This window comes from Diprion similis, chromosome 12, assembly GCF_021155765.1.
Source record: "Diprion similis isolate iyDipSimi1 chromosome 12, iyDipSimi1.1, whole genome shotgun sequence".
Classification (NCBI taxonomy): Eukaryota; Metazoa; Arthropoda; class Insecta; order Hymenoptera; family Diprionidae; genus Diprion; species Diprion similis.
The window spans coordinates 3679320-3751408 of NC_060116.1; the positions used below are offsets into that span (position 1 = coordinate 3679320).

Genomic DNA, 72089 nt, shown 5'->3' on the forward strand with positions numbered 1-72089 from the left:
AATATCAAAAACTAACATTTCATCACACAATATTAAAAAAAAAAAAAAATAGTCGGTTTTTTTTGCGCCACCCTAATGTACACGCATGACGAAAGACAAAGTTTGTTCTTTCTTTGGTGCATATCCCTCGTTCCACGTCAAACGGTACACTAAATTTTAATCAATGACTCCGATTTTTTTTTTTAATCTTACAGATGCATCCTACTGATGAAATAATTGACATTAACATTAGGTTATGATAATTTATTTTCTCCGATACTTAGTCTTGAATTTCTAGTTTACTATGCATTATTATTTCTAAATGCAAATATTCTGAACACATATTTCAACATCATAGATTGTCAAAATTTACTAAGTATCAATTTGATTTTGTCTTTAAATTTTTTGAAATGAGTACTGAAACTTTTTTCACGATACACAGATATCCAATTATTGATGTAAGGATTCACGATCGCTTGGAAAGCTGACTAATGACTGGTGACTGTTACAAGTAATCATGAGATCATCGCAAAAGTTGTACAGCTTATGTCCTGTTCCAATAGGTTGGCTCTCCTACCTTACAGACGAAAATATTGCTACGGTACGATCTCTTTTACCGATAGAGTTCAATTATCTCACGCATACGCAGATGATCATTAAATGTCACCATTTTTGCTCGGTATGCGGTGCAAAGTGGAAAACAGTTATTTCCAAATATAATGGTAACTTTCCATTTCTGATTCCTTTGCGTTTGTCAACCTGTCATCTCACTGCTATCCTGTGCTTCCAGCTATAAGTTTTTCATGAATATATTCATTTGATAAGATGACCATCACCAAGTGTGACTTAAATGTGTGGGTGATTGGCGTATTTTAAATATCTTCGACTCGTCATGGACACTAATGTCTGCATGAGAAATAGAACGTGTTCAATAAATTAATAAACTCTGTCCCAATAGCACTATAATGCAAATGCATATATCTCATATACTCAGCAGTAAGATAATCGCGCTGCATATACGTGAGAATTGCAACGTGTGACGCTTTCTATTTTCATATCATATTGAAAGTAGAAATTCAAATGGTACGATCGACATTGAGCAAATCTAAATTTACATACATCAGGATAAGTGTCAGGGCTTGACTCAACGTAATACACATATCTTACTTTCTATCATACATTATACTTTATAAAACTTACAGATGTTTATTTCCAATAACTTTCCGCACAATGCAAATGTGTATAATTGTGGGCGAAGTCGAGGAATATAGTTTCAGACTCATTTTCAGTTATAATGGTGGTACGGCGATATTTCATGTTTAATCTCAAGATGAGTCCTTCATTTTATAAAATTCTCCTCTCCAGTACTGATATTTTTTCAAAACAGAGTCTGGGACAGGATAAGCAGAGGTGTATACTACCTTAGAGTGAGAAGTATACATAATATCAAACATAAATCGTATATCGGAGTATCTTCCAATATAGTTTGAATTTTTTTTTACTTTACCGCCTTTCATATTATCCAAATAAATAAGTAAAAATACATGCCATAGTGCAATTCTGAATCTCAATTACAAATGTTCCTTGTAATCACGTGTTGTTTCTCACTCAAATAAAATAGTTTTCAAATATTTTTGCACAATGGTATGATATGCCTTCTGTTTTGTCTTGTAGCATTTCTTCCAGCATAACCAAAACAAAAATATCCGGAAAGATTACATTTTCGCAATTTCGTACCGATAACTGCACTTATACCTTTAAAAAACATTTCACGACAGGGGAATTTTTTCCATTTATGTAGTACTTCTGAGATCGATTCAAAAAGAATTTATTTTGCTTACCAATATCTGCGTATGACCCTATAAAGAATGGTAATTGCATTGACGAAGTATGCAGAAAGAAATAGATAAGTAAACATATATTTTTTTAAATCTTTCCTGTCAATGAAATTAATTCTCAATATTTTGTAAAATTTTTAATGGCCGCTGCAACACTTGATATTTATTTCTCAAAAACCCGTTAGTCCGGTTCATAGAAAAATATTTTTGTCGGTTATTCGATTTTTTTTTTGTACTCTGCCAAAAACTTTTCCTTAACGTTCTAATCGAAAGGACATAGCATTATAGTAATGGTACTGTACAGTACATATATGGACCAAATCCACTCCAAGGTAGTACACTCATGCTTATCGCACTAAGGCATCTTGACTCCCCTACCCCCATGTAAGGACACATAAGATTTCACAAACCCCCGCCCCCCTCTTTACTTAAAATTTTTATCTAAAGCTTCCCTAAAAACTGTTGAATACTTAAGTGTCATTAGAAAAGATTCAGTTCTACTAAACCATGTTATTACTTGACATAAACCGAAGATTTTTATTTTTCAAACGATAATCATTACTCTTGAAAAAATTCGGATTATGATTGAAGGTCAGATTTGAAATGATTTTAAAGTACGGAAACGAATCACTCAAGAAACTAAATCGAGAAAAACCTTGCCTAACATAATTAATGACTAGATTTGAAACAATCTTGAAGGAAATCAGTCAAAGAGTAGAAATTGTCGTCCGGGTTGAATGGGATGGCTCACAGGGGGATTTCGACTCGTGGTCGATCGAATCAAAATATTACGTAAGAATGGTTTTTACCCCCCCCCCCCCCCCCCCCCCCTCCTGCCAAGCTTAGATCATGTAGAGATTTTTTAAACCCCCTTCCTCTCAGGACTCTTACGTAATGAATGAACGGCGTTGATAAGCGTTGATGTGAACCATTGTAAATATTTCTCGAACATGCTCAACTCTTCAACGATGGGGTATATTAAACACCGGAAATAAGGAGGAATTACAACTTGGCAAAAGTTCTTAGTTTGAATTTAGTGCATTGGTGTTCTTGTCATTATGTTTCATGACCAATACAAAATATACTCATGCATTTAACTTCTCGAAAAACGAACGACAACGCCGTCAGTATATGCCGCCTTTTCTTAATAATGAAGATGCATGTGTTTTCATATTCCCATATTATTTTTATCGATTTAATATACAACATTCGCTGAAGGTGTTTAAACTCACCTAACCACCTTAATTTAGATTATCAGATTCGGTGGTTAAAATTGGAACTTTTTTTGCAAATCATCTCAAAGATCATCGTGAATGATTCCTGGTCAATAGCAATAGAAGAAAAAGTAAATGAAACTAGTATACCAATTACAACCTGCGGCAGATCATATATTATCATTCGAACTCGTGGTAACGGTCACCCGCTCTAGATTAAGTAGAGAATTCACTTGTTACCGGCAGTCGGTAATTCACCATTCAAATTATCTCTATATATATATAGGAACAAGTACGATCAACGCACAGCCCAAACCCCTTGACATAGAAAATTGAAATTTAGGATGTATATTCACCTCGGAACGTAAGCACTCACTAAGAAGCGATTTTTAGAAATTTGACACTAAAGGGGGTGAAAAAAGGGTTAGATATTATTTTTTTAGAATTAATTGATATATCCGCAGCGAATTTTTAAATGATATTATATGTTGCTTTCCTCGATTTAAAAAAAAAAAAAATTAGACTGATTACCTTAAAAGTACTTATAGCGTTTTTATAAATTTGACACTCAAGGGGGCGAAAAAAGGGTTAGATATTATTTTTTTAGAATTAATTGATATATCCGCAGCGAATTTTTAAATGATATTATATGTTGCTTTCCTCGATTAAAAAAAAAAAAAAAATTAGACTGATTACTTTATCATAACAATGAAAAAAAAAAAAAAAGATTCTTAGGAGGGTTAAACTGGAAATACTTTACATCAAGGATATACTTGAGTTCACTGTGGTATGCACATAAAAATAAAATTTGATCAAAAGCATTATTACAGTGTGTACAACATTTGATTTTGCCTTGCGTAAGTACTGTTGGATTTACACTATCTTGTGATAAAACGTACATCCTTCAAAAGGAAAAATTTCTCTTGCTCTGTAAAACTTGTATATTCCGAAAATTACCAGGACTTGCTTGGAGATTAACAATAACCCTCCTACAGGTTCTGAGTAGCCTCAAACTCGGTAAATAAGTTAGTTGGTTAAGTTTTCCAATGACATTATGCATATGAATTTTGTATTGTAATAACTTTACGTTACGTAATTACTGTATAATTGCTTGAGAACTGAAGCATACTGTAGCCTCTGTATGTTTCTTTATTTATTGTTAGTACGGCATCTAGTTTCTTTAATCGTCCAATTATATAACACTGGTCAATACCATTTTTATGCGTGAATAATGCCCCTATTCCTTGCAATTGAGAAGTGAAGAAAATCTTTGTTATTTTCAAAAACTTCATTTTCGTGACCGAAAGAGTAGTATTTTGTGGTTTAACAAAAGGTAACCACGTGTATAACTAGTTTAAACCGTCCCCACTGGCAGTCGCTTCGATTAAGTAAGACCATTCTTTTCAATTATGACAGATTTATTCTTCACGAATATATTCAAAATTCGTTATCCAAAGTTAACGCAGTTTTTACTGTCTTATGGTCATAGACTACATCTTTTTTCTGTACATGAGAGCTGATAGGCCGCTAACTATTTTTTGTGACTTTTGAACACCGAGTACAAGTTATTTTTATCTATCTTTGCCAAATTCGTTATTATTTTGTAAAAGTTAAAAAAATAATCTCTGAAGCACAACGAACACCCTCCAAAAATTTTACAGTTTTTTTTTTCTTTTTCGCTAACTCTGCGTCCTTTAATTCTACTGGTATTGAATGAATCATTGATTATCTAACAATATGTGTGAGAAAAAAATTTGTATTACGGTGAAAATGGCCTTGATCTGAAAAATGATTTTTTTTTTCTTAAATTTGAATGTTTTTTTGTTTCTTAAGGATGTTGCATACTTTGATTCTTTGTATGAAAAAAACAATTCTTTAGTCAAAATCTTTCGGAGGGGTCTGTCGTGCTCAGGTCTCCCCTATATGTGTAATACGAGTCAATTTTTTGATGATCGTAACAAAATACAAGCTAAGTATGCACACCTTCTTTGTGTTTGGTAGATTTGAGCTTCAAGAAAACAACATTCGTAACCCGGGACCAAACAAAACGATTAATATTCGCTAAGTAACGTAATTCATAAGAATTTATTCAATCTATATACCTCTTTGTACCTGGACAGCAGTAGGTATCCAAAGTACCTTAGTTTTAATAACTGTATGAATAAGTGAACCCTGAGTCACACGACTCGAAAACCTAGTTTCAGTCTGAGTTCTTATTCAGACTGACCCTTGTACTGGTATAACTGAGATACATGCAGACGACAATATGAAAGTATAAAAATTCATGTCAAAAAGGAAAATACTTTTTTCATCCAGATAGAAAATAGGAAATGTGCTGTCAGTGTATTCATCTTACTTTTTTATAGTTATATCACAACATTGTTCTAAAATATTGAGATTCTCGATTTTAAGATCATACGCGTCGTACACGCTTCCTACATCAACAATTCAGCACTTTTTGACTTGGTAACAGCGCCGTATTTTTACATTCCTTTACAATTCTAACATTCCAATAAAAATCGTCTAGGTCCCGGATTAATACTAAAGCGTATGTCTCATATGATATTGACATACGTGTCACCCTTGTATAGTCTTCTACTCTATTCCCCTCCCCTTTCTTAAACGCTAAGACCAAAGTTTACGTGTAATTTATTAAATGATTCATCTTATGAATTTGATAGAATGTATAAAAAATCCCATAATATATTACAAAAGCACCAATCATTAGATATACTATATCCAAAATCATATGGTGAACTATATAATCTTAATACGATTTTTGATGTAGTATATCTGATAATTCGTACTTTTGTAATTTATTATGTGATTCTTTTTATTCTACAGTCAGCTAGCTGCTTATAACCATAAAGCCTTCAGCTAGTGTGAGTATAGCACGCAGCAAGCGAGTTGCTACCTCGCAGAGACAGCATCGAGAGTGGAACGGATCGTTCCGACGTCCCGTTTCCCCAGACTAGGGAGAGTAAAGTCGATTCCAATTCTACTCGAAACTCGGTTCTCCTGTTCAAGAAATCAATCGTTGACAGTCGACTTTCAATTTTCAAAGTCGATCAGGAATTGATTTTTAGTATTCGACTTTGGGATTTATTTACAAATATCATCCTAGTACAGAAAATTGGATCGCTAGATATTTTACGATCTACGGCGTTGGATGAGCACCGTTTGCATTACCGGTTGCGCGCGCCGCAGATTCTTTTTTGTTTGCTGCTCGGCTTGAGGTGGGATTTGATTTCAAATTAGTATTATCTAATGATACTCTCACTCAAATTTTGGCGAGTACATTTTGTACTCGTTATTATTTTACTTTGTTGGGCCGTTGTAATTAAAGAAAAATTATTTTATAAAGATTTACCTAATCAATACTTATAATTTTTCTCAATTGAAATTAATTTTAAACTTAGGAATCGATTCTTACGATAGATTAATCGATTGGAAGAATCGAAATGTATTGTAACAGTCAGCTGATCGACACACCGGTATTCGATAGCTGACGCTATCGTACACATTAACTGTTCAACAGTACATAACAATCAACTGTATCTGATTTTTAAACTGGTATATTTCATGATTCTTGCTTTTGCAATTTATCACGTAATTTTTTACATGGTTTTCTCGAATTGACAAGATGAATCATTTAATAAATTATATGTTGATTTCGGTTATACCATCATATGATTTATCACATGGTCATAATCAACATTTCTTATTGACAAAAGTCACTCATAAGAACGTGAATATATTATCCAAATTTTTTCACGTTAGAATATATTTAATCGAATTGAAAAAATAAATCATCTAATAAATCATACGTGAGTTTCAGCCATAATGTTTTTAGATTCAGTTATAACGTTTTTGCAATGTCCATTTAATTATTTCTTCACTTTGGTGCCTCGTTACTTCATCAGGCACCCCCTCCCCCTCCCTGTCGCCTCGCTGAATCATTCTTTTCTTTTGGATTACTGATCTTTCTTTTTATCTCAAGTAGATATACTGTTAGAGTTCTAAGCCAACATAGTGGCTTACCGATGAAGTAAACCCCGATTTCTTACTTTAGCGACAGTCGATATGTTACTTGTGGGGGACACGAATGTTTTCTTTACCGACACTTGGTGTTACCTGCGACCGTCAGTTGCGTTATCTGTCAGGGGTAAGAGTTCCTGCCTTACATGACCTGAAATACATAACTAAGGAAAAATCCATAGCGAAAACTAATACGAATATATTAAACTTGGGTAGAAAGAAGGAAGCTCCTACTGTGATTTCACCGAGGAATTCAGTGGCAAGCCCTGGTTTTATTAAACTCTCACTCGTAAAAAAAAATAGATCGATGTCATATCAAGGATCGCAGGTCCAACCATACGCTGATCAACGACCACCTTTCGAGGATGGAGAAAGTCATCCAATATTAATATAATATATGTTATATGTGAATTTATATCTTCTCACAACATTGTGGTCTCATGGGAGTCTCCAATTCTAATCAGAATCCGTACATACAAGTATAAAAACTATTAAAGGAACTAAATTTCACATTTGTATGCCGTCAATGTAATAGCGTCTTCGCTGTCAACCGCGCCATCCAACACTTCCGGAAAGGGTAAAAGATTAATTGTTTTATAGATTGGAAGCTCAGCTGGATTTGTTCTCGGTAGACTTCTGTGCTTCTAATCGAAAAAAATGCGGCAAACTATCACGACAAAATGAACGGTGACTTATTTTTGGAATGGTTTAATTAAACTTTACCATCGCTCGAGGACAATGCAGTTATTGTCATGGATAACGCACCATACTATACAGTGAAGTTGGAGAAATTACCAAACTCTTCTTGGAGAAAAGCGGACACAATTGCATGGTTGCAGAGTAAAGGCAATGCTTTTGACGTGACCATGTTAAAAGTGGAATTAATGACCAAGGTATTACTTTTGAAAGATAATTTCAACAAACATGTTGAAGACGAGAAGGAAAAAACGCATGACAAATGGCGCTACGAGTGCCTCCTTACCACTCCGTGTTCAATCCAATTGAAATAGTAAAAGGTTACGTTAAAGTCGATAACACCACTTCCAAAATAAATTACGTGAAACAATTGCTTGAAGGAGGAGTTTTGAGCACCTCAGAGTGGAAAATTGGACGAGAGCTATCGAACACACCATTAGGGAAGAAAACAATTTCTGGGAGTAGTTTTTAAGGTTAACAACACTAGTGATTCCGACGCTGACTAGAGCAATAGCCTTAGATTATTGATAAATCTAAGAATTTTCAGGCAGGCTTGCTCAACGATAGTGTTGATTCCTAGGAATGAGGAAATCCTCGATTTTGACAAGTTGAGATTCATATAAAGAAGAGGTAGTAGCTAATGTACTTTTTCGTTGCATCTATCATACAGAGACAAATATATATATATATATATATATATATATATATATATATATATATATATATATATTCACTCATACGTTTATTTAGGTTGATTATCCATATAATAATATACATTAATCTAACAGCTTGTGGGCCACTTCCTTACATACGGTGGGCCGCCACCGATACTGCCAACTTCTTAACTATATTAGTCCCTAGCCTCCGACACTCTACGTTGTCTTGTGAGCTGATTTCATATTCGATTTCATTCTGTGCGAGTGTTGTGCAGTATCCACGTATTAGTAAAATTATAAACTACGGCACAATAGATTATGTCATCACAAACTATTGGATCCGATGAGTCCGCTTACGTATTAAGAGGCGTTCGCCACAGTCGTCGCTCGTAACGTTGTGAAATAGGAAAATGATGTTGACAAGAACTGAAATCAGAATGATGAAATCGATAAGTAGTAAACGTCTATACCAAGAAAATTGCGTGTTTTCATGTAGATCGTTAAAACAATACAACCCCCGACAAAATAATTATGTAACCCATTTATTGCCCGTAGTGTTACATTATTTTTAAAATTGTCGTCATACCTGGTTTGACCTAATTAGATTGGAACACAGTGATCTGACCTTAACTAAATCCGACGTACGTACTCGCTCGTTATGAGCCTAGAATCTATTACATGTATGTACGCCTCTTCCCCTCCGGATAGCACAAAGGCTTCCACTCAGAAGCGCGATCAAGCCTCGCAAACCATTACTCGTTATAAATATGGAACGAAACCAACATTTTGAATGAAATCTGTCACGTTGAAATAGTTATATATAGGAAACCGTCTAGTTAAGATGGGATTTTTTTTTTTTTTTTTTGTTCACTTTTTGACAAACAAAAAAGGACGTACCATTACCCAATTAGATTTCAAGACATTCTCGATCAATCAATCGAATACATTGATAATCGTATCAAAATTGCAATGATACTCGGAAGTTATTAGAATATCAATTTCGACTGACATCAAGCCAGAATAATTGATATTCATGTCGGTGATAAAATGAAATTAGTCGTCATGATGCAAAGGACCATTCAATCAAGTCCATAAAAATTTTTTTACTGCGTACCATACGTTCGAACCAACTCTTGCTACGGGTGTTAGCATAGGAGTGGACCATTGCAAGTCGCATTGTTTTAAAAGCAAGCTACTAATGGCGTCTCAGCCTATCGAATTGTTAGTATTATAAATTTCGATCGTTTGTCCAAGATATAAAGTGTATGGATCACTGTAATTTGTTTCCACTTTCTTGGTGAATTGTAATTCTGACATTGAATTTGTAACATTGATTGCAAGAAAAGATTCCTGTACTTCTAGATCTTAGACCCTAAGTTTATTGCTTTTGAAATACCTTGTTTTTCACTGACAAATGTACAAAAGTATTTTAAATTCCTTACCGATTTATAAAAGTCTAGAGATAACATTGGAATGAATCCACTGACAGAAATCGCTGCTGGCTTCCTGGCTCTCTGCATAACGATAAAAATGAGATTCGTCATTTCCGGCTTTTGGCCTGTCCATCTTGAACTATATGCAGAGTAGCCGATGTCTTCGCTCTGCCGTATGTGAATGATTTTCTCTTAAGATTACAGTTTACAGATGTATCATTGGAATATAATAACCCAACATTTTAACGTTCAAAACTCATCTGCACTGACTATTTCTACCAAATGTTCAGCTGGCCAAGCATATGTGAAGAGTTCCAGAGCACCAACCATTACGAAACTGACGAATCGTGCCTTGACAATTGCTGTTGCATCCTACGAAAAAAAATCATAAATTATTCTCAACAAGTGGGGAGCTTATGAAATAATATAGTTTTATGAAATATTAAACTCTTTCCACTCATCGTTGTCGCCTGTTAATATTATCATGAGATTTCTCATACTCTTCCCGAGTAGAGCAATTGTCGAGATGACGTCTATTATTTGACAAATTGAAGCCAGCACAGTATCGACAGATGAAAAATTGAACTCATAATCAACAGAAAATCACCAAGATGGTGTCTATTCACCCGGCATGCAGTGTTATCTCGTCAATCTCATGTCCTCGAATGTTCTCGGAAACGTCGAGAGATCAAGACAAAGTCCAAACGAAGATCAGATATCATGTGGAACTTGTCATAGTGAATATAATGGAAAAAACTAATTCTGCTAATTGATCGAAATTTCACATTTTGGTGAGCATTCAAACTATTTACTAGCACTAAAGTGTCCGCATTCCACATAATCCATCGCCTTTACATTTGATTGAAATGTGGAAAATGATTTGGGAGTAATCAGTAAACTGTATACTTTGTAATAATTCTTCAAGCTTATAAACTTTTTCTAATAAAACCGTGGAATTTTTACACCTATTTGCCCCTTGAAAAATATGTTTAACTTCAGCCATGGAAATTAAGGTCTTGTTAGAGGTTATTTTTGAAATCTATTTTTTTTTTTACTTCAAAGTACTTAACTTCAAGTGTAAAATCTCGTTGGTTTTTTCAAACGTTTTTTATGGTTTAAAAGTTACAAATTAGAAAATTGCCAAGATGAAGAGCATTCTTTTTTCGAAATTTGGAATAATATGTTTTACTTGAATTTCAAAGAGAAATGTGAAATTTTTTTTAATGATTTGGAATAGATCTGGGGGGCGTAATAATGAAAATTTTGCTGACTCCCAAAAACTCCCACAAGGACGAGCCTGGAGTTCACTGTGTATAGATAACTTGGGTTGTTTTTTTCTGCTGTTCCAATTTTATACTATGATCCATGCGAAATTATACTGCGTCTATGACAATCCTGTATGATGTTATGCTAGCAGAATTCAAAGCTGAAGGGAAAATTCACCTGAAGCAACTGTATGCCACCACAAATTGTTCCTACGGCCGTACTGATTCCAACACCGCTGACAACAAAACGCGTGAGTAGATTTACGTCTTCTGCGAATCTGAAAAACGTTGACATCGCTTTTTTTCTCCAATAATTTCAATTAAAGTCGTATGAATATTTTCGTCCGTTAGTCTGTTCGGATAGCTGTATTCAAACTAAAGTCGTTGGCTCGTTATTTTGCTTTGCCTGAAATTTTCTTCATGTATTTTATTAACGAAAAACGAAATACACAACTGATGAAAGAATTGTGGAATCAGTATTTTCAATTTTAATGAAATTTTAAATTTCGTGTATTTACACATTGAAAAAACCACTTTTTCTTTTTAATGCGAAATATTATTCACAAAGATCCTATTTGGTTCAAATGTCGGCAATGCATTGATTTGTCATCGTAAAATTTGAAATATTTGGCAAAAAAATTGCTTCTTTAGACATTTGTTACTATTTTAGTCTGTTGCGCATTTTATTACGCAATTAGGACATCACAACATTGTTTTCATGCAGTATTAGGGCTAGGAAGACTAAACTGCGATTCAAACTGAATCCTGAAAAAAATAAACTGCCGGAGGTGGCCGATTACGAGTTTTCATTTTGTAAGTGCTATGTCAAAGTAACCAAATGAAATATGAAGTAAAAATTTTAATACTCCCTGAGTATTTCCAATATTAATAATTAAAAAAGAGAATATGCCTCAGTGCTAGGCCTAGTTGGTGCGTATCGTCTTGAGGTAAGAAGATCGATTTTTTTCAAATAGATTCCATAGTAAATTCATTTCGAAAATTCATGCGTTATTTTACAACTAGTGAACGAATACAACCATATTTTTTAAAGAATTTTTAAATTGGTAGTCGGTGGCAACGAGTACGGTAAAAAAATTCTACAGTTTTAAAAACACCAGGTATTAAGTATATTAAGGCGCGTACAAACCATTTAATAAAAAAATCCGACCAATAAAATTCACAGTCAAATTGTGGCAAGAAAATTTTTTTATTACGTCAGTTTCAGGAGTATCTCACGTTGCTTTCCTATACCGAATTGTTTGTTCAATTGTTTTCATTAATCTTGAAGAATTTTTAATTTTGAATAGAATAAAAGCACTTGTGCCAAATTTGAAATTTAAAATTATATTTTAAAATCGAAAGCATAGATAAGAGATTTCGTTCTTTAATGACGTATCCTTTTTTGTTAGTACAAAACATGAAAAAAATTCAGACAAATTAAAGCTGGCGATGTAATAAGAGTGTTCGGTTTAATGTGGAATGACTCATATGCGAGACTGATTAAAAAAAAACTGTTGCTTCAGATACCATCAAATATACACGGTCACAGATTTTTCTCGGTGCATAGTTGAAATTGACTTTGAATTCTCAATAAATGAGCATCAGAAATACTTTCTGGCGTGTGGATTGATTTCCTTCCTTCAACATAGCACCGAACTTATCCAAAATGCCAAAACAAAAAGTAACCAGCATGACTCACCGCAACACATTTTGATGTTTCCTGATACATGCGTGAATTTGCGTTATGTCAGAAACCATCCGCAGTTCCTCCGATAAAAGCTCGAAACGAGCACCGGTGAACCAGATGAGCGTCGAGAATTGAGCATCTATTGATACGAAAAGCGCAGTTTGGACAATAGCTAATATTTGAAAAGCACGTAACACGTTTTTCAGCAAATCTGTTTCGACTTTGAACGGATATGTCGCGTGGGTTGGGTATGGCTGGGGAAGAAATATAGGCACACTGCTGAAGCCAAAGATTGTAGAAACGATGCAGAACAACATGAAGTAATGAACCGGAATACACCTGTCTACGTAATGCTGCAGGAGTTGCCGTTCCCGACGACTTGCTGTTGCCACGAAGTGCTCTAATTCCGCAACACACGCCTGTAGGAACGAATAAATTATATACGTTTCTAAATGTACAGGGCATATTGTCAAAGATCAAATATAACTAGCCCCAAATCGTGTTAAAATCATGAAAATCAGTGTGGACTTCTGTACACTTAGAGAAGAGCAATTAGATTATCGTGGACAACTTCTTACACGGAACGTCAGTTTGGTGTCGTCCTCTGATTTCGTTGAGACTCATGTATGCCGTAGAACATTGAAAACTAAGAAACAAATTTTTTTTTATCTGCGGAAAAATGGTTCAGAGGGGTGAAAACGCATCCCAAAGTTGGACACCCAACGAGGTGATTTCTTAATGCGCTTGATGGATTTGAATGAAACTAACGCTGGAGTTTTCCTATTCATTAGAAAAACAATTCAGTGTTGGTTTCATTCGTGCCCAACTTCGAGGTTCGTTTTCACCCCTTCAAACCGTTTTTCCGTAGATAATAAAGAATACGTGTCTCTTAGTTTTTAATGTTTTACAACATACATGAGTCTTAAGATAATCAGAGGCGGACACCAAGCTGATGTTCCTTGTTAGATTTTACCAAACAGAGGAATTTACTGTACACGTGGAATCCTCACAGCTTATATACCATTTTGACAAACCTGTAGTTTTTGTTCGTTGTATTTGCATAGCAACAATTTGACAGTCGTCGTACATATCGGACATAACTCAGCCATGTTCAACATGATGTTATTCATGTCATCGCGATTCAAATACAGATCGTATATTACTGGTAAACTGAATGATAACGAAACGCAGAGGGCGATCCACCAGTAGACTTTGTGGCGAATTATTTCCAAACTTGAGGCACTGATTGAAGGTGCTAAACAAGCACTTAGCCGGGTGCACATCGTAGTGAATCTTATCGCTTTTTCAAGCGATACTTTTCCAAACATAGTTTAATCACGTTATCTCCTCTCGCACAGTTCGCACCGGTAACTTGGAAAAAAGATGATCTTCGCCAAGTCCCAGTCCAACTGGTGAATAGAACTTTCACCATATCCGAGTTCTCACTCGAACTGATGACAAGCATATTCTATTCAACGATCACGATGTTAAATCGATTTTCGTCGTATCTCCCTGTCTTCACACTTCGACTTCAGCGGACGTAGAAATTTAATCACTATATGAAGGTACCAGCGAAAAGTTGACGTGGGCGCAAGGACGGTCAGCGAACAATGAAGTTTCAGAAATAATTAACACTGGCAACTCTGCTGTACAACAACTAGCTTGCAGGCAATGGTTGAGATATCGCATAAAATTATTTAAACTTAACTACCACATTTTGCTACAAATAGACACAGAGTTCCGTATCATTGGACGAACGGAGACGTCAAAGTGACATTTGAATAATATTATCTTCGAATGAATGGGGAGTATTTCGCTACCTTTGGATACTGAGACGAAATCTATGGCAGGTTAGAATATTTTTCTGTTGCGAATCATGCGATATGAAAATGACGTTCCTTGACATCTTGACGGCATACAGAAATGTCTCAGTTACGTATTGGAAGGTGCGTTGAGGGATCATCTCAGTGTGACGGGTACGAAAGTTGTTGATTTTGATGATTTTTTTTTCCATGAATGAAATTTGTTAGTGAGTCTTTCGTTCGTTCAAATGACTCATGTTGTCATGTTGTCGTAAAATTTTCTTTTACTGTTTTACTTTCATTTTTCATATCATGTTTTTGGCTATGCAAAATTACACCTAAAATAATAGTGCCGGACGGGGAAAAGTTCTACTCCTCTAAAAATTGTCTAAAACAAAAATCCGAAAAAGATTATTGATCAGTATTGAAAACTATAGAGGCGCGAGGAAGATTTTTTCTCTGATGAAAGTTCACAGAATGGCGGCCATTTCAAAAGTCAGTGTCAAACTGGCCCCTTCTTTCGAGTTTGTCGTTAAAAAAATATGAGATTTTCAAATGAAAAAAAAAAAAAATTTACAATTTAACGTTAAGGAATGGTGTGAACAATGATATAGCAAAGTTTGGTACGGGCAGCTTGAAAACTTTTACAATCTTCCACCGTTTTGAAACACGATGATTCGAAAAAAAACTTTAAAGTATGTTTACGAGAGTCCTTATTTTTTGATGAGGTAGAAATAAAATTTCTTCAAAAAATCTTACACTAAGATGGTCCTTTGATTACAAACACCCTGAAGTAAATTATTTCATAGTACAAAGGAAACAAAATATGATTCATGTAACTCGTATAATGCAGACGCTATTAATTTTTTTGATATGATGCCATCACATCAAACACCCCATTTCTACTAATAATTTCTCTGGCTTCAGATAGATGGTGATAATCGTTCGATTATTCATACATAATTGAACAAGGTGTTCTAAATGTAATGACTTATTATAATATGGTGAGTGAGTGTAACGCCCGAAATGTACCGAGCATTACATCCGGATATTCCCCATATTCACTCAAATTATTCTCGAGCCACTACGGGAAAACTGGAGCAATTTCGGCCGATTCCTCCCAGTCATCTCTCTGATTTCTTTATTAAAACAATTCTCTGATCAAGGCTAGCCTCCGGCCTAGTCAACCGCAGTCTTAAAACACTAGGTATTAAGTATATTAAGGCGCGTACAAACCATTTAAGTAAGCAGATAGGCCAACAATACAAAATAGGATAGGATAGGAAGGTAGCATGAGAAAACTAGGAATACAAAAAGAGTTTCGACAATAGATATAGCTGAGCGAAACAATCAACGAAGCCTTCTCAGCTAATTTGGTCTCGTATTTAAATTCTTTTATCAAATTATTTGTAATATCAAATAAGTCGTGAACCAGGCAGAACGACTAGTTATCTCTTGAATATCCTATAATAACAGATTGAAATCCAAGTAGAAGGATTGAAGAACAATTAATATGCTGCTGCTGCTGGCTGCCCTTGCTACTCTCGCTGCTATTTAACAAAATTTTACAAAATTCTTCAGTTTAATTTTGAATGTATTTTTGGCAAAATCTGAAGTTTTGAGACCAACAGGTAGACTATTGTATTAGTTGTATTGTATTGAAGAGGTGACGTTTCTTGCCTACTTCAAGAGTAGGTTTAGGCAATTTAACATTTTCATTTCTTGTACTACTTGTACCGTTTGTACAAATGATTTCAACCTTTTCATAATTCACTAAAAGTGTACTGAGTAGATATAATTGGTCAATAGATGGTAGTAGAATTACATCTAAGGTATTTTTATTTGATGAACGTATTAATTTAATTATACGCGTTTTAAGATTTGACAGTCATAACAGTGCTGATTTGTAAACACTATCCCAAGCTATAATACCATATGTAGCTATACTATTGAAGAAACCATAATAGATAATTAACATCATTTTAATTATTAGTAGTCCCTTTAGTTTATAAAAAACAAATAACAAATATCTTAGATTCTTCTCAGTCTTATCTACATGTTCTTTTCAATTGATACAGCTACGATAATTATGCTTTGGTATTTTGTACTCTCTACCTTTTGTGTTACTTCACCATTTATTGTGATGACAAATTTTTTAAGTTCATTATCTATGTAATTTGTATATGATATGTACACAGTTTTATCAATGTTCGGCGTTACTTTATTTTGAATGAGCCAACTATATGTTGTTACTAACTATTGATTTATTTTCTTTATAGCAAGCTTCCAAGTCTTATATAAACAAGATAAAACAGTGTCATCCGTAAATAAAATAATACAATCCTCTGAAAATGAGTCAAACATATCATTAAAGGCATGTAGCAGTCTTACCCTTACTGACCAAGCAAACTCATTCTTTTTCTTTCTATAATTAATGAACAAACAAACTGAAAGGATTGAAGTTTGGACGGAGCATAGCTCCTTCGTAGCGAAATCGAGGAAAGTGACTCATATCCAGGAAATCGTTGGAAAAACTTGTAATTTTTTAACACGTATTACTATTCCCACTTATCTCGCATTTCAGGGACCAAAAAGCCCACAGCTGAGATACCTTCCGCCATTCGGAGAAAAATAAGGGATAAAATGAGCCATCGTGAGACTGTTTTCATGCCATATTGAAGCCAGGAAATGAGAGCGAAATTATTGTAATTACTAGTTCTCATTGCCTGGCCTCAATATAACATGAAGACGGTCTCAGACCCGAACGTAACCGACGGTTGACGGACGCACCAGCGAAAGAGAGAGAGAAAGAGCATCGAGGGGGACCCAGACGGGCGTCTCGACCACGACGACGACGGAAGACCAGCCTTACCTGACGACCGACAGCGGCGACGCCACTCTTGACCGGTCCGATTCCGTATAAATGGAGGTGCCTCGCCGGCACTCGTCACCAGTAGGCAGTACAGCACTCCTCTGAGTCACAGTTAGATGGTAGAGACCAGTGGACAGTACATCGCGGCACTCCCTCGTGCCACAGCTGCGTTGTACAGACCAGTAGGTGCGCAAATAGGCAGTAAAGAACAGTAGGCGGTATAGCACTCCACTTCGTCAGAGTTAGATAGTATAGAGCAGTAGATATATTTTATAAGCTAGAAATTTGCTCATTAATTTTTTTTCTCTTTTGCTCATATTCAATTCATACTCGGATTTAACGTGAATGGCCTTCCATCGATGTAAAGTTCCTCAATGACTTTACCGAAACAAAATACTCAATGACAAATATATTGTTTCCGGAGCACGGGATCATTGAGTTTTGAGGAAAAATCCATAACCCACATTCAGCTAAATTGTGCACATTCAAAAGCCATAGGTTTAGGCATATTCTCGGCCTATATGCTTGTTGAAAAGCCTCACTTTATTGTGAGTGTTTTTACCCATCGATATAGAATCTGAAATTAAAGAAATCACGGCTTCCGTATTAGCCAAAGGAGAGATGTGCCAATAGTTACGGCGAAAGTAAACACTTCGAGTATTTAGCTCTACTTGTATTGGCGCAGCGACTTGTTCCGTTGGGTGTTGGTGGCAAGCTGATGTCTTGCGCTCAGCGTTGCCAGGTTTTCTAAACCACGAACCGTCACTAGAAGTCAGCCAAATTGCCAGAAATTGCCAACTTCAGAGCCATCCAAAATCACCTCCTTCAAAAGTTATTTGAGGTTCTTTGTTGATGTTTGACCTCAAATAACTTTTGAAAGAATAGATTTATCGTAAAATGACATGAGACCTTTTTTGTAAAACGTTAAATTTCCTACGAAAACATGTTCATAAATTTTCCGTACGACGCGTCGCTATCTAGTTATGAAAATCGCAAGGAGCAAGAATCGTTTTTGCCATGTTATTCTTATGGAAAGTAGAAAATCGCGATGAGGCACATCTAAATATCAATATTAAAATCTGAAATTTTCATGGTATTCCTTTTTCGTCATCTTGAACAATATTTCCAGTATACCATTAAAAAAAAATAGTCAATTTTTTTGATACAGTCTAATGTGTATACTAGGAATATTATATATAAATGATGTTGAATAATTAACTATTACATGAAAGTGTGCATAAAAACATTTTTTCTCAAAACTAACCTTTTCCCCAATCGGTGGATTCCCACTTTTTGCGGTATTTAAGTTTGTTGTTTGTAGTCATCTCTATATATTTATATTCACATTATATATTCACTTCTTTCACTTTTTTTTTGCTTCGTTCGACTATTTTTTTGTACTATGCAATCAGGTAAAGTCTAGATGACCGTCTGCAATACGTATAATATACGTGATTATTGCATTTTACGGATAGTATACGTATTTTAGAGGGTCAACTAGACTTTGTGGTACATGTGATTCTACCTGGGTACCGATACCATGAACAGAAGTCAAACGACTGAAACTGACGAACCACGGGTCACGGGAATCGAGAATCCCCAGGAGTGGAGCCAAGTTGAAAGGGTTGAAGATAACGTTTTCAGTAAGTTACTAGTGACAAAAGCATCGCAAACGCGATTGGATAGCTCCTAGAAAATTTGAAGTTTACCAGCGGCGGCGATCAGTAGCACGTTACGCCCGTGCTAAAAAATTCAATGGAAGAGCTGTATCAGCAAAGCAAAGCTAATTTATCAATGTGAAGAGTAACCTGAAACCGCAAAACTAAAATGTCGAGTACGCCAAAATATCGCCAACTCACCAATCACAATATTTAGGCGCTAAACCACCTGCGACATTCGCCAATTTGACGGAAAATCGCCAAAACTAGCAACGCTGCTCCTCGCGCTCCGGTTTTCGGTTAGATCGCTTGGATCGCCGGTGGCGCCCTCTGCGCGCGAAACAGCTCTGTGGCGCGCTCATCTCATTTTGATAGCGTATGTACACGAGCACATTCTTCCAGCATATTTATTGAGGCAACCCCACGCTTTGAATGCGAGCTCTTGGCTGATACGGGTTTCTGCTCTGTCCTTCGGAACTACCCGTTGCACATGACGTCACACTCTGCTCCGCGCCTTCGGGGTGTTTTGTTTGAACCAAGCAAGTATTCAAGCAACCTTCGGGGTGCAACCCCCAGTTTCATGATCGCTCTCGTACTATGGTGTTAGCAACAGTCGTGATATCGTTTCAAAATCAAGAGTTTCGTCCCACGGGCTGGCTCGTCATAACGTTGACTGCATACGCTGTAACCGCCCATATGCTCGTAAGAAAGATAAAACGTCGGTCGCAGTTGTTCACTGTTCTTTTTGATATATTCATTCAAACGAGTCGTGCGCCGAAAATCAAACTACAATGCCTTGAAAGCATCTCAGTTAAAAAAAAGTCAACATGCAACTGAATGTACTGTGCCTGCACTTTCGAGTTTGCGCAAATTACTCGAAATAATTGTATTTTGAGACCTTGCAACATCTGTCCGAGTATGCGGCATGTATTCTTAAGTGGTCATTCAGTGTAAGGACGTCAAATTTCTGTAATAAAGTTATATATTCAGACAGAATAATTGTAGCTGTCCTTGTTGTACTTGACAGTTGAATAAAATGTGTCTAAAAAGAAAAAAATGTCCTCCATAATTTTCATCTCGCAATATATTGGTGCGCCAATTGGATCAGTAGTATTGGTACTTCGCGTTCTCATCGCGGCGGTCGGAAGTCGTTGTAACAATGTCAACTATGAATGCTATAACGCATTTCAACTGGCATGACAATTGTCGCTCACTGACAGTTAGTCATAGATTGCTTAGGTTTAGAAATTGGAGCAGTGTAGAAAATACTATAAGTTATGTCATAGAATCTGACAAAGCAGAATATATTATTGCATTAAATGGAAGACTTTGCCAACTTTGAATTGATCTGCGTCACTTCCTGTATCAGAGTTAATCGTAAAGTATCATCTTTATGATATTTTTCAATCGCAGAGTGTTACATTTGCTATCTGTTACATCACTACCCGTATGAACGTATCAAATTGTTATATTTCGTTCATCTCCCATGTAGCCTGTGTGAATTTTTTAGTGCTGGAATGTAGAAGCACCTTGTTACCATAATCTAACTCATTTATCAATTACGTTGTTCGAATGATGAAATGATCTAAATTCATAAATAACTACTTCTTGATTCATCAATGCACTGCGTTTTATTCAGGAGTTTATGAATGCAAAGCCGTCGAATACACGCCTTATCATTAATATTATCGTAACAATTCACTAAGAGACAACAATGAAATCTGGTAGGAGCAAATTTGCTATTGGTCGGTGATATCTTAACGTGGTCAAACTCGGCCGTGGCAATTGGCGAATTGAAATGGTTCATTATTAGGGCTGTACGATTTAACCGGCTTAACCGGCCAAGACGATTAACCTGGTTAATTAGCTGATGGTTTAACCGGTTGAACGGCTAACCGGTTAATAGTTGAGCGTTCAACTGGTTATTGGTTGAATCGGTTCAATAAGTAATTCGTTCGTTTGTCAAACATTTTTTTCCGATGGTTGAAATGATTGATTAATTAATTTTTGAACAAATTACTTATTTCACCGATTCAACCAATAACCAGTTGAACGCTTAACTATTAACCGGTTAGCCGTTTAACCGATTCAACCATCAGCTGATTAACCGGGTTGGCCGTCTTGGCCGGTTAAGCCGGTTGAATCGTACAGCCCTAGTCGATACCTGTGCGTCGTATGGCTTGTCAGGTAGCAGCAAGCAACTTGGCGGCTGTGGTGTCTGGAGGACTGCTGTTCACTTACGTAAGACTGAATTGTTATGGATGAAAATCTATGTGGCGACGAAAATTGCATGTCTGTTGGCTCTATGACCTGATAAAATATTTGTTTTCATGTTATGGCTGTACAGAAGTGGAGGTCATTTGCATTAATCGACTTCGTCTTGTTGCTTCTCTTCATGTTCTTCGCCTTGACTCAGCTGTTTTTGTACGCTTGGCCTGCGGACCACTTAATTCAATCGGTAATTAACTTCAGTTTCTCTCGTTCAGTTATCTTAGTAAGGTTTGCCGAAATTTAAGTTCTTTACCTAACGCTTGTTAGATTAGAACTAACCGCTATCGTGCGTTAGCGATCCCTATTAAGATGATTTATGAACATCAACCAAAGCTGGCACAATGTCGGCAAAGTAAGGTTATATACCGGGTTCGAACCAGCATTAGTCTTTTCGCTGGTACTGGTACCCAAGATATGGAACATTGCTCACCCAACGTCGGTAAACAACGCTTGAATATGGTACTGAGACAGGCATGGCCCGTATTGCCAATATCGGCAAACTCTTCACGGGCACCCGTCGTGCTTTGACGCTCACGTGATTAATGAATGCCCTCGTTGCGTACAAATGCTGCGAACGAAAACTTGTGCATGTGTTGCTGCTAGCGGTGACCGCGTATCTCGGAGCCAGCACTTTCGCCAGAGACTTTCAGTATAATGCCAATAATGATATGCATATTATTTCAATAATCTCTTTAGTACGTATTCCTACCTTAGTTATCCTTACCTGCCCTTCGATTTTGAAAAAACTTGATTCCTTTATGTATCTATTTTCGTTCCAGTCGCAAACGAATATATTTCCAGTTAAGAAAATCTGGCAAATGACAGGGAATTTTTATTTCAATATTTGTGACCGAACTTTGAGTTGTATTATCGAACCGTACAAGACCGTTCGTCCGTCATTTATTGGTACTCCGTATCTACGCTACAGATATGTACACTAGAAACACCCTTGTGTCATTTATTCTACCCACGCCATACTCCCTCGAATATTTGTATAATATTTTGTTCTACTTGGTCTACAATACTTAGAGAAAGTTTCAGCTGGAACTTTTGTTCAGCATTTTTCAACTCACTTAAACTATTGTGTCACCCTGATCCGCACTTCTACAACACATTCACTTCGATAATAATATTTTGTGTCTTCTCAAGAGCCTACGAGTATCAGAAACCGTTTTGCATAGCCAGTGGATGGGAAAATCGCCGCAGACGCGCAAGTTGTTACTCTTCATGATGCAGAGGGCCACTCAGCCATTAGTCATCAAAGTGGACGGCCTACTTCCGGTTTTGAATCTGGAAATGTTTGGAAGTGTACGTTTTTGATGAACCTACACATGCTTATTTTTTTGCAAACCTGCTCAACTTATTAATATTGTTTTTTAGGCGTTGTCGACCAGTTTCTCGTACATCGCAACCCTGCTAACTATTTTCGGCAACTGAACAAGAACGCCAAAATTCGCCGGGACGTTAAGAGTTTCTTTCATCAAAAAAGGTATCCCACCTTCTGTATGTGGGCCAGTGTATTGCGTTCCACTGAGCAATTGGGCATTGAAAATTTGACTCGTCCGTCATTTTCACATCATATTCTACGTGATTAACGGATGACGGCGTAAGATATAATGCAAGAAGCAGACTCATCCAATTTTTCATACCTGTTTGTACGGTCAGAATTTATGGATTGGCCCGTATATTGTAACGATATTTTTCAATGACACATATGAGGTGATCGTAAAATATATAAGGTATCGAATTCAACGTAGGTATATGTGATTGCAGTAATTTGAAATTTTCAGCTATAATATAAACGAAATATCAAAACAACAATGAATAATATTGAGTTAAGCCAAAAACTTTCATATTCAACACATATATGGTGATATACTGAGACGTTTTACGGGAGAAATACTATGAGAAATAACCTGTTCGTAGCGTGTGCAATTCAACTTGCCTAATTTCGATCAGCTGACATCCATGCTTGCAGCCTGAAGCAAACCTTCACCGATAAAAACAAATTATCTAGAATCGACTGGTTGAATAGTGTCAGTTAGCTCGAGGTTATGTACGTTACTATCGCGAGACGGGTATGACTGATCCATGTTCATTAAAACCTGCGTTGATTGAATATTAAGTCATAAATTTTGCTAAAGTTAGATCAAATAATGAATATCAACTGACAAATTAAAACAATGCGATCGATCTGTGAACGGTCATGTTCTTAACTTTGTGGTTAAGCTAAATGAAGACACATGTGGATTTACTTAAAGTTCATTATTTTGAGCTTTATCATAACATAACCTTTTTCGGAAAGAAAGAACAATACCGCAGATGACCAATTTATCACTTGGTATCATTTGATAAATTCAAAATTGGCGTTTGCAACCTAATATTAGGTTGATGCTGGTTTTAATTAACGGAATTCAAATAAATACATGTCACGTCACGCCCGTGGTGTGAAACACATAGCAACCTCAACCTCTCGTGGCTTACGGTGTAACCGCGATCCACTATTCATCGTTCACTCTGCCTACTGTAATCTAACGTTTTTACGAAGTTGGCTACGCATATAAACTGAAAGACAAGCAGGTCATTCGAAAAAAGAGTTCGGTGTAAGACATTGAGACAGAGTATTAACGATGAGTTTAGTAAATGTATCCGTGTTATGGGTAATTTTATTCAGAATGTTCGCTATACAAAATAAGTTTTGAACTAGTGCACAATGGTGTCTGCACTTGTGTGAAAATATACATTGCGTGTATTTCAAATGCAAATATCTAAGTTGTTATAGTGAACGTAATATGTATACGTTGAACAAACGTTGCAAGCTATTTTAGTTTACCATATAAACCTGGCATATGCGTATAACACGAAACTGTAACAATGGACACTAGATTTCAGCTCACAAACCACAGGGCAATGTACCTACGCTTGAGACTCATTGAGTATATTTGATTGGTAGATGTGAATCGTATGTTTTAAAGTGATTAGTCAATTATATATTAGGTATATATTCTAGCGTACGTTATTCCAATAATCTGATAGATACCATAATTCACAAGGTATCAACCAATTTGAACAGATTTCACAAGATATCAAGTGATTTAATTGATATTACAGATATCTTAAAAGATTTTATAACACTTTTTTAATATACATATAATACTCATAAGAATTTTCAAATTGATCGTACAACATTTTGACATACTTATTTTACGATTAGAAGATTTTACTAGTTTACCGATAATATCGAAAAATTTCAAATGCGCCTCCAAATCATTTAATGTAAAATCGTTGCACAAGTATCATGATTTTATAGTTTTTGAATGGTTCCAAATGATTTAAAACATTCCAGAAAATTTCATTCCAAGTACAGAAGATGTCAGTAGATTCTGAATTATTTAACAAAATTTTGTAGATTTCAAACAATTTAAAAGATTTTCTGGGATTTATAAAGATTTCAAGAATTTTACAATTTATTCATCTGCATGTCGCTTACAACAAGATATTTGCACTATCAGAAATGTTGTTGGAAAGTCTGTGGTGCTGACGGATAGGTAGATGAAGATAGTGATTGGCAGGCCAGTGGCAGTTGGTTCAGAACAATGAGAGATACGTATAAGAGCGGCAACTTCGAAGCAGCCGTGGACCATCTTTTGTATCGGGACGTTGTCGAGTTGAAATGTTATCTCTATCTGTTGCAACGAATTGATAATTGAATTGGGATGGTCCAGTTGACTGTGGATCACATGAAACGAAAAAGTCATAATATTTATATGTAGGTAGTTGGATGAAACAATCAAGCGATGACTACTTATCACTGCATTTGTACGCGTCATATAAGGTATGGTGATTTATTGGATATGGAAATATTAGAAATGTATAGCATACTATTTGATTACAGGTATTGACATATATATTAGACTTCTTGGCAAGCAGTTAGTGATATCGAAGTATCGATAGGTTAAGTTAGTAGTTGGTAGTCTCGAGGAAGTTAGTTCATTTTGATGAGATACGTAGAATGTTAACTTTTGACACATTTTCACTGGCTTGAGTACCAGCTTCAGAACCGGCTTCAGAACCCTGTGTGTTCAGAAGTAAGCTCTGGCTTAAAAACCCCGAGTCTGCGAAACGCATAGCTATCTAACGTAGGATGTTTACGGCTCGGCAAACCCGAATCTTGTTTTCCACCGTCTAAGAGGAGGCCGTAATTTCTTTACTTTCAGATTCTATCTTATTAAGTAAAAACGCTCACACAATAGATGAAGGGTTTTCAACGAGCATATAGGCTGTCACAGCATATGTTATCAACTGTATGACGATCCAGCCTGTGGGACGAGACTATTTATTTTGAATTGATATTGCGACTGTTGCTAACACCATTGTACAAGAGCGGTCTTGGAACTGGGGCTTGCACCCCAGAGAGTGTTTGAATACTTGTTTGGTTCAAACAAAACACCCCATAGGCGCGGATCAGAGTGTGACGCGATGTACATCGGGTAGTTCCGAAGGACAGAGCCAGAAACTCGTATCACTCAAGCGCTTGCATTCAAAGCGTGTTGTTGCCTCAATGGATAATATGACGGAAGAATGAACTCGTGTACATACGCTATCGAAATGACATGAGCGCGTGACAAAGCTGTTTCGCGCGAAGAGGGCGCCACCGGCAATCGAAGCGATCGAACCGAAAACCGGAGCGAGAGAGATCAGATCACCACCAACACCCGACGAGACAAGTCGGCTCGCCAATACAAATAGAGCTAAGTACTCGAAATGGTTACTTTAGCCGCAACTTTTGGCACATCCCTTCTTTGGCTAATATGGAGGCCCTAATTTCTTGAATTTCAGATTCTACCTCAATGGGTAAAAACACTCATGATAAAGTGAGGCTTTTCAACGAGCATATAGGCCGAGAATACCCGCACACGTTACAATACCCATTTTCACCTCAAATCCCTTTGCATTGCGAATGAAACCCACCGAACTGTCACCACGCCACTCCGTTACGATACAAAAGCACCAGGAACGCCGTTAGGCACACAGGTTATTTTGCACATGGGTTGCCTGAGCTTGAGACATCTGTTTATTTCATCAAGTATGGGGCTGGACAATAATTTCAAAATATACTACTAACGAATAAGTATTTACTCGATCAATCTGAACTCTACACGTCAAGAGGCCAAGTAAATGTATACCGGGTTGTTTCCTGGATGCGCTCCATAGAAATGCCTAGCTAATTGCATGCAATTCGGCGTACACAACACTCTGACAATGAGTAGAGCAACGAGTTTTGCGGCCGGTTTCCGGTCTTCTGTTAGCACGCGTCCAATGTCGCCCTGACATTTTCTTTTGCTCAAACCTATGTATTTTTAGTGCGGACAGTTTAGTTGAATGTGAGTTATGGATTTTTCTGGTCGCATGCAAAGTTAATCTGCTTTACCACTGGAAGATTTTAAATACTGGCTACAGAGATTTGCAAGGCGCGCGATCAACAAGAATGGAGTTAAATAATGTGCTTGAAAGTGTCAAGAATCATTAGAGTTACAAGATAAATATTTGTATTTTTTTATTCATCGTCCCATGTGTGTTCAAGATATAACGGGCATGCGGTGTAGTTGAAAAAGCGATGACCTGTAGCTGATATTCCAGGAACATGATGCCTTGATGTTAGAAGTTTAATAAATTTATTTCTTGAGTGGTTTTTTGCAAGCAATATGATAGTGATAGAATAATAATCATCCAAACAAAGTTTGATCCTTCTTAAATATTTTTTCTTGACCAAATTTCAGTATCGTAGAATCCATACGTTGAAGTTTTAAGAACAGAATTTTACATTCGGTAAAAAACAGGCGACTCAAAATATCAATATTTAAGATTTTTTGAGCAATAGTAAAAAAAAGTTTTTTGCTTAAAAAGCACCCTGTTCACCTATTTTCGTAAGTGATTGACGATAGAATCGAATTAATATTTTTCATCCGAGTAGATAAGATATCACAGTTCTGGCTCATAATGGCGTTGACAAATTATCAACCATTATTCGTTTTTTTAATTGTGAGCCAATTGATAAACTTTAACTGAGAGTTCAGTAAACTGCGATACATGTAGTTCAGTTGTACTTAGTACAAAATTCGCGGATTAATCAAAAAAATTTTTTGTTCACGATTGTCTTCCGTTAAATGGAGAAACATATGTCCGGAATTCAAATGGAGGACTCATTACCTTCAGATTGATAGGAATCGAAAGAAATTTAACTAAGCATGATTTGAATTTTTTTTGATCAATTTCAAACCGAAAACTTCAGAAATGGATTGATTCATCGGTTCATCTTTCATTATTGGGATCAGCTGCGAAAAGTAATCGTGAAAAGTCTTTGGTCTTATACAAGTGAGAGAGTGACAGGGAAGTCAACTAGATCGTTTTGCAACTAACGGTTTTATTACTGCGATACACTCACAGTTCCTGGCCCTTATATATCACACCTTTCAATCCCTTCAATGCTTGTTCTATCTCAGTTAGCTTCTTGACGCACGATCTACTAAAAATTAACAGCCTGCACAGAATGGTTTGACCTTCATTATTTGATCACAGTATGTACGATATTCATAAAGCAAATAGAATTCGAATAAAAAACATTTAAAATGTTAAAGATGCCGCTAAGTACCACACTTAAGTAACAATGAAAAGGCAGATAAAACTCATTGCCAATCTTTGTCGTGAAATCCGAGGAAAATGCAGGCTCTCAGATCTCTTATAAAGTATCAGGAAGGAAAATATGGCGCTGCGAAATCTGACGGCAGGATAATGCGTTATTCTAAATGGGCCATGCATGATGTTGTAAAATTTCTTTCGTCGTATTCTTTGCAATACAACGATTCCTTGCAAAACAATGAAAGTTTCGTAGTTTGTTATAAATACGTTCTTCCAGATTCGTTTAATTGAACTTAATCGCAATATCGTTTCTTGAACCGCGTAGCTGGCGATCATATTCAACATCCGTATTTCACTGCGATTAGACTTCTTCTGTTCTACATTATATCTTCAGAATCAGCCACGTCGGTAAAGAACCGAATGTTATACATCGCGGTACTAATACCAAAAGGGCGTATACTCGTAGGGCGCTAAAATAGGTACACGCACTTTTGGCATTGACACCACGATATGACCCAAGCTTCCTACAGGCGTCCTCACGCCAAGCACGCCCTTCCGATTACACCTAACGATATTGCGACCCAGTGGCTTTCGAATAATAAGTCAGACACCTGAGATGCAGGCGATGGAAATCTGAATATCGGTGCTGTGTTGCATAAGTCTGGAGTACACTTTATACGCAGATAATTGCGCTCATTTATTGCACCTGGTATTTCCTGAGCGGCCAGCCCATCATTATCATATTTTACACGAATGAGTGTATAATCTTACATTGAATGTTGTATTGTGAGTTTGATATAAAGTAGGGCTGAATACTGAGAGTTTAAAGTAGCGCCCGTTAGTTCTTTATAATACCTTCTTACACTTATCTTCACTTTATAATTGAGGCATGCAATCCACAAGTTGAACTTTTAATGCCGACGCCCGCGTGTGTGAGGAGCGAAGAAAGTACCCGAGGCATGCGAACGGTGGGAAGGTATGAAGCCCGACAATAATGACCTAACGTCAGATCGTAAGGCTATAGCCAACGCGCGATTCAAAATCAGCATATTGTATTAGGGTGTTTCGGAAAACAATCATTTGCGATTTCCGACCGTGACACCCATTAAAAAGATTGCTTGCATTGAAAGAAAGATTTTGACCGTTCATTGGCGTTCTATGTTCGTAAATAACTAAACTATTTGATAGACGACACCCACGCTCCCTCGAAAATACACGTTATTGACAAATCGGATTGAGTTGTTATTCGTGATAAAAGGAACGTGCTGTATCTTAGATGCATTTGATCTGTCTAATTATTCACGTAACAACTGCCTGTCTCAGCTAAATTCATCTGACATCAAAATTTCAGTTGCCAATGTCGCAATTCGTTAATTCAATATTACAATTTCTTTCTGTGATACCGCAATTTTTCCCTGACCATGAATATTGAACTGCATATAGCTGTTCAAAATGCAGCGGGCCTGGAAAATACTACAATAATTAGAAGTAATGCACTTTGTCGTACAATCATAATTGAAACGTCAACTTGGGGATACCATATTGTTGGAATAAGTTATTACAATAATCAGTGATGTAATAATCACACAGAACATATTCTCTTTTTGCGTAAGTTCGCATATTGAACGAGCAAATCATGTTGAGGTCAATGCCACCGGAAGTGATGGTATAATGACATCACACCTACTTGTTCATGTGTAAGTTGCAATAGTTTCATGTACATGAATAAGTTCTATGCAGTATCCAACAGTACAATCGGAGTTTTTATGAAAATTCTTTTCCCCGTATTCATAAGTGTTGCAATGAACTAATTATTGTGATAAACTACGCTCGCATGTATGAGCTGTCATGAAATACCCAGTAAAAGTTACAGCGACAGTGGTGGGCGAGCGAAGGCATACATATAGATAAAAATGGTAACACTGGGAGCATCGCTGCCTTCATCCCATTAGAAGGCTGGTGTTATGCGCTCGTCCAGGAATTATCACCCATTTGGTTTAAAACTGGGCGTGGCTTATTTGTTTCAAACGCGTAAGATACGAACATTTCTTACGCCACGACTGCAAAACAAAAGGCCCCCTCCACATACTTCTTTCGACCAATAGTTAGGCAAGAAAGGTTTTCCGCTGCATACAGTTCTCCCGACCAAATGCTTTCTGCGCAAAGTACGACGCAGTTATTCTTTACTCAGAAACGACACACCAAATGACATTTATTGCCTGCTCAGTATCAGAGTAGGGAAGAACGGAGTGGCATAAGTCGAGTTTGATTTCTTTCAAGTATTCAAAGAAACACTTCCTGCATACTGCAGTTTCTGTACGTTCGATAGATTTTGAGAGATTTTAACTTGATTTTGTCATCCCTGAATAACGAGTGAGTAGCCGGCAAATAATTTGAATAATGTATATAAGTCAACTTTTATGAACGACGTCGAATGGGCGCGAATCGTAATACAAAGAATTATTGAAGTGCATAACGTGCTTATGAATATTATCAACTATATCGCTATTGTTTCATTCACCGAATCTTACACTGGAGTAGTGATGTAACGAATGCACATTTTTAAGTATTCGCGAATGCGAATCCGAATGCGAATGCGAGTATACATTTTTGAATCTGAAGACATTGGTCTATGGCTTAAAGTTGACGATTGATTGACTGAAAGATACACCATGCAAGTCGCACGAACACGAGCACCATTTGCACCTTATTCCGGAAATTGCCAAACTGATACGAACTAAGCTGATTGTTTCATTGTTATATAACGACAAATTGATAACAGAAACGAATTAATTTTAAGGTTAAAGAATGATTCAGAAGTGAAAACAAACTTTTCTAACAAAAATTCATTATCAAACCAATTTTTTTGGCTTATTTCATATTATTCACACAATTTTTATGAGCAAAATACAAAGTATTTGTGACAATCACATTTGCAAAATATTCTCACGATTTCTGCGAATGCCGCTGCGAATGCATCAATGCCAAGAAATTTGTGAATATTCGTTACATCACTACACTGGAGTGATATCCTTGAATTCGAAAAAAAAACTTTCTCTCTGACATAATTTATCTCAAATTCTGTATATTTTTAGTTGCATATTTTTATTAATCGTTTTGACTACGTAATTTACGAATCTACGAAATCTTTTCATTATACTTTTTTCTGAATTCTACTGTACACGGAACATATGCAACGTATTACATGAAAGCTTAAGTTCCTTTTCTTTTCCGTCGAATACATTACGATCCCTTTCCACGGACGGTAAACTATTCGCGCGACCATAACTATGAGGACATACCTCCCGATTCCTTTCATAGCAGCTCAAGTTAACATTTATTCGCGCGCACGTATTGTTGTTCGTAACCCTAGTTTGGGGCATTATTCTGTAACCCCAGCCAAAGCCTTAGTTTTGAGTATTTTTTCAATCCTGCGACTGAAGTTATTTTCGGTGCTACGGGTTAGATCTTGCAGATTTCACTAGCGCATAGCGACTACCGGACCATAATTTTACGCCTTGCTGAGGTGTTTATTTGGCTAAGGCTACCAGACGTGACGGACTAGGCCTGACAGTCCCGAATTCGAGCTAAGTCTCCCGGATTTTTTTTTCACTGAATTTCCACTACATTTATTACAATTGTCCCGTATGCCACGGATTATGTGCGAGTTCGTTTCAATTCTTCTTTCCAACACAGAAGTATTCATTAGCCGTCGATACAACGCGACTTAACGCGTCTGCTATACTGAGAGTCTGAAGATATTTAAAAAAAAAATCCACAGTTCGGGAAAGTACAGGTTCGCGCCGAAAACTAAGTAGGGATGTCGTAACTGATGCTTACTCTAGATAGAGTATTCACGCATTTGACTTACTAAATTTTTGTGTTTGCAATACTTACGTATCAGATGAGAATATTCGAGTCAAAGATACTGTGAGCATAGATGTTGAAAGTTCAAATATTTGTAGCAAATGGTATTTTTGTCCATCATTGTAACGTTATTTCATGGTATTAAACAAAGAAATAAAAAAACTAAACGATTGTGTGCATGCATTATTTCAACGACGTTGAGGGGGATGGCGGGTAGCAGGGCGATGTCCCGCATTGAAGTTGTCCAGGTCTGGTAGAGAGGGTATCGTTTCTACAAGTTCGTTTCTACAAGTTTCGATTCTACAAGTTCGTTTTCCGAGAGGTTCGTTTCTACAAGTGCCGTTTCTACAAGCAACCGAGCGGTTCGTTTCTACAAGTTGCAGTCCTACAAGTTCGTCCGAAAGGTTCGTTTCTACAAGTGGAGGTCAAATAATTTGAATTAAATTAAATTATATTAAATTGAATTAAATCAAAATGTACGAAATCGACGGAGGCGCTCGGTCGCTTGTAGAAACGAACTTGTAGAAACGATACCCTCTCATCTGGTAGCCTTATATTTGGCCATCTTAGGGTGCGTACACGTCTGCTATGCACTTGTGTGCCACAACTCCCAATGCAGAAAATGAGTGAAGACGGAAGGATTTCGTTTCGAGGAAGATATAGGATGCAAATGGTATAGTTAGTTTATCAATAACGGTAGACCAATTCAATTACAAGTATGGTCAATATGAAGAGTCTTATTGGGGCAAGGACTTGGATTGGTTTGAAGAAAAATAATTATGAGTGACTGTAGTAGTATCAAAGATAGAACGGAAGTGTTTAGTCGAGAGGATGTAGGAGGCTGACTGGTTGCACTTTACCTGGTGCCGTGTGTAACTAGCTGCGTAGGGATCAAACTGCCGACTTGGTACAAAAACCGAGACATCCAGATGAGGATGAGGAGATGATACAGGCTGAAAAGTGATTGAAAGACTGTGAAAACAGAATTTGAGGTCTGAAAGATGTAACACTTGAAACAATACGGCGAAGATATATTTGTACGTTTTTCTGTAACTATCTAAGACGTCTTCCCACTTTTCAAGAATTCAAGGTTAAGGTCTTCCCTAATTGCTAATTAGTCGGAAAATATTTTTTCAACCTGAGAAATCTGATTCTACCTGCGAAAACGATCATTCTTGCTTATATTTACGGATTTCAGTTTCAGAAATCAAATTTTTGGATTTGTGTCTCTCGGCATCGTAAGTACTTTCGTCATTGAATGTTGAATGAACACAGAATCTAGTTGAAAACCAGGAATGCAATTTGAGATACACCAACCTCCAATCTCCCCACATATCAGTACTTCGAGGGAGGGGGGGGGGGGGCATTTCGACAAATTCAATAGTCTCTCATGAAACAGCAGTTGAATCCTTTCGATATCACGTACTACAATGGTCGGTTGACAGCACAAGCGACGATGACAGCTCAGGCCGGCCCTAATCGCTGACTTAGCGGAGGAACCATAGAGGCTTTTATATGTTGTGACGTGGCATTTTTAATGCGCGTCATAAACGGCTCCCTGAACCGCAGGCAGAACTCAATAGTACGGATATCACAATAATAATCGTCAATAATTTCGAAAAGAGCGCCAGGACAATGGTCACGCATCCGGAACGCTGAGAGGGGACACCTTCCAGGCTGGCAAAAACCGTATTTCAGGATTTTTCTCCATTCAGTTTCGAGTATCAGCGACACCAAGTGGGGAATCAGTGGTGAATTCGACGACGTCTAGTGGCCGAGATTTTTGAACAAAAGGTGGCTGGAGTGAGGCTAATACTGCGAGTAGGAGGCCTCACGCGAGGCTACGAAGACGGACAGAGCGCGAACGTGGAGCTTTGCCGCAAGGAGAACCGAGGCGGACGAGATTCCCGTTGTTGGCCAGCAAGCCGTAACTTCCTCTGTACGTTGACTGAGGATATGTAAAGACTGATAGCCTTATGGGACTTTTCGTAACCGAATATGAACGAGAAAAATTCATCGTCAAGCGGCGCCCTCTGCGTCTACCCTGCACCCGCAACTCAAGTCGGCAGGCGGTCGGTACGCAGAGGCAACAAGAACTGATGTTACCATCGCTCACCGCGTGTACCCGGATAATGCAGAGTCGAATATTATTATGCTTATGGAATGACGACCGCAAACGGACTGAAATTTTAATATAACCCCGTATGAGCGCCCCATGCTTTTCATCTATGCAAATTCATTTGAGCCAAATTCAGCAATGATAATCCAACTCCATCGGAACGATAAAAATAATATTATCTAAGTAGATGCACAATAAACATACACCTGGTTTAATAGGAATAGAGTTCGAAACCTTTTCTTCGTGCAAATAATGGGAGAATCAGTCGATGAAGTTAATCAAAGGATAAATATATATATGGGTGTTCCTATATGTCACTTATGTAATTTGTGTACATATGTTTATTACGTAATCCATACCGTTGACTGAATATATAGTCTTCAGTCAAGGCTAATAACTTCATTGCGAACGAAGATGCAGCTGACGTATAAAACTAATTTTTTAACTTACGCTAGATTTGCATGGTTTTTCAAAAATATAATTTATTTGCAGCGGAAAACGCAGACCTTTCTACACAAAAAAACTATTAGTCAATATTTTTTCGAATCAGTGAAATTGATAAATTATTATGAATAAAAGTTAATGAAAATCATTCATTGACCAATTCGGTAGACAATTGCTAGTTGCATGTTGAAAGTCTGATTGTGAGAGAAAGAAATTACAGCATCAATCCAATTGCTGGAACATGCAATCCAAGTATGCACAGACAAAAGGTGACAATGATAAATAGTATTCAGATGTATATATATAAGGTTCTGCCGAAGTAGAGTAAAGCAATCGAACGTAATTTAATGTTCGTCAATCCCTCTTTTCACTCATAAAACTTTTTTGAAACGTCATATATATTAATTACAATTTTAAATTGGAAATAATGAAACTAAAGACTGATATTACCTAGAGATGGTTTTTCCGGATTATTTATAATCGAATTCTTATCAATTATCGCCAATTATATGTGGATGGCTTCATGCTAAACAGTTTATCGCTCGAATGAATGCGTCAAAGGTCGAAGAAAAAAGTTTGGACACGTGCAGTCTTTGAAGTACGATATCTCTGTCAAAAACGAATACAGAAAATGTCGTAAGACCTTTCAGAAGCCTCAAGAGTCTTCTACTTCCAACAAATCATTGACCTTGTCTGAGATAAGATTTCGACGTTCGCATATCACCAGCAATAGGTTGTAAATCGTGGTTTTCAATTTTTTGATTTTATTTTGCAGACCGTTACCGTGAGTACAATTCGTTTCGTCGCCAGTCGTTGGAGTATACATGGAAACCCAACTAAAAGTTGCTTGCTCTAGAAAATACTCGTTGTTGAAATAATATTCATAATGAAAGGGTACGATCTTACGATCGAATGAAGCCATCAGACGAAGCTGAATATTTGAAAGAATAGAATAAAAATTAACACTATTTAGTTCATAGCGATTTTACTGAAAAACACTGCGCATGTAAAATACTTGTCTCCTTCGGAAGATATGTTCATATTGAATAACGGAAGGGCGCTCGAGTGCCAATATCGCGAAAATCGATCCAAAAATAAGGTATTTGGCCTCCGTTCAAAAGAAATTGAATCGGGCTGGTATAATATACCAAATAACTTACTTTGTGCGCACTCGGCCGCTCTCCCCGATCTCATACACGCGTGCTCAAGATGCGCCTTACAGAAAAGGCGAAGAGATGTGCCGCTCACCCCTTCACTCACTATCAGTCTGGCCGCTGCCGTGTAGTATTTTCGCCCAGCCGCTGCCTCGAACCACTCACTATACTTGGGCCGGCAAACGCATCGGCTTGCAACTCGTTACCCACTGCCTGTACGTTTTTGACACAACAAAATTATAAAACGTGACAGTGTCGGGTTATTCTTTAGTTTCAAACTAGAAATTACGGGTAACACCGTTCATTCCTAATTACGCTAATAAATCCAAAATTGAAAAAAAAAATTCCTACTCAGAGTTTTTGAATCAAAAAATTGAAAGTAATTGTAATAATACGAATTTGCTCATTGAAGAAGAAGATTTAATTCTCAATTGAATTTTAGATAAAGAGAAGAACTGATTCATTATTTAATGTTCCGAATAAAGAGAATGAAAATAAATTCCCATTAGAATTTTTCGAAATAAAGAGTGAGAAATAATTCTGAAAAATAAAAAAAATTCCTACTGCAATTTCTTGTAGTACAAAAAAATAATCACGTCAAATTTTATGAATCAAGAAATAAAAAACATTTTAAAATTGAGACTTTACTGCTACATTTAAGTAGGTACTGGCTTACTTATCAACGCTAATCTGTACAATTTGCAAATAAAAAAATTCATAATTCGATATGTGTTTTAGGGGTAGCGTTGACTGAGGATATGTCCCCAGTCAACGGGGATAGTCAACCAGTTCCAACGAGCGGCTGTCGAACTCACGGGTTGAACTAGACCTTTTTAACTAGACGAACTCGTCACCTACGCGTAATTACACGTCTTTACTCTCTAATTCTCTACGCAGGGAATGAGCGGTCAAAAAAATAGTAGTATCAACGGACAAAACTACAGAACTTGGAGAATAAAAGGAGTAGAACTCGATGAAGAAGGAGTTATAAATTGGATAGTCGGAGTATGGAATAAAAGCATATTTTTGACAGGTAGGGGGAATAGATCTACATACTTGTAGAGAACGTTGATGAAGATATATATCTTCTGTCAGGGATGAACAGGTTTTAGATGGACCCATTGCGTAAATGCCTACATTGTATGTGACGATACCGTGGTGTCAGCTGATGCGCCCGCCGGCACGACGTTACTGGGTGCAGGGGCTAATTACATAGTTTCAATTTCATTGCAAATTTCGGGCTATAGTTTTTGCTTTGCCTCACCCGTTTTCAAAATCATGTATTTGCACATCTAAACTCCTGAAAGTTGAGTCTTTCGAGATTTATCAAAATTTTAAATTGCATTAGCTTGAGTCGAGGTTTGAGTAATATCTAGGGTGCAGGTTTCTGATGTTTTTCTGATTATTCGGATAGCTCTGCGAACAAAAACACGGCTCAAACATATCGATGGTAATAGCCAGCGTTGATAATTTCTTTCAAAGATCAGCAAGGGATTATTGAACGCAAAAGACTCAAAGTTTTCGGAAGATTTTGCAACCAATCATCAACTTTTTTCGACTCGTAAATCAAATTCCAAAGCCACGTGTGTGTATTTTTTGGGCTGACACGCTTTTCACTTAACAATAATAAAAACTTATCACGCACACTTGTAACTCTTAATATCCCAGAAAAAATATTTTCATATGCGAAGGAAGATTATGGTCTGCGACAAAGTGATCTTTATGTTTAATTATGAATACGTACAAACAAATTCTTGGCTTATCCTTTTGCTATACTACTTTCGATTGCCGTTTTCGGTACTCTTTTTATTCTAGGCGCTCACAAACCTCGTATTTCCTATTGAACAGTCTCTTCAACTTTTTCAACTCCACCTTTCGAACACGTAACGATTTAGTCAAATTTCACTTCATGAAATTAAATAAATGTGCAACAGTGCAAAGTGTAAATTTACTCGCTTCAACTTCCTTTGATGCGGAATAGCAGATTTCAACTATGAGTAATTTTTGGTAACGGTAGTACGTACAGCGGACAGGATACAAATTGACTTTACGGATGATGTTGCGTTGGAAATAGAACTTCATGATTTGAGAGCTATCGGATTACCCCCCTTGAAAATCAGTTAATGAAAAACAATCGTTGATTTTTCAGTAATGTTATTTATATAATTCTGAACATTTTAAAATTTTCCCTCTGAGGAAAAGATTTTTTCGCGTCTCGTTTTGGTACTTTATGAATTAATAATAATCAATATTTAGCATCTCAACAATTGAGAAGAAAAAGATGGTTTGATAAGTACTTCAATACTATGCAGAAGGTAAAATAAATTTTTTTAGCTATTTTTCGTCACATTTCCAAAAAGTTGTATTACTGAAAGACAGTGTTAACATCTTATAAAAATTTTCAATAAATACACAAGACTTTTGTTCTAGATTTCAGTTAATTTACAACGAACCTCATCGTAGATCCATTTTAATTATTCGTTTTCATATTTGTTGAAGAACTTGCGTAATTTTTCACAATTAAAACCTAATGACCGCTTCTAAATTTTGGATAAAAAACTCATGAAATAGGTTCAGCCTTCGAGATATCTTCATAAAGCTTCTGGCAAAGAGAGTCTTTCAGAATTTTTTGGATGTTTTCAAAACATTGAATTTGTTCAATTCACAATTTCAGAAGTGCACAACAAAGCCAAAAAATTCTGCGTAGGGACATTTTTCAAACGATTAGAATTAAAAATGAAGTAGTGTCAAATTTTTCCAAAATGTTTGTATCTCAAAGTTAACTTCCTGAAACAACTTTGAAAAAGTAAATTGAACATCTCAGAGATGCCACTATCGCCTATAAAATATTTGATATATTCAGGTCCATGTAAACGATATTCGTTCATGCAAGATTGACTCTTATTTCTCCGTTGTATAATTCCGGCGTACATATTTCTCGTACAGGACTTTCTCAACTTATCAATTTCACGATGACGACGGTATGTTACCAACGTTTTGCACGTGATAGTTGTTGATTAAGAAGAACTTCTTTTACCGGCCTGGTCAGTTACTTGGTCGATAATACGTGAAACTGCTAGTACCCCCAAACCCGCCCAGACCCGCCGAACTGTTACGAAAAATAACCCAGGGTTATAAGTCTTTACATATCCTCAGTCAACGCTCTGTAGAAGCCCAGCATCTTGTTACACCCGAGGTTACACCGCGAAGCCGTCACCACGTCACTGGCAAACTATGGAGCACTGAGGAGTCCGGCAGCCAGCCAACGGTCTGTGATATCGGACATCGACACTAGCGATAAGCTATGATTTGAGAATTCCTTAATCCGAGAATCAATAAGGTCTAGGAAATTTTTCGCTACTAATATTGTCTTTATTCGAATTTCGACTCCGTGTAGCGGAGCTCGTCACTCTGGTCCTGACGCTATCCGAGTAAAAGACAAAACTTGAGAAGTTGAGCCTAGAGACGTATTTTTGGAGAAGAATTCGTTGTGTTTGCCAGTGAAGATGAGCGAAACTCAGGTTCAAAAATTGAGTTGGAGAATTCTTGGAGTGGCTTGCGAAGCGATAAGCGCTATTTTCCTCCTTGCGGACGAATTTCGAGTTTGATTGAGACGGACACATCGACTAACGGTTGGCCATTTCGACAATGCGTTATAGACGTGCTCGAAATTTGTTTGCCGGTTTCCTTGTTTGATGGCCGTAGCTTGAGTTTTGCGATAACGTAAAGAACATCATTGGTTTGTTGAGAATTTATAGTAGAGTCACGGTTTCGAGTAGAGTCAATTCATTCGTAAATTGCATCCAGCTATATTCTGCTGCACGGGGTCTAGTCGCGTTCATGGGTCTTAAAAGTGTCACTTCTCTGTAGGCGGCGTATCACTGTGAGTAAGCGCTCAGTTTATTGGTAGGATTCTTTCTTTTTTTTCCGTTTGTCGAGTTATATTCGAGTTTCAAATGCGTCGCGGTTAACCGCCTTAAGTTAGGATTGTTGGATTGAGAATTTATTTAATTTGCTCAGGCGACTACCGCCATCATTAGTTGTATGATTTGACATTTTGTTTTCGTGTTTGACGAACACCACCGTAGATACTACTAAGTTCACATCCGTTGCCATTAGCGCCTTAGTTTAGCAAAGAACTGTTGCGATAAGCACGTTCGAATAATCTCTTTTATTTGGTTTTGGTAATTCTGTTTATTATCATTGAAAAGGCGACTAGCGCAATAAGATTCAATGTTGATAAAATCTTTTGCTTTTCTTTATTTTGTTTTGGTTTTTGGAATCACCAAAACCGAGTTAAGTACTTGAAATTCCAAAATTTATTTTTGTTGCTGTAATGATAGAAGGTCGTAGGTCTTAAATAAGGAAGTGGAAGGGGAAACTTGTCACTCCACTGGCACGGGTAGTAGATATTATTTGTGGTAGTAGGAAAGCTCTCGAGTGGGTCGAGCGAAAAGAGTGAGTGAATAGGGTGTATATTCACAAAAAGGTGGTCTGCCACGGAACGACAAGCTGTAACAAAAATGATATCCTAAGAAGGAGATTCATTAAATACTTTTTGCTTATTCAATCAATAGATCAGCGACTTATGTGTAATCATTTCAATCCCCCTGCCTCTGATCCGACGGAAAAAACCCGAACAGGTACCTACGTGACGTAGACAGGATTGAACTACAGATTTATAGAAGGCTTTTAAATTTGTCGCAATGCATCCTCTTTCACCCTGCCAACTATTCAGTGAATCGAGAGGTTGGTGAAAATTGCATTCGCGATTCTTAGCGACGTCTCATGTCGAATAATGAGAGTACTCAGATTCCTCTCCCATAATCTTACAGTGAATTTATACTTTGTATTTTCTCCTTATTCTCACCTGTTTGACTTGGATTCCAAATCGAGTCAGCGGATTGCTCCCTACAATGCTAGTTGTACATGGAATGCGCTAAAGTGCAACTTTTCATTCTCCTAAATCCATTATGTAGGGGAGACCGCAGGGCGCGACGGGCCTTCCAAAAAAATTGGACTAACAGGAACAAATTTCTTCCAATATTGATATATTATTAGAGATTTGTTCGATGTGTTCTAAATTAATAAACGCAACATTCTTTGAGGTACACAAAATTTGCTTGAAAATTTGAAAAAATGATGCTTCAGATAAAATACATTTGCTCCAGAATACAGTTTTTTTTTCGCCATATATATTGATAGATAACCACTGATTCATTCAAACAGGTAAAGTTAAGGGATGCTGGGTCACTTCAGAGAAAAAAACGTTTGTAAAAATTTTGGGGTGGTCCTTCGTGCTCAGGCTTTGAGGGTCCGTCATGCCTGGCCTCTCCTACTTACTTTCAAGTCTTCTTTCATCTGGCTATGTACATTTGCCTCTTTTTCCGAAACCAACCCAAACTCTTGGATTTTCCCTGCTGCAATCAATTTCTCATCCACATATTTTCATTTTACTTTTAGATCTTCCATAATAAATCAATTACATATTCAATCATTGAACTTTCTCCGGACAAGTTCCTTTCAGCTTCCCTTTACTTTATTTACGCGCGTGTCGTCTATGGGTTACTAACCTAAAATAGGGCGTTATACCATTACAGCTGGGGGTAGATGCGGTCATAGATAGCTAGATTCCGATTACCTTGAGACCAATTGACATACATAACTTGTCAGAATATTACCAGAGAGACGTTATAAATACAAAGCTTTTGAAACATAAGTCTTGAAAATTGTCTCTACTGCTAGAAGATCATGCGATTGCAACAGAAATGTTTCGAACACTACGCAAAGTCGTACGAGACGGAACGTTACGGAATAAAGAACCGCGCATGAACCAAGCAAATTAAATAAAGCTTTAAAATAATGTTTATTGTAATGTTTTTTTTTTAACATCATATGAATTTTGATGCGCAATGTGCGTTGATGCCTCTTAATTTCAAAAATAATTTACAACACATCTCTGAGTTCTGACGTGTATCTAAGATTGTTGGCCGTTGCGTACGACATCAATCTCCACTACCTAACGTCAAATCTGTCTAGGATTCGAACCAGAATAATTCGTCTTTGGCTTCTCACTACCCTGAGGAGAAATCGGAATCAAGTGAAAGTTCGACCGACAGGTGCACTCATGAAGGTCCACGTATCACTAATGATGGTGTTTCGCATTCTACGACTCTATTCGTCCTTACTGTCGAGATGGCCACTGCCTCCTGATGCGAAGCGTATCGAAATCCTGAAACATTGGATTGTAACGGTTTTCCTACTGTGCAATTCAGTGATGGTCATGTCTGGTCTAATACTGAATGTGATCCGTAACCATGATGACCCCGCTACCTTTTCTTCAAGTATTAGCGATCTGATTACAACTATAGCAAACATTTTGTTCACAATCGTCTGCGAAGTCGAGGCAAATCGCCTTCATGTTGAGTACAAACAAATTTTTCTTATCTTATAGATTTATGTAGAAGGAAAATGAGTTACAGACTGATATTTAATGTTCTGATAAAAAAACGTGCGTGGTTTATTCCACGTGGAGAAAAATTTTGCGTCTGCATTTACAGGTGTTGAATATTGTGAGTACTTCCGAGACTCTCACTGTGTAAAGTACAAATCAACCAGGAATTTACACCATTGCGCAATGCTACATACCTTTCCAGTACTACCTGGTTATAAAGGAGTATTAGGGCGGTTAGGGGGATGGGATTCCCAGAAATTTGTCGCCAGAGCGTTTCCCAACTACTGCCTGATGATATCGGCGAATGCCGGCTTCAGACATTACGGCGCCGCGAGGCAATTGGAGCCCCCCCCCCCCCCCCCCCTAATTTTGAATAATATGCTACAAATCATAAAATTATGTGTCAACAACGACCCGCAAGTTGAACCAAACAAATCAATGCAAAACGGCTTACCTAAACCCATAATAACTAAACTGGTATCGAAATAACTGAAGCAATTCCAACAACAATACAAAATGACCTTAGCAAACTCATAAAATCTATCTCCGTTCCATTTAATATAACTTGCGACTTCAATTGAAAATCATTCTTTTGAAATTTCCACAAATTAGTTGTTCTAAGCTCTAGTCAAGATTCAGCACCCTAGAAACGTTTTCTCGTGAACAGTGATAGAATAGGAGGCCGAAGGCAGGTGGTCATGGAGTCCATATTTCAAATTCCATACTTCTCACGATTACTATTGCACCGGCTTAATATAAATGCCATTGATTCTATTTCCTTCATATAGACTTATGATTTATAAAACTATATTTCATCAAACTAATTCAGAAAAATTACACCTTCGAGCTTTTGCAGCGGAGAAATTTCGAATGAAATCATTGACGTAGATAGAATCTAATATGTCGTTTTCTATGCACATTGAGGCTAAACCAGAAAGTCGATCCTGCTCCATAGTCAGGCAGAGGTAATTCTTGATTAATTTTAATTCAGAAAACGACCTTTCCGCAAAGGCAATAGGTACCGGCAACGTTATAAGTATTCGTATAGCGATGTATGTGTTTGGACCGACTGTTGCGTGCCTGTTACTGTGTATACAATTCGAAATACATATAATATTAAAATGCTTCATTTCAAAGTCATGAATATCCTGTTTTTTCGAAATTTTTTTGTAGCTTAGCTATAATTGCAAATCGTTGTAATGTTCAGATCTGCTCTCTTTATCTATTCTTTTTCTGACGCTCTTATGTCATGACTCTGACCCTTCAATGGAAACATAGTCTATGTCAGAGACGCGAAATATCTAATGAAAGATTCTAAAATCCCAAATCGTCGCGCTGTTATTGGGTATCACATGTTGCAAATCGCGTTTAGTTATCATTTCGTGTATACGCGCAGTAATGGGTTCGGCATATGGGAGGCTTGCTGGGTTCGCTCGGGATTGGTAAGGTTACTCTTCTTTGAGCATGGATCGATGAAGCTGCCCTCAGAATCGATTCGAGTTTCAGTAAAATAGAAAAAAGGGCCTTATGATCTGACGCCCCCCACAATGGCGCCCTGAGACGGCTGCCTCACATGCTTAGTGTCTGAAGCCGGCACTGATCTCGGAAATCGCATGTGTGTGAGAGTGTCGATAATCACCACTAATCCTGGTCATAAATAAATTACAGTTATTTATACAGATCTGATGTCTAAACGCGTATGATTCAACGCACTGGCTTTTTCTCTTGTCACAAGGAGTCCGCGCCAAAGTTGGGAGAAAGAGGCAAAGTGGGGGAAGCTACGAAACTCGCTAAAGGAGAACGATAGGGAAATTCCCTCATAACGAGGACTCTTATAACACAGTAGCACTACACACTGCTTGCACCAAACATTTTCACACTTTTCAACGTAATACAATTTTTTTGTCGTCATAGTTCTCAATTGTAAATCTAATTGTAAAGAGAGCTGCTCAATTTAAGTGACGTCCCTTTCGCTGCGTATTGACTTTTCCGCAATTGGCCTTTCATAATTTGTCAATAGATTTTGGGACCTTACGTCACTCCAGACCAGTATTGATTTCTCATACGGAGGAAGTACATACTCCCCTGTATATTGATTTGAGGAAATGCTTTGGACGCAGATGCCATTTCGGTATTTTCGTACAAATATTTTTATTACAATTTCGCAATTTTCTACACTCATGCGATCACGATCGAAGCATTGAAAAAAGACAGTAATGGCGTTGATGTATCAAAAAGAAAGAAGAGTCAATCAACTGCTATTTTCCATCAAGGATCAAAATCCTACATACCTATCTAAAGTTGCGTATCCACATGAGAGTGAAACTGTCGAAAGTCGCTCTCGAAAATAGTACTCGCCAGTGGACATGCTCCTGAGAGTCACTCGTAGGCAGTGATTTTAAACTCCCCGATAGTAGACTCGCGAGAGCTTGCTCTCAAGTGGACAGTTTCGAACGCGCTATCTGAGAGTTACTCGCGAAGGTTCAAACCTAGTTCGAATTGTGACAGTGTTCTCCAAGTCTGATCATGGCACGACGCACGTGGACCTACTAGTATAGCTTGTTCCATCCGTGTATCTTTTTTTTGCAATACGCACGAGATTATTAGTGAAATCAAGTTGCAGTCTCCGTGATTTCCACGGTTTCACCCAGCAACTCTATTTATTTTCTCTTCTTTTTTTTCTCAAATTTCAAACGTCACTATCATGGCTGCTGCGACTTGTGGCAGTTTATGAGAAGCCATCTCAAAAAGTACTGACGTCGCCTAGCTTACGAGTTGCAGATGCTCTCCAGTGGACACAGTTCAGAGAGGAATTTGTGACAGTAACTCTCAGGCTACTGTTTGAACTACTCGCGAAAGTGAAACTCGCTGAAAAATACTCTCACGTGAAAACAGTCATAAGAGTACTCTGGAGAGCAACTCTCAGATTTCAATCTCATGTGGACAGGCACCTTTGATTGCGTACCGTGCAACCTTACCTTATGCCTACCTACTCTCACATGCACTCCATCTTCTAAGATTCAGCAAAGCTGCCTGTTTTCCTTATGCCCTAGTAGTTTCGAGATTTGTTCACCTATAATATGCAGGAATGTCCACATCGAATAGACACGTGAATGTTTCATAAATTCAGTGCTGTAATTCATCTGCTCGAAGTAGCTAACATGTCAATACCCAAAATTGAGAGAGTTCGGCGCAGATGCATAAATTTTTCGGTCTTTTGATAAAATTTATTCCTGACTCAACCATAAAGTTCTGATGTGGGACACTGCACTGCTATTGTAAGGGCATAGTACATTATGTAACAAGGGAATAAAGTCGGAGATTATTACCGCGAGTGGGTTTACTGCCCGAGCAAAACGAGGCGGGGGTAATAATCACCTCAGGGAATCATCGAGTTTTATTCCTGTGTTACATATAGGACTTTATTTCCAGCTCAACTCTGGTCACATCTGTTGACTCAAAAAGTGGGAATCACTCACGCACTGAGTGTTCGATGTCAACCGTAGCGGAAGCTGGTGGTGCCCTTTTTGGGCAGCTTGTGTTCGCTGTTTTCGTTGACCTCACTGGGGTCCAGCTGACCCCAATACCGACTTCAACGTACAATTTTTAAGAGAGGGCGCTTAAATCAGGGTTATTTCTGCAAGTTGATGAGAGAAATGTTGAATTCCTGACTGAACGGTGCAGTTAACTTTTTTTCCCTGAAAAGCGGGACGAAAATTAAATATTTTTCACGCTCAACTTTTTTCCCGCAAATGTCATTTTTTCCGGAAATTGGAAATACGATAGAAGAATTACACGATAGAATATGATAATGATGGCGATGACAATGACGATAATGATAATGATGATGAAAAAAAAACATTCTTAAGTAGGGGGGGGGGGGGGGGGGCTCTACCCGCCAGTCCCCCGATAGAGGCTTCGCCTTCACGCTCCCAGCAGGGCCTGCGGCCCGCGGCCCTGGACCTGCCCGGAAAATTGACCCTAGTTAGTTAGTTATTGGAAAAAAAAACGATACAGGACGTGGAACGAGATGTAAAAGAAATTCTTGAACACAAGAAAGTGAAAAGCAATGTGCAATACATACATGGGGTCTCTGAGACCCCAAGAACTTTTCATCACTCATATTTTACTTGCATAAACAACCGTGATTCAAGCGTGCTGACTTTGAGTACGTTGAAGTGGGTATTTCAGTCAGCTGGTCCTCAATATTTTTTTCATCAACTTCCGGAAATAATCCTGATCAAAGCGCGCTGACTTAAAAATTGAACGTTAAAGTCGATGTTGGGGTCAGCTGGACCCCAATGAGGTCAACGAAAACAGCAAACACAAAGCCCCAAAAAGGGCACCACCCGCTCCCGCCACGGTCGATATAGAACACTCAGCGCGTGAGTGATTCCCACTTTTTGAGTCAACAGATGTGACCAGAGTTGAGTCGGAAATAAAGTCCTATATATAACACGGGAATAAAATTCGATTATTCTCTGAGTTGATTACTGCCCTCGCCTGGTTCCGCTCGGGCAGTAAACTCACTCGCGGTAATAATCTTCGACCTCATTCCTTTGTTACATAATGTACTATAAGTCATCTCTTACAAGAGCAGTACAGTGTCCCACATCATGAAAATAACTCAGTATTCATGATTCCATTATTTCCTTGATAATACACTCAATGATTTACGACAAGGAAAATGACTGAATGAAAATTGTACGTATCTCTACCGGACTTGTTCTCATAAGACGTATTTCGCATTCTTTGCCACGATCACAAAAAAGTATTTACTAACTATACAAACTTTTTACCAGATACTGATAACCGATATAACGATGTTTTTGGAAGAAGCTACTGACGAAGAATCCGCTATGGTTGACTTCTACATGAGCAAATGTTCACTGCTCAATGCTATGATTCTTTCCACGGCTATTGTGGGTCCATCACTCTATATAATGGCCCCCACTTTTTTAACTCAGCCCTTTCCGGGTAAAGCCGCATATCCGTTTTCGATAGAGCCACTTTGGATTTGGGCTACTATATATGCTTCGCAGGCTATTACTGTTTTCCACGTCGGACACTCATTGATGATGAACTTACTCTTCGTAAATATGATCTGGTTCACCGTTGCAAGATCTGAACTGGTGCGCACAGACATTGAAAAGGTGGACAACGAAACTGATGCCATGAAATGTATTCAAAAGCATCAAAAATTCTTCTGGTGAGGGTAATTTATGTACATCAGTTTAACCATACTATATCTATTGAAGATGAATAGCTCAGTTGATTTAAAAATAACTCGAAACATTAGAATATACGGTGAATTTCTAACGACTGAATAGTCCGTCCCCTGCTAAAATTCGATGTGCATGTACTACAATTCGAGAGCAATTGTTTGGTAGGGTCATTACCCATCATAATTGGAAACGTAACGTACTTAACCTCAAAAATTTTCACAGCTGTGAATGTTGAACACAGCTTTCAACAAAAATTGTTCAAGTTTCTGAGGTGACGGTCATGACGGTTGATTGCCCTGGCTAGAAACTTTTCTCGCGTTATAGCGAAAGCACATTAAATTGTAGCAGGCAACAGAACATTCAATCGTTAGCGTCGTACTTTGTACAATATACAGAGTGATTGCCTAGCGGTTTACTGTTTGAACGCGCATGCGCTAATATTCTACAGCAATACCAATCGTTTTGTCAGGTCTACTAACCGTCATAAGTTCGAATGACAGATCACCGCAATGTGTGTAATTGTTCTCTACTGTCAAAATTATTTATACATCGCGACGACCTGTCATCTGAACTTATGACGGTTAGTCATAGAGATTCATAAAATTCTGCCAACACTTCTCGAATTTCGAATGAAACCTATAGTATTTTGGGAAAGACAAAACATCCATATTTATGTATACATGTGCTCATATCACCTGTATGTATACAGTTATCTCGCCGCTGCCGCCGATGTGTCAGGAATTCCGGAAGCATAAAAATAATCGAAATCCTCTGGTCTTTTTTCACCCCCTCCCAACCAAACCCAAAATATATATATATGTATGTACGACTACATATATTGTCACGCAAATGTGTGCTACTCTTCGGCTACCGAAGAAGTGACCGAGATCTCACCGCGATCCGAACGAAACTGGCACTTGCGATGACAACTGAAACAAACTGATCTCACAAAAAATATCGCTAGATTTTTGTTGGGCGCCTGGCGTGGTCAATCCGCCCCGAAATATTTACCTTCGCTAAACCTCGGCTAACACTCTCGGTAGCTCAGTACCGCAAAGAGGGGTAATTTTGGAGAGAAAAACACGGAGAGACACTCGACCACAACACGCTGATTGAGGAAAATAAAATAATATTCCCAGCAATAGCGGTAATACAGCAAAAAAGGATACAAAATACTTCAAAATTCGCTCTTCACGGTCCAAAATCGAATAACAGAATAATTTTCGTAATCCACGTTACTTTTTATCCTATCGAGCCTTTAGCTCGCTACTCAAAACTAAACTCTTCATTAAAAATTCACTCACCCTCAATTCTCAATTCTGAATCCAGACATGCTCAGAACAAAGCGATAATCGATACGAAACCGAGCCTATCCTAGTTTCTCGATGGCGTGCCGAACCGGCTCCGGAACAGACGGTGTTCGTAATCACCCGACTCGGAGCTTCGAGTCAACTATAGTGATGTCTTGTATTTTTCTGCGACAGCCATGTGCACACATACAAGTGAATTTCGCAGTATGAATTCTCGAAAACGAAAGAATACTTTTCAAATGTTTTGTGATGAAATGATTCCTCATTAACAATTGCTGTGATATTATAAAATGATGCGTCGACAGCTGACACATGTATTCACATCTCACATCATGATGGCTGCCGCTGAAAGTGCTGAAACGATGCGATAGCATTTCGGTTGTTGAACGATCTACTGCACTTAGACATCACTGGAATCTATTTCGCCTACAACAAAACAGGAGCGCGAATAGATTAATTGCAACTCCATTGTTGGTTGAGCTCTATATTCAGAGAATTTACCCTGCGAAAATTCAGTGATATAAGATGGCACCACCATTAACCTATCGGCTCGGCGCTGATTGTGAACCAGCGATGCCAGGCCACATAGTCCAGGCATTTTAGGTTTTCCGATCGAAATAAACCGGAGGTTTATTGTTTTTTTTTTTTTTCTTTTTCTTTTATAGATCACCTCATTTTGTCCTTCTGAAAAACAGATTAAAAATCGAGACCGAGATCGCGTTCGCGTTAATTAATATTCAAGGTCGGAAGTTAACAAATTTGGCTTTTTGCGAATATTCCACTTCCTATTGTTTAGATACCAATCAAGATGGCTATCAAAATTGAAACTCAAAACATTTCGCACCAAACAAGTCTCATTCATTTTTCTCGTACAATGAACGATGAATCTGCACGGTGGGGACGGTTTGATTATCAGTTTATTTACTTGATAAACCTCATAACGAGGTGAAACTTTCTTAACGAAAAGTGAAAAAATGAACCGCAATAACAGTCAAATTCAAATTAGGTTTCCATGACACAAGTATCATCCATTAACACCAATCAGAATTCCAAGTGGCTGCTCGGTTAACATCTAAATAATATCACGGTATTGTTAACCCTTACGACATAATCGAAAGTAATCAGTGATTAGTTAAACTATAAATGTTGACTACCGCATTAAAGGATTACCTCTGAAGGATTTCGAAGCAAAATATGCATGACATTTATAAGATTTCCTTTCATCTTTAGTATTGCTGAAACAATTTTATGTTAGTACTATAATAATATTAGTTTTATGCCCAAATGCTGATACATAAGGAAGTTATAAAAAGCAACAAAGGCAGACAGGAGACAATAAAAATTCAATTTCTTTTCACGCATTGGAATCTTCATATTATCATTCAACATTCATGACTCAATAAATCTATTGATCTGTTGGCTGCAATGTTGTTTTGTTCATGAAACACAACTTTACACTGGATCAGCCAAATGACGTTCATCTCCCACATTTCTCAAATATTAATTTGTGAATAACAAAGAAACATTTTCATTTACTTGTCACAGATGTGGAGAATAATTTGTACCCCAAGAAAGACACGAGGGCGCGAGGAAAGAGTATCGTTAGAATAGAAAAGATCCGCTTGCCGAGTACGTAGCTCTGAGAATGATGTTTCGATATCGCTACATGAAATGTGAGGTCCGACTTGACGATGTCTACGTGCGGGAAGCTCGTGCTTGGCATTTTTCCCGGTTTCCAGCTCCAATAATAATTTATTGTATCACCAATCATTCATAATAAACTAAATCCTTCTATCGGTGAAAACATAAAACACTTTCCGTCGATAACGTTACACACTACAGTAACTTCCTAGGAAATGAAATCGGATTGATATTCCACTTGAATTCAAATGATTGAGAAGATAGTTTACTGGTAATTAATAAAAAGTTGCGAATCGGAATGACGCAAGCGGTGATGCGGGTAATTTAGAGTATTTGGCACAGTTCTGATAATTTGAAACTGACCAATATTATGTAGCCGTACGTATATGTAATATGTACATTGTACATTGTGTATCGAAGTGAATCAACTGTAGCATTTGTTGACCCTTGTAAGTTGTGAGATTATGTACGAAATTTGTACATCTGATATAACGTTGCTAGTCACACAGAGAATTCGATTAGTATACACGAAAGTTACAGAACTACTCAACATTATAAGTGATACAGGAACCACGTTCGTTCGTACAACGTTCGTGTCAACTGCCCTGAATAGTGTACCAATAACTATTAAAAATAGACAATCTAACGATAAAATATTTTTTTCCAAATATATTCAATTGATTCGATCGTCAGAGATATCTTTTTGAAAAATTCAGATTATTGATTGCATGAATTGGCTCGTTGATTTGTCACTGGATGATGAGAGTTTTTGTGCTCCGTTGAAAGCAGATGAGTATTTTTAGACTGATTTGCACGAAGAGTCTAAAATTCGTATCTATATTTCTAAATTTTAATACTTTCTTCAATTCTAATTCCTAAATCAACACATCGAACTGTATTTTTCTACGTGATAGTTATCAAATCCTGTTCGTTATCTATAACTTTAATTATTGTCATTTCCTCGCTTTTATTAGTGTCGTTTTGAAATTTTCTTTTGTGTTTGGAACTTTGTCTTTAACTTCGTCCTCTACTTATGAGTTTCGGTTTCTGTCTGCTTTAGCTGTGACAGAGAAACTACATTTATATTTATTTCCGTTACTGTCTTATCAAGTCACATGAATACCTTGTCGATTATTATCTCTAGACCAGGCTGGACTTTTTGTCGGCTCGGATGAAATATGAAATATGAAAAGCCATGCTACGCAGTTTACATATATGAAAAAACTGCTGCTAGAGGATGTGTTTTGTTTTTTTGTATGTGAATCAACATATTCGACATGATGCAATTCGAAAAATTTAGAAATAGGTTCAATACATTCAGTGTGTGTGTGTGTGTGCACAGTGTGTGTGCCAGAGTTTCGACGAACTTTGATCAAATGTGGTAGCACAGTACCATTTGCAGGAATTACGATACCTTCCAATTCCAGTGTCGTAAGCAACGTCCGTGGAGTAATGGTTATGAGAAACTTTGTCTGAACGTAGTTACCTTGACATGCGTGAAACTGTATTGCATTATCCTATTCACAAGAAGTTCATTGTGTATTGCTAATGACTCCGGTCGCCAGTTTGAGATTTATAAAATGAATGGAAGAGATTCCGTTTCCCCGGCAGACTGTGAATTGAAAACAACCGAATCCCGATACCGAATAAATAAGAAATAATACAGACGTATTTCTGGCTGATAGATTTTAATTTAAGGCATGAGAAGCAGTGTGATCTACAAGTTGGAAAAGAATCATGCAAGACAAACAAGTTCCGATCCCAAATTAAGAAAAATTCATAGAAACAGATTTCTGGTTAATTGAATTGACCATCTAAAAAAGAACAGTTGAGATCCGTTTCGTGTCCATTACCGTGAGCAATGCCTGTTTAGTTATGATTGTGAATCCGACAGGTTATGGCTGTGAGAAACTGCGACTGAACCTGGTTGTTGCATAAGTGCGCATTCACTGGTGAAGTGAAACTCGTTGCATCTGGCGACTGTGAATTAGGAATTCGTAAGGACTAGTATAAAATTGATAAAAAGTAACAAGTACGTAATATTTAGTTCTGAAATGAGCGTAATGTACAGGAAAAAATTGCAAAAAGTGCATTTTAACGCACAGAATTATTGCGATTCCTTTCACGGTTACAATTGTGTGTAGTGCTCATCCATAGTCTTGAAAAGTGAAAAACCTTTTCAACTTCCCATTTCCCTGTTTTCGGAGATGAAAGAAAGTTATTGTAATCACCTCGAAAAAGTAAAGTTGGATTTTCACTGAATCTCGACGTTTCAAGATCTGGAGAATCACCTCCGACCACTTCCTTATGGACCCCTGTGTGTGTGTATGTGTGTGCATGTATGTTAGTGCGTACGTACGTATGGATAAGATCAATTTTTTTGTTCGACGATACCTTTAGAACGAGTGACTGGATTTTGATGATTTTTGGCTCAATCGATGCTGCTCTTCCAAACTTGAAACTCATTAGATTTTGGCTTTGATCGATCGAGTACTTTTTCAATTATTCAAATAACAAAATGCCAAAAGTCAAATAAAAATGATATCTTGAGGATGAATGAACGGATTTGAATAAAAATCGATACCGTGAGATTTTTCGGGTCACCGATAACGAATCCAAGGCCAGAATTACAAAACTTATGATGGTGGATCCACTATAGTGGTTCAAAATAGAAAAAAATCGTAATATTTTCACATAATATGGCATCCAAGGGCTTTTCAATCGTCAATCACGGATCTGAATTTGTAATTCGAAATTCTAATTGGATATTGATATTTTTTTTTTCCGTGAACTCGAAACCTGCAATGTGACGCCGGGAAGTTTGAGGGCTGACTCACGGTCCGCCTGAAGCCGCTTGTTTCCTGCATTTTCCTTGATCACCTGTGAGCGCCATTAAGGATGCCAGTACTGTCATTCGGTCTTACATTTCATGCTAATCTTCATATCACTCACTCAAAAAGTCTATCGTCCTTTGCAATATTTGGATTCTGATACTGCAATGCTGGAGACGTGATAATTATCATGAGCAAAACATCAGTTGATTGAAGGCTCGTGCCAACACTCTTACTCTACAAGGCCTGTTACCCGGATGCGGGAACGCCGGATGCGTTGAACTACGGGACACATGACCTACACGCCGAAACACACAACACGGACGACCTGAATTCGCTGAACGTTGATACACGGAGCACAAGATTAAGGTTAGACAATGACTGATAGTGGCGCTGCATCCATGCTTACGTGCGGTCATTTTGATTTATCTTGGATTTACTCTTTCGGTAATAGCGTTTTATTACGCGTGTAGCAATTTCACAAAGAATGAGGTCCCGAACTGCGTTCATCCAGAAACGGAAAAGGTTCGGGTGATTGGCGGCGATAACTTACCGCGAATTCTCATGCTGCATTGATTCACTCTTCCTGTTGAAGTCATATGCTATTCTAAGACCTTCAAAAACTGGAGTTGATCATTATTTTTTTTCGCGAATATTCGGAAACGGCACGGCGATTCCTCATGGCATTCACATGCAATGTATATATTTTCCAGATTCTTAAACCTGAATCTGATTATTTGTGCGTGAATGTAATCATATTCAGGAGTGGTTGAACCCCCACTCGTCAATTTTTTTTCCCACCGAGTAAATCACATTTTCTATTTCTCGTCACGGGAAAATTTTTACAATTAGTTGACTGAAAAAATGTTGTGTTCTTAGGAGTGAAACAACGATTAATGCTCGACATCTCTATCTTTGAATGTGCGGTTTCACCTCATTAAAGTAATTTGTGTCCAATAAAAAAAAATACACATCGCTTGCTCTTCGATGCACTGCAACATGTATGAACTTTATCAAATCCGGAGAGATCCGCCTGGAAAACCCTCCTTATAAGACAAAAGTTCTCAAACTCGATTGACTTAAAGTAAACGCCAAGTTTTTCTCTCTTGAATCCTCTAAATTCACATTGGTTTTGTGAGGAAATAAGCTTTTGGAATAAATGGTTGTCATTTACTTTTTCGTTGATAGATATTAGTGATTTGGTCTGTGGGCAGCTCCGCATACTCAGCAATGACTGGACACGAGACCAACTGCTTGATGATATTTTTTTCCCATCGTTGTCGTTGAGATATCAAATGATGATTAAAAGGCTGTTGATTGATTCGACTTGGAATTCAGATTGAGGACAACAAGAAGAAGTTCATTTAAAATAACGGGTTAAACACTGCAAAGAAAGTGAATTCAAATCTTTAGTTAAGAATAAAAATAAATGTAGTAATTTGAAAATGTATGAATTGACCAATGGCAAAGTTAGACATTCTTGATCTAAATTCGTTTCTATCTGCACACAATTCCCACTTTGCGATTTGTCCTCTATGAATTTTAGAGTAGAATTTAGAATGTCCGGTTGTGATGAAGTACTGTTGGGTAAACAGGTTTTTTCAGAACTGTTCGAATGAGAGAATTGTTCAGAAGTATTCTGATTCTTGTCCGGCAATGTTCCTCTTGAAGTTTGTTCTATGATTTTAAGAATCTACCCAACTCTCTGATTGGTTCTTCCCAAATTCAAGAAAGTTTCTTATGCAAGCGCTCCCCTACGACTCATATTGCAAACTTACGCTCCGCGCAAAAAAAACTTACTTTGCGTTCTTGGTACATGATCTAATACCATTTTTGAGTTCACTGTAACGGCCACTTAATTGAGCTGGAAAGCGGAACAAGGGTGGCATAGGACTCCCTGGTGTGTTTTCTCACACATTTTCGGGGGAAAAGTTTTCATTTCCTGCTCATTTGCGGCATATGAGCAGCATTGTCGTCTCGCTAATCGAGTAACTACTTTTCAACTGAATAAAGTAGCGACAGTTAAGTCGGGACTAAAATCACACATGCATCACAAGAGTTAAGCCGGTTCTTCCCTCGCTTTACTCAGGCAATAAACCAGGGCTTGGGAATAACCTTCGACCTCATTCCCTTGTTACATACTGTACTATATTGTTGAATACGAGTGGCCGCAGATACATGATAGAGCCGCCTGATTGTTTGCGGCGTGGACAGTTGGGTGTTCGTATGGCCGTGTAGAGATCTCGGTGTCGACTATAAGCGTTTACATGTATCGAATCGACCATTGTTCCGAATTTGTGGCATCGTTAGAAGAAAGAATCGACGGCTCCCGTCGTTTGAATTCGAGGGGGTTTTGAATGGAGGTGGGTGTACATGTGTGTGCTGGAATTCCCGACGCCACAATTGTTAATGTGGTGGCGGCGGCGTAAACTTGTAAAATATCCTTGCGAATGTGCTGCGCTTCGATTTTGTGACTTTAATCAAGAATCAAGGCATTTTGATACATCGAAGTGTATAATATGGATTGTGTCCGACACGTGTGTAGGCAAGATTGTAAAGACTGATGAACTACAGACTAAAAAAGTATTCGAACAAAATTGAAAATTGTCTTTGATTGTGACCAAGGCTCCCCAAACTATGAACCCGATCAGTCGGTGATGTAATAGCTCCTTGGTGACCTGACTCAGAGAGGAGGCGCCGACGGATGTCGTGTCCCCGTAGTATTTCGAATACCATATTGACTGAACCGAATAGAAGAGCTGTATACACCGTCATACATTACATCATGAGTTTCTTTAAATGTAAAATAGTCTATGCACCCGATTTACTGAGAAAGGCAACCGGCATCACTGTCCGTCAGATTCAGATTAAGCACCGCACTAACCAAGTAAATCTCCGATGGCGAGGACAGTTTCAACGAGTTTTGTTTACGTTCGTATAATTTTCAGTTTTGCGGACAAAATGTCGATACCTGTGAGGCGTATGGCTTGTCAGGTAGCAGCAAGCAACTTGGCAGCCGTGGTGTTCGGAGGACTGGTGTTCGCTTACGTAAGGCTGAATTGTAATTGATGAAAATCTATGTGACGACGAAAATTGCATGTCTGTTAGCTCTATGACCTGATAAAATATTTGTTTTCATGTTATGGCGATACAGAGGTGGAGGTCATTTGCATTATTCGACGTCCTCATGTTGCTTTGCTTCATGTTCTTCTCCTTGACTCAGCCGTTTTTGTACGTTTGGCCTGCGGACAACCTAATTGAATCGGTAATTGACTTCAGTTTCTCTCGTTCATTTTCTTTTAGTAAGGTTTGCCGAAATTTAAGTTTTTTACGTAATGCTCGTTAGATTAGAACTAATCGCTATCGTGCGTTAGTGAAACTCATTAAGATGATTTATAAACATGAACCAAAGCTGGCTCAATGTCGGCAAAGGAAGATTGTATACCGGGTTCGAACTAGCATTAGTTTTTTCATATGTTGTTTCGCCATAACCAAGATATGGAACATCGCTGACTCAGCGTCGGTAAACATCGCTTGAATATGGTACTGAGCCAGGTTTGGCTCGTATTACCAATGTCGGTAAACTCTTTAACGGCACCCGTCGTGCATTTCGCGAACGAAAACTTGTGCATGTGTTGCCGCTAGCGGTGACCGCGTATGTCGGAGCCAGCACTTTCGCCGGAGACTTTTAGTATAATGCCAATAGTGATATGTGTAGTACATGTACACGAGGTGGCGCTAGCGTCGCGCCAGGCGACGAGAGAGTTAGTCAAGACCAAACCACTGTGATGACCTGTCATAAAGATATAAAGACGTTACAAAACTACTTCAATGTGTTTTCATATTAAGAAGTAACAATCCAACAATATGCATATTATTTCAATAACCTCTTTAGTACGTTTTCCTACCTTAGTTATCTTTACCTGCCCTTCGATTTTCGAAAAAACTTGATTTCTTCGTGAAGTTATTTTTGTTTTAGTGGCAAACAAATATATTTCAAGTCAAGAAAATCTAGCGAATGACAGGGAATATTTATTTCAATATTTGTGACCGAACTTTGAGTTGTATCATCGAACCGTCGACCGTACATCCGTCACTCATTGGCACTACGTATATCGACGCTACAAATATGTACACTAGAAACACCTTTGTGTCATTTATTCTACCTACACCATACTCCCTCGAATATTTGTGTAACATTTTGTTCCACTTGGTCTACAATACTTGGAGAAAGTTTCAGCTGGAACTTTTGTTCAGCATTTTTCAACTTACTCAAACTATTGTGTCACCCTTGTTCGCACTTTCGCAAGACATTCACATCGATAATAATATTTTGTGTCTTCCAAAGAGCCTACGAGTATCAGAAACCATCTTGCATAGCCAGTGGGTGGGAAAATCGCCGCAGACGCTCAAGTTGTTACTCTTTATGATGCAGAGGGCCTCTCAGCCATTTGTCATCAAAGTGGACGGCCTACTTCCGGTTTTGAATCTGGAAACGTTTGGAAGTGTATGTTTTTGATGAGCCTACAACATATTGACTTTTTTGCAAACCTCCTCAACTTATTCATAATTTTTTTTAGGCGTTGTCGACCACTTTCTCGTACATCGCAACGCTGCTAACTATTTTCGGCAACTGAACGAGAAAGCAGAAATTCGCCGGGATGTGAAGAGTTTGTTCCATCAAAAAACGTATCCCACGGGCTCAAAATGTGTGTTTTATCACCGCCGAGTGGCATCATACTGGACAGTTCGATCCATTCAGTGCAACTGTGAAAATTTGGCCAATTTCTGTGGGTGGTATCCAATCTGTAAATTTTTTTTCCAAATTTTGAAAAAGTGAAAAGACGCTCCACTTTTTTCCAAAATAATGTATTAACTACTCAAGTTTCACTCTAATCGCTTAAGCGGTAGAGGAGTTTTGCATCCCCGCGTTGTCGAGGTGTAGGGTCTTTATAAGCACCTTAAGGACGGCACTCTTTTGGCAGTGCAACGGGCTTATATTGGACGTTACGAAAAATGTATTGAGGTGAGTGGTCAGAATTTTGAACATTAGTTGTGAAATTTTGGGAAAATAATCTTGCCTTCGAAATGACTGCGCCATTAAAAAAATTTAACCGATTTATTTTTCTTTTCCAATGAATATCCCATGATCCTTTAGTTTTAAGACCATGGCGTCCAAGTACTTTTAGATCTGGAATTTAATGCTCTTTTGATTTCCGTAACAAAAAATATACCATCCCGTTTGAAAAACCAAAGTTGACCCTCAAATGACCTTGATACTACGAGTTTTGTAAAAATTCAAAGACACCATCTTATGTCCCCCTTGAAACCAAGAAACTAATGTCCCGAACATTTTTTCCTATCCTGCTTGGTTTAGAAGAAAAGTGCCTGGATCACTATAAATGCCTCACCCTGTATGTGGTGATATACTGAGACGTTTTACGAGAGAAATACTACGAGAAATAACCTGCTCGTAACGTGTGCAATTGCACTTGCCTAATTTCGATCAGCTGACATCCATGCTTGCAGCCTGAAGCAAACCTTGACCGATAAAAACAAATTATCCAGAATCGACTGGCTGAATAATGTCAGTTTGCTAGAGGTTATGTACGTAATTATCCCGAAACGGGTATGACTGAGTCATGTTTATTGAAACCTGCGTTGATTGAATATCAAGCCATGAATTTTGCTAAAGTTACATCAAATAATGATTATCAACTGCCAAATTAAAACAATGCTATCAAACTGCGAACGGTTATGTTCTTAACTTTGGGATTAGAGCTGAATGAAGACTCATGTGGATCTACTTTAAAGTTCATTATTTTGAGCTTTATCATAACACAACCTCTTTCGGATGGAAGAAATCATATCTCAGATTACTAATCTATCACTTGACGTTATTTGATAAAATCAAAATTGGCGTTTGCAACCTAATATTGACTAGATGCTGGTTTTAATGAACGGAATTTGAATCAACACACGTCGCGTCACGCTTGTGACGTGAAACACATAGCATTCATAACCTCTCGTGGCTTACGGTGTAACCGCGATCCAGTATTCATCGTTCACTCTGCCTACTGTAATACTGGTAACGTTTTCACGAAGTCGGCTACGCATATAAACTGAAGGACAAGCAGGACATTGAAAAAAAAATCGGTATAAGACATTGAGAAAGAGTAATAACGATAAGTTTAATAAATGTATCTGTGTTATGGGTAATTTAATTCGGAATTTTTACTGTACAAAATCAGTTTTGAACTAGTGCACAATGGTGTGTGGACTTGTTTGGAAATATTTATGGCATGTATTTCAAATTCATATATCTACGTTGTATAGTGAACGTAATATGTATACGTTGAACAAACGTTGCAAACTGTTTGAGTTGATCATATAAACCTGGCACATGCGTATAACACGAAACACTAACAATGGACACTAGATTTCAACTTATTAACCACAGGGCGATGTACCTACGCTTAATTGTAAGACTCATCGAGTATATTCCAGATGAATGAAATAGAAAGGTATTGTAAAAAAAGTGCTACGAAAGCTATTGCACCCGTGCAACCGATTCACATTGTTAATTAGATTTAAGACTCAATAAATGAAAAAAAACAAATTGCAAACTAGATTGATTTATCAAAAACTGAAAATATTTGTTGGCTGTGTTCCGGGGTGGATCATTGCGATTACAACGAGCGACTATCGATGACCGCATCCACACTCAGCCGTGATGTTATTACGGCTTGTTTCGGGTCCGTAACCCATCGAATCCGCACATGTACGAATCTGGATAAGAGGACGTGAGAGGAAGTTGCATTAAGAAGATGTGGGGGAGGAAAAAGGGGAGCCAGGTGATATTGGACGTTGGCCGAAAGAGCGATGACTTGAGTGTACCTATATAGAGAAAAGGATGCAAGGTACTGGCTAGTTACCGTGCAGGAGTAGAGGGAGCATACTAGTGACTCCGTGAAGATGAAAAGAGGATACACTCTGTGTAATCACTGTACGAATGTGGGAAAATAAATATCCGGAGAAAGATCCGGAGGACCTATCAAACAACTGTTCTTCTTACCTTTCTTTAGCTTTTTCGTTCATTATTAGAATGAAATTGAAAACATAACAACTTATGAGTACAGATTTGAATTCGTTTGATGTACAGTTTATATGTCAATTTGTAATCCTCGTTGTACTTTCAAATCAGAGATGCTTACGTGGAATGAAAGTGCATACTTATGTTCATAATAATAGACCTCTTTTTCTAAATTCTCGATTTGAACTATGCATTGAAACACTTCAATCAGTGAAAGTGTTGAACGGTAACGTAACACATATCTCGATGATTCCTAACGCGAATACCCTCCCGGGGCACGTGTGACCCTAATGTCCCGGAAAAACGAACTCACAACCTACGTCAAGTTAAGCTAACTAGTTGAGTTAATCTTCGCTTTTCCTTTCTTACTGACGTAAGGCATGTGTTCCGAGCTGCGAACACCATCAACGTTGACAGCTACCGCAGTATGCCGTCAACAATGTCGACTGTCGCCACGAGTGACTCGGAGTGACGACGAGGACCATCGCCGCCGTATGACCTGGACCTGAGCGAGGGAGTACCGAGATTCGCACGAGCGCTCGGGCCAATAGAACACCACTCCGACGCTTCGATAAATGCCTTTATTGACTCTGGTATAGGGTCAGTAGTTGAAACCATAAACCAACTTCCGGAGGGGAAAGACTTCTCGGCCAGGTGCCGAATCATCACAAAAATATCGCACGGCCGCTGGTTGCCTAGATGACGGCGTTCGGACGTTATCGAAGACGTACCGGTCTGGTGCCGGACTACTCCACGGCCTACTTTGCGATAACACGCAGCTAGCCAAAAGATGCCAACGTGATAAAAACAAGGCCACTGATGGACCACGGACGTAAGGCACAAAACCAGGATGGTGAAGCTACGCCGCCCTGCCGTGAGGGAAGCTGTCGGGCAGGTTTCAGGGTGTTAGTAGATTTAGGGATTATCATCCGAGGAACGGACCACGTCGGTAAACGAAGTTTCACGTAACCAACGACCATCGCGTGAAAAACGTTGGTAACATACCGTCGTCATTCTAAAATTGAAAACTTGAGAAAATCTCGCACGAGAAACATATACGCCGAAATGATATGACAGAAAGTAAATGTCAATCAAATACACGAAAGTGTATCATTTATATTTACCTGAATATATCAAATCTGTCATAGGCGACAATAGCATCTCTCAGATGCTCGATTTATTTTTTCAAAGTTTTTTGCAAAATTAACTTTGAGTTGTGAATATTTTGGAAAAATTTTGAACTACTTTATTTTTAGTTTCTATCTTTTGAAGAATATTTCAATAAAGAATTTTGCGATTTGTTGGGCAGTTTTAAATTTACGAAACAACAAAATTCGATGTCTCAAATTTTCAAGATATCCTAAAAATTCTGAAACACTTTTCTCTAATAGATACACGTTGAAAATACGTAGAAAGCTGAACCTGTTTTCCAAGTTTTCTCCAAGATTTGGCAGTGGTAATTGGGTTATGACTAAAAAAAATTACGCAGGTGCTTTAATAAATGTAAGAATGAATAATGAGAAAGAATTTTTGCGCTACCTCCGTCAAAAACTTCACCACTTTGTAGTTATTAAACACACTAGTGCACGCAAGGCGACTCTCACGCACTGGTGCTTATAAAAACCACACAGAATAAAAGTCTTCTGAATTGATTTTAAACTTTGATTAGGTGTCGAATCTTGTCTTTTAATTATACAACTTTTCGTGAATGTGCCGAAAATTAGCTAAAAACATTTGCTTTACTATTTGCCCAATAGTGACGTGCTTATCAAACCATATTTTCTCTCTCAATTATTTGAATGCTCAACAATGATCATTGACAATTCGTGGTTCTTCAAAGTGCTAAGAAAACGCGGAAAAATCTTTTTTTCACAAAGCGAATTTGAAAATGTTCAGAATTACATTACTGATATTATTGAAAAATCAACGGTTGTATTTCGATAACTGGATTTCAAGGAAAATGATCCGTCGGTTTTCAAATCATTAGATCCCGTTTCTAACGCAAAATTGTCCGTAAAGTCAATTTTTATCCTGCCAGCTGTAGTACATACTACATGCCTGCATGTGTGAAGACGGTGCGAAATTGTGGTTGACATGAAACTTGAATGGCGCGGAATAATACTTTTACTTGAACTGTTGCATTGCTACTTTTCCGAAATACATATTGATACTCTGCGATTCCGCATCACAGGAAGTTGAAGCGAGCGTAGCTACACCTTGAACTGTTGCACATTCATTTCATTTCAACGAGTGCAAATTGACTATTTAATTGTCACGTGTCCAAAAGTGCGAGTTGAAACAATTAAATAGGCTGTTCCAAAAGAGACATGTGGTTTGTAGCCCTCTGCTTTCTATTCATAGCAATCCTGTAGGGTTATAATTGAACATACAGATCACTTTGTCACACACTGTAATCATCATTATCATATAAAAATATGACAATTTTTGGAATATTTATTACGAGTGCGCGTGATAGATTTTTATTATTTTTAAGTGAAAAGTGTGTCAACCTAAAGAGTATAGACATATGGCTTTAGAAACTATTTCAGGCGTGACCTCCGTGACAGAAAATGCGACGTTTCAGGTGATGCCGACAATGAACACGATGAGTATGGCGATGTGAGTAAATCAGTGCGTAGAAAATTTTCTGTGAAATGCCAGATGCGGTTGTTCAAATAAATACTTAGGAGTATGCAATTTATAAAAAATTCGACGACAAATTGCTTGATGCTGGTTACGGCTTCAACATTCGTCGCGCTACCAGGGGATATTCAGCGCAAGGAGGCGGCGATAAACGTCAAAAACTAGGATGAAAGATGTCTTGTGTGGACCGTTACCGCATCTCTTCACCCGGTGGAACCATCAACGCTAGCCAGACGCATAGTTATCGCATATATTCTAGAGTTTAACTTGACCGAAATCAAGTTCCTCGCTACTCTGCACGATATGAAAGAGTTCGAGAAATTAAATAATTCACGGATCAATGAATATGGAATAGAATCTGAAATTTTTTCACATCGTGCAAAATCCGAGAAAAGCGTCTTTTTTCCTAAATTTTATTTATTTGATTTATTTGAGTAAAAAATTGCACAGTGCAAATGTTGAGACGATTCATCTTCTAATGATTGTCCCGAGCGTGATATTACCCGCGAGCTCACACAAAGATTCCACTTTGCTTGGATCAAAAATATTTTACGATTGGTTAGCAAACAATTGTCTCATCATGGTTGTGAACTATTTTTATGCGTTAGATGCTTATGCCACTTTGCCGTAAAATACGCCCACGACCCACCGACCACAGGATTGTATAATGTTGAATAAAGACGTATTTTCTGAGTTTCTTGGGGTGTAATTAGTGTGGAAGGGATCGTACAAATCGATTCTGAGACATGAGATTTTTCACCCGAAACAAAGGTAAGGCTAACCCTTTTGCATTTTAGGTAAAACTTTGCAATATTCTGAGAAATACGGAAATCAATCTGTTGATGGTCTATTTTGGCGTAATTTTGCGAGAGGAATCCATCGAGCGCAGTCATAATACGCTGCGAGCAACGAATGAAAAGTTACTGCCGGAAAACGAAATTATTGTAATTACTAGTTCTCATTGCGCGGCCTCAATATTACATGAAAACAGTCTCACGATGGCTCATTTTACTCGTTATTTTTCCCCGAATGACGGAAGGTACCTTAACTATGGGCTTTTTGGTTCCTGCAATGCGAGAGATGTGGGAATAGTAACACCTGTCAAAAAATCACAAATTTTTTCACGATTTTCGGGATATGAGTAACCTTCCTCGATTCCGCTAAGAAAGAGCTATGCGTTGTCCAAATTTCAGTCCTTTCAGTTGGTTTGTTCAATAATTATGGAAAAAAGAATGAGTTTGCTCGGTCGGTAAGGGTGGGACTGCTACATGTCGTTAATATACATTGTAACGACCAACCGGACTCAGCACGCCCACGCTGCCAGCTGAGGCGTGTACATGAGAAGGAGCTACGAGGATACCCAGAGAGCATCGAGGAGACCCAGACGGGCGTCTCGACCGCGACGACGTCGGAAAACCAGCCTTACCTGACGACCGACAGCGGCGACGCCACTCTTGACCGGTCCGATTCCGTATAAATAGAGGTGCCTCGCCGGCACTCGTCACCAGTAGGCAGTACAGCACTCCACTGAGTCACAGTTAGATGGTAGAGACCAGTGGACAGTACATCGCGGCACTCCCTCGTGCCACAGCTGCGTTGTACAGACCAGTAGGTGCGCAAATAGGCAGTGAAGAACAGTAGGCGGTATAGCACTCCACTTCGTCAGAGTTAGATGGTAGAGAGCAGTAGATAGTATAGCATTCCTCTGAGTGACGGCTAAATTGTAAAGAATCAGATGCAGCAAAGCGCTCGCTGATAATTTAGAATAAATTATTCGAGTCAGAATTAACGGATGGCATGGCGGACTTCAGAGTTCGCAAAGTTAAAAAAAAGTTAACAGATCAGTCAGTTTAGGCAGAGCGCCAGAATTAGACTAAATTAACAAATGTAAAATCAGGAGCAGTACCGATAAACACTAGCAGTTCTCTTCAGTTTGACTAGTTTTTTTTCGCAAATTTTACGTTCAGTTGAATTTTGTTCGATTGTATCAAATCTCTGATTTATGTTTCTTTTGGTTGTTTTGAACTCATTCGTTACCAACACTCAGTTGGATAAGTTAACGATTCTGTTTTCATATCCGACATAATGATCGATTCTACTAGTTTTGCAGACTCGATCAGGATACCTACAGTTTCGATGAACCACGAGAGAAATCGGCTCCGATTAAACATTCGAGGCCGCGATCACATCCGACAAACAGCCACGGCGTCAAAAACCTTGGTTCGAAGACAGTCGTTGCAATTTAGAACAGGGATTCGATTGGCAAATCGAACCAGAAACGTGCCTCCGGCTTGAAACACCTGAGTGCACAAGTTGTGATGGCAGAAGGGTTAGCTTATCACCCCCCCCCCCGCTCCGAGTAGGACTTCCAAAATCCAAATCGAGTCACGTCTTCGGCTCTGGTCCTGAAAAATCTCAAACCGAGACAACTGATTCTCCGCCAAATGCATCTCCACCGGAACAGACCTCCGTCTGCATCACTTTAAGATAACAAATTAATTTAGGGTGTCTCAGGTCGGCAAGATCGGTCCTCTCTATCACCTCATAAAAAGGAAGCCGCAATTCATTTTCAATCTGTCTTTTCAGGTTGAAACAGCGGTAAATCACTCATAATGAGGAAAAATTCTTTGTACGAGCTTTATTAGATCTTACCGGAAATCGGACACGTCACAATACCAGAAACAAAAGCGGTCTCAATATAGTACCTTGAGGTACACGGACGCTTGGTATTCTTTTATCACTCATTGTGTTATTTATTTCAACAACTTTTTGGTTGTCGGATAGGTGATTTTTTATCATTTCCAAAGCTTTACCTCTGATTCCATAGACTTTGAGTTTATTTTAAAAATAGCATGGTTTACGGTGTCAAAAGCTTTTGCAAGGTACTTAATTGAAAGGAGTACTTAATGAGAATTGGTTCACATATGTCCGGTTGACCGTAGATGAAATATGTTGAGGTAGCCATCGATTCATTTGTGCCTACGCCTTTTTTAAATCCAAATTGCTTGCTGGATATGATCTAACTCTTATTTGAAATATCAGTAAATCTGTGATCTACCGTCTCTTCTGAAATTTTTGCCGAATTCGATAGTAATGCTATCGTCCAATAATTAGGTAATTTAGCTCTATCACCTGATTGAATCGGGATAATATTTGCAGTTTCAAAATGAACAGGGTAATCAGATTTTCCGAAACATAAATTAATAATATGCGTTAAGGGCTTACTGATAAAATCATCTTTGGTTTTTATAACATTTGAATGGATTTCGTCAACGCCGCGTTTTATATTTTTGATAATATTGCTGATTTCACGTTCCGTGGTACTTGAAAAAATATTGGTTGAAGGAAAAAATTTATTTCAGGTATCTATGGTAGTGGTTGATCGTTTATGTTTTATCTTATCAGCTCATTTATTGCCTATGTATTTAGTGTAATATCAATTGAATGTGTCAGCAATTTCCTTACGGCATAAAACTGAATGTTGTTTTCAACAACATTATTTCATTCTCCTATTATTTGCGTTAGAACTGATTTTGTTTTTAACAAAATTCCACAATTTTTCAGTGTCGTTACCAGTTTTTCAAATCCAATGTCATCAGATTTGAGTTCAGCATATTGTATTATATTCTTTAATTTGTTCGAATATTTTGAGTAATGGTGAATTTTTTTCCAGTGTAATTCAAATCATTTTGCCATAATTGATACAGATTATCTCTGGTCTCCCAAGATTCAATTACAACAGGTGTGATTCAACTCTTTCTAGCTTGTGCATAATTGTGCTCTTTTTTTAGTAGTTGGTTTAACGCGTTTGTTAATTTTATTTATTAGTATTTCTACACCTTTATTCATATTACTCATATTGCTTAGATCCCAATTCTCTTAATTGCACACTGAACTTAAACCTTTAGTATCCAAATAATAATTTGAAGCCTGACTATTTTGAGTGTGCTTATCAATCTCAATATTAAGCAATAATGGATCGTGTCAGTCATTGTGTATATGATTTTATGACTTTAGTATTTCAGTATTTCTGTTGCAATAAAGATATTGTTAATATATAAACAACCATCTGCATAGTTAGATCTCGTTGTAGTTTTGAAGGTCGGTTACAATTTGTACTCTAGAAAATTCGCTAGATATTCTTCACTCAGATTATCCGTATTGATTATATACATATAATAATCAATTCAATATATATATTGAAATCCCCTGCGATAAGATGCTTTTCTATTTTAGTTCCTTTGTTGAAAAAAAAAAAAAAAAACTGTCGTTTACAAAACTTCTTATATCAATGTCATCACAACGATACAGTGCACTTATTTTGCAATTCATTAGTTTTTTATTTGTAATTAGAATGCTTAGAAATGTAATATTGCTTATGATTTTATGTTCAACTTCACAATTAATGTTGGTTTTCACACATATTACCGAGCCATCTGCTTGAATGATTCTTTCATTGCACTCTATGTCGTAACCATCAAGCTCGAAAAATTGATGGCAACTCAAATTCCAAGTTTCAGAGCAGACTATAATATCTCAATTGAACAATTGATTTATCAAAATTTTTTTCTACACTACAACTTTTTACATGCATTACATTACAATCATTTCTACTAGACATTTCATAGTTGAGACTATCGATATTTTGATGAATCATTTGATTTTTGATTATATTACTTTAAGAATTAGATAAAATATCCGCAAACAATGAACACGAGTTGGGCAGTAAATTTAATAGTCCCATAAGGGCGGGGGTACCTACAGCTTGCACGATCTAAAATCATACCTATTTTTGAAAGTTTTCTTGGAAGAAAATGAAAAAACACTTATAGCAATTTGAGGACGAGGACTTCATTATTCATATTTTCAAGAATTCCTTCAACTGAAATTAATATTGATCTGGCATTATGACGCACATATCTAGCGGCAGATCACGTTTTCAATTCGGTAGCGCAAATTCCTCGGTCGATTTTTATTCCATCAATTTGAAATTTTTACTCAATTCTCAAAACTTGTTTATTGAATAGACCGCGTGGCTCGATCTTTCAATGTGAATCCCTAAATTCATTTTCTTTTGCGATTTTCTGGTCGAACAAAAACTTTTTTACCGCATAAGCATTGAAAAGTCCACTTCTTGTGGCAGTTTTCGTTCCGTAAAGTGACGCTTAATACGGCAGCGAACGAAGTTGCGGAATGAAGTCTTTATTCCGTGGTGTTGATGCGCAGTTCGAAGTGCGCATCCCAAACTGCCGAATAAAGTAGTAGTCGTTGTACAGATCGCGACATAACCTCACTCTTCATTTTGCTTTTCAATGCCCATACTGTAAAAAATATTGTATGTGGCATGCCCGTAAACCGTTTTTTGGCAAGGACAATTTCAGTACTCGCTTCCGGCTCGCCTTCAGCTCGTCCTGAAATCTTCATCCTTGCCAAAAAAACAGGCGGTTTACGGGCATGCCACATAAATAACTTTTGTTGTTCATAAGCGTATGAATTAAAAAATAAATTTGTTTTTAATATTCGGGCTACAAGGTCGAACCCCAAAAGGTGTTTTCGGCTCCAAAATTGTTTTTTATCTGTTACAAGTTGCACAGTCATGTCAAGAGATATACCAACGCACAAGTCCTTGAGTTCGCAGTTGTTCGCTACTTATATGCACCAGGCCATCATTTCATTATCAATTTCGACGAAACAATTCTGATGTGTTATTGAAACTATGAGTAATAAAGCCCCCGAATGCACATTGCTCTAAGTGTGTTCATCGGAAGAAAAAGGGAAACCCAAAAAAAGGTATGATTTTAGACCGCCCGAATTGTACGACGCCCCTTTTTTTTTCGTTTGTCATTTCTTAAACAACGTAACAAAATTCTTGGAATAATTGTGATAACTGTTGAATTCATACTTTCTTGTAATAAAACGTACATCCTTCGAAGCGAAAAATTTCTCTTGCTCTGTAAAACTGGTATATTCATAAAAAATATCATGTCGTGCCTAGAAGTCAACAGTTATACCTGAGTCAGTTGGTTGAGTTTTCCGACCGCATCATGTATATGAATTTGTGTCGCACTAACTTCACGCTATGAAATTACGGTGTGATTGCGTGAGAACTGAAGCATACTGTAGCCTCTGTATGTTTCTTTATTGAATACGAAATTTAGTTTCTCTATTCGTCCAATTACATAACACTAGTCGACACCATTCTTATGCATGAGTAAAGGGCTTATTCCATTCGCCTGAGAAATACAGAGAATCGTTGTTATTCCCGAAAACTTCGTTTCCGTGACCGAGAGAACAATATGTAGTCCAGAAAGTAAAGCCTTACAAAGGTCTTTTTATGATACGATATCAGAACGTGAGAGACCTATATATTCTTGTAGAGCTGCTGGCCGTGATGAAGGCCTGTGTTTTCAACCACGGTTTTATTGACAGAAAAAAAAAAAATGCGGAGCGTTCAAAGTTGGTAAAACCATGTCTTTTACGGTTAGCGAGGAAATTATCAGTCTGAGAGAAAATAAATTCGACAAGAATTTATAGGTACAAAAAAGACGAACAATTTGTTGTCTTGCAAAGTAATAAAACCCTGCTAAACCGGCCATTCCTACGATAACGCACGACTTATGCAATACCGCATGTAAATCTTTGAAAGTCTTGTAATATATGCCTCTTGGTATACTGCAAGAGTGTGCGGAACCGAAGTTCAAACGGATGGATACTTTTTGAGAAATGCTATTTTGCATTAAAAACCCGACTTTTTCCCACGGAATTTCTTCATCGTGAGGTTATCGAAGAGCAACAAAACTGGAGAAATATTGATCCCGAATAGTCCTACTGTCATGTACGCTATGAGGCTAAACGATTTTTCACAATTACGTGGGCGTAAAATGACTCTGAGAAAGGGGTACGTTTTTTACTCGTAAACAAGTGGAATTACTCCGCCAATTCTCAGGTGACGGAATCGGGTTTAAAATTATTAAAAAGCTGTCGTTTTTACACGAATTGGAAAAAAAAAAACTGTTTGAAGTTAATTAGGGGGAAAGATAATTTTTTTTTTCAACAATTATTGCAGCTGCTTTTTTGAACACAGAGAGCTCAAATTTGGGTACAGTATAGACAAAGACTCTGACTAACCGGCATAAAATTTTCGAAGACATTACTCATGAACGGACTGTTCGTTTTCGCGCTCAATTCAGGGACAAAATGCGTGGCCGCGTACGGCGACGGAGTGGGGGAAATCCATCGTCGCCTGGAAGGCGCTCGCGCCGGAAGTGGATTCGCGGGTGCAAACTCAACGCACTTGGAATATCTCTTGAACTAACGGACGTATCGAGATGATTTTTCCTCTAATCTGGGCCAACTTTACACGCTGACCGTATATTTGCTATCAACATCTCAAAATAAATATTTTTTAAGCTAGAAATTTGCTCATTAATTTTTTTTTTCTTCTGCTCATATTCAATTGATTCTCGGATTCAACGTGAATGGCCTTCCATCGATGTAAAGTTCCTCAATGACTTTACCGAAACAAAACACTCAATGACAAATATATTGTTTCCGGAGCACGGGGTCATTGAGTTTTGAGGAAAAATCCATAACCCACATTCAGCTAAATTGTGCACATTCAAAAGCCATAGGTTTAGGCATATTCTCGGCCTATATGCTTGTTGAAAAGCCTCACTTTATTGTGAGTGTTTTTACCCATCGATATAGAATCTGAAATTAAAGAAATCACGGCTTCCGTATTAGCCAAAGGAGAGATGTGCCAATAGTTACGGCGAAAGTAAACACTTCGAGTATTTAGCTCTACTTGTATTGGCGCAGCGACTTGTTCCGTTGGGTGTTGGTGGCAAGCTGATGTCTTGCGCTCAGCGTTGCCAGGTTTTCTAAACCACGAACCGCCACTAGAAGTCAGCCAAATTGCCAGAAATCGCCAACTTCAGAGCCATCTAAAATCACCTCCTTCAAAAGTTATTTGAGGTTCTTTGTTGATGTTTGACCTCAAATAACTTTTGAAAGAATAGATTTATCGTAAAATGACATGAGACCTTTTTTGTAAAACGTAAAATTTCCTACAAAAACATGTTAACAAATTTTCCGTACGACGCGTCGCTATCTAGTTATGAAAATCGCAAGGAGCAAGAATCGTTTTTGCCATGTTATTCTTATGGAAGGTAGAAAATCGCGATGAGGCACATCTAAATATCAATATTAAAATCTGAAATTTTCATGGTATTCCTTTTTCGTCATCTTGAACAATATTTCCAGTATACCAAAAAAAAAAAATAGTCAATTTTTTTGATACAGTCTAATGTGTATACTAGGAATATTGGGATTTATAAATAATGTTGAATAATTAACTATTACATGAGAGTGTGCATAAAAACATTTTTTCTCAAAACTAACCTTTTCCCCAATCGGTGGATTCCCACTTTTTGCGGTATTTAAGTTTGTCTTTTTTGTTCTTGCCCATAATACATTTCAATATTTCCGATCATCTCTATATACTTATATTCACATTATATATTCACTTCTTTCACTTTTTTTTTGCTTCGTTCGACTATTTTTTTTTCTTCTGCAATCAGGTAAAGTCTAGATGACCGTCTGCAATACGTATAATATACGTGATTATTGCATTTTACGGATAGTATACGTATTTTAGAGGGTCAACTAGACTTTGTGGTACATGTGATTCTACCTGGGTACCGATACCATGAACAGAAGTCAAACGACTGAAACTGACGAACCACGGGTCACGGGAATCGAGAATCCCCAGGAGTGGAGCCAAGTTGAAAGGGTTGAAGATAACGTTTTCAGTAAGTTACTAGTGACAAAAGCATCGCAAACGCGATTGGATAGCTCCTAGAAAATTTGAAGTTTACCAGCGGCGGCGATCAGTAGCACGTTACGCCCGTGCTAAAAAATTCAATGGAAGAGCTGTATCAGCAAAGCAAAGCTAATTTATCAATGTGAAGAGTAACCTGAAACCGCCAAACTAAAATGTCGAGTACGCCAAAATATCGCCAACTCACCAATCACAATATTTAGGCGCTAAACCACCTGCGACATTCGCCAATTTGACGGAAAATCGCCAAAACTAGCAACGCTGCTCCTCGCGCTCCGGTTTTCGGTTAGATCGCTTTGATCGCCGGTGGCGCCCTCTGCGCGCGAAACAGCTCTGTGGCGCGCTCATCTCATTTTGATAGCGTATGTACACGAGCACATTCTTCCAGCATATTTATTGAGGCAACCCCACGCTTTGAATG

General features: G+C 37.8%; 2 protein-coding genes across 3 annotated transcripts; one reads left to right on the forward strand and one right to left on the reverse strand.

The window, feature by feature from the left end:
• Positions 1–8534: 8534 nt before the first annotated feature.
• Positions 8535–14212, reverse strand: LOC124412970 (putative odorant receptor 92a). 2 transcript variants are annotated; one of them, XM_046893228.1, is made up of 6 exons: positions 13841–14212; positions 12819–13225; positions 11298–11397; positions 10134–10226; positions 9864–10022; positions 8535–8847 (listed from the first exon to the last, which is right to left on the reverse strand). In XM_046893228.1, exons 1-6 carry the CDS (start codon positions 14132–14134, stop codon positions 8782–8784), a joined length of 1119 nt encoding a protein of 372 aa, XP_046749184.1. In that variant the 5' UTR covers positions 14135–14212; the 3' UTR covers positions 8535–8781. The 2 variants fall into 2 exon arrangements, with proteins under 2 accessions (XP_046749184.1, XP_046749183.1); XM_046893227.1 differs by having other exon boundaries at positions 10125–10226.
• A 28774-nt stretch (positions 14213–42986) lies between these two features.
• Positions 42987–57730, forward strand: LOC124413615. The gene is made up of 7 exons (XM_046894336.1): positions 42987–43051; positions 45519–45683; positions 46362–46449; positions 46889–47295; positions 56042–56141; positions 57442–57600; positions 57674–57730. The coding sequence occupies exons 1-7, from the start codon at positions 42987–42989 to the stop codon at positions 57728–57730; spliced, it is 1041 nt and encodes a 346-aa protein (XP_046750292.1).
• Positions 57731–72089: the final 14359 nt, after the last annotated feature.

Bases quoted from the DNA above. Each gene is read 5' to 3' on its own strand.
- LOC124412970 (XM_046893227.1), bottom strand. From the start codon at position 14,134: ATGTTTGGAAAAGTATCGCTTGAAAAAGCGATAAGATTCACTACGATG. The intron at 13,226-13,840 runs GTTTGTCAAAAT...TCGTTCCTACAG, and splicing joins ACAACGAACAAAAACTACAG to GCGTGTGTTGCGGAATTAGA. The intron at 11,398-12,818 runs GTGAGTCATGCT...AACGTTTTTCAG, and splicing joins AAACATCAAAATGTGTTGCG to ATTCGCAGAAGACGTAAATC.
- LOC124413615 (XM_046894336.1), top strand. From the start codon at position 42,987: ATGTCGTTTTCTATGCACATTGAGGCTAAACCAGAAAGTCGATCCTGC. The intron at 45,684-46,361 runs GTACAATTTTTA...TGAACGTTAAAG, and splicing joins ACCCCAATACCGACTTCAAC to TCGATGTTGGGGTCAGCTGG. The intron at 46,450-46,888 runs GTCGATATAGAA...ACTTTTTACCAG, and splicing joins CACCACCCGCTCCCGCCACG to ATACTGATAACCGATATAAC.